The following is a 55006-nucleotide window of genomic DNA, read 5'->3' on the forward strand; positions in this document are numbered from 1 at the left end:
CATACTCCCTTTGAAAAATAGCATTTCCCCAAGTGTGCATCATTTGGTATGAAACCAAAGTTTATATATCAATTTTGTACTGTAAATCTGAAAGAAGTAAGGTCTTGAAAGTTTGTGTAAATGGAGAAAATCTCTTGAAAAAATAGACATCCATGCTTCATGCTTTGCATCCCGTTAAGTCCACGCTCGCTGTTCTGCGTAGAGTTCTTCATCTGTTCCCAAGAATACTTTTATATTACATACAACCAAAAAAGGGAAAAAGTGCTGAAATAAGATTTGGTAAGGAGCAGCATTGCAAATGTTTGACCTTGTGTATAAAACGTGGAAACTCATTTGTCCTGTGTGTAAGGGTTTAGATGGATTTCCTTCTCCTCATGAGCTGGTGATTGTCTGAGAAGCTGTGAAGGCCCGGAGACACCGAGCTGATGGGCGAAGGGAAGAAGCTGTTTTTCAAGGTGCTGGGTGAGATCTCCTCAATCCTGTAGGAAACTGAGTGAAAGTACTGATTGGGATTCAGCTGTGAGCTAAATGAGTTCTGATGGGAGAAAGCACATCCCAGGCCTCCCATCCCTCCCCCAGAGCTGCCGAAGTCATGCGAGTGGTAATGCATACAGGAGCAGACTGACTGCATATCAGTCACTTCTGCCCGATACGGTTCACGCCGCCGCCGTCCCCGCGGCAGCGATTCGTCCTGGATGTGGATGATCATGCTGTTACGGTTGCCAGCTAGCGAGGCCCGTTCCTCTGCATCCCTCCGCTCATCTTCACTGTTCATAGTCAGAAAGCGGAGGACCACCAGATTTAGGAAGGCCCCAATGACCGTCAGGCCCACCAGGATATACATGAAGCTAAAGGCCACATACAGGGGCTTCTTCTGGAGGGCCCGATTCTTTTGAAGGGCCACAAAATCCCCAAAGCCTATAGTTGTTAATGTGATGAAGCAGTAATAATAGGACTGGAAGAAGCTCCAGTCCTCGTAATGGGAGAAGGCAGCAGCCCCGATGCACAATGTGCCAACGCAGGAGAAAAATCCTACAGTCACCATGTTCTCCATGGACACGTCGGTGATGCTCATGCCACAGCACTTCTTTATCCGCTTCAGGAGGTACTTGACAAAAGTGTTCATCCTCTCGCCCAGACTTTGGAACATGACAAGAGTCAAGGGGATTCCCAGGACGGCATAAAACATGCAAAAGGCCTTCCCTGCGTCGGTCCCCGGCGCTGCATGCCCATACCCTGAGAAGAGAGCAGACAGACAGCAGAAATTAGTAAGGGATAAATGTTTTACCATAGAGCGAGGCGTTTTTGTAGGAGCAGTGGTGCAGTGGCGTCACAAGCACTACCAGCTTCTCAAAAAGCCCCAGATCAGCTTTTGTTTACAAACATGACCTCGCAAGAAATCTCCCTAAGAGTCTGCGAGCACTGCCAAAAGAGGAATTGAATAGGTGCACGCCACAGAAATGTGTCTGCTCATTAATCTTATTTGGGCTCAAAGATTATGGCGAGTAGGGCGTCCAATTAGTCCGAAGTTTCCGGTGGGGTAGAAGAGTTTGGAGGAGGGATTGAAAAGAAGTCATGGGGGAGCCAGGGAAGCTTTTAGCTTAATTAAACTTTATCTTTAGACCACAAGCTGCTGACTCACACACAAACAGACTTCAGAAAACCAACCTGTGGGGCTAACAATAGGATTCATACACTAAATTAGATTTCATTTTCAGACACAATGTAGATTAATTTTATATGCTTTGCAGGGTACTTACAGCTACTTCAGAGATTGCAGTATGAATGAAGCCTACTGCTTTTAAATATACAGTGCTGAAAACAGGGTGTCATATTGATTATCTCTCCTCTAGCACAGACCATAACTGCAAGCATTAAACACCAAAATCGTAGCCAAGAAACTCCCACCATCAGTTGGCATGTGTATCACTTCAACAAACGCCTTCCAAAAGGAGACATCATATTTTTGGTGCAGTGTGCAGCATTTTTATAAACTTATTTATTTATCTATTTTAGATATGTCCTGAGCAAGATCTGTGTTTTGATCTCTCAAATATTGATTCTGTCTTTTCCCATATGGCTCTCTTCCCACTCATGCATGTGTTTAGTCATGCACTTAAAAAAAACTCAGCTCTAGCAATCTGATTTGCAACCAGAACACTTAAAGTGCAATATACATTATTGTCTGTGGAATTCAAATAGACATGCTGTACCAGTACTGTATTAAAGGAGAAGTTCGGTATTTTTAAACCTGGGCCCTATTTTAACAAATGTGGGTGTCGAGATGACTCATAGGAACAAACACTTTGGAATCAGTCCAGTAGGTGGCCTCCGCCGTAGAAGCGATACGGCCACAATGGCTGCAACATAATCCCCTGGGGCAATTGCGCCAGATCAAAGTGCGTCCACTAAAAGTGCTTGTTTTTACCACTGACAGGCTCAGTGTGTTACTCCAGGTGTGCAACAACATTACACAAATGAAAGAGCAATTTCGACGATGAAGATGAGGCATTTGAATTCGATGGCTGTCCCTATTTATTTGAGCCGGAGTATATGCACGAAAAGCTCATAGAAATTGAAGAGAGAACAAGGAGAGAGAGAGGGGCAACAGGCAGAGGAGGATCAAACACATACACTAACCTATGCTTTCTGTACACCAACACAACAATTTCTGCTAAACCCTCTCTCCAACTCTAACTCACATTTCTACCATCCTGTATCAGGTAACATCTCACCACCCCCGAGATTTCAGAGCGAGACTTCTGTTTCTGGTATACAAAAAGGTCCCTACAATCTTTGTAGGGATCGTTTCCATAATGTTGTCGGACACCTGGAGTAACACTCTGAGCCTGTCAGTGGTATCGCAGCTACAGCGTAGGCCATCTACTGAAATGATTCCAAAGGTTTTTGTTGCTATGAGTCATTTTGACATCCAAATTTGTAAAAATAGGGCCCAGGTTTAAAAAATACCAAACTTCTCCTTTAAGCACTGTGGTATCAAATGTTTGAAAGGATATTTTATGGAATTTGATGTTTTTATCTTCACAATTGTTGAAATGACTTAAATGAGTTAAATTTAAACTCTTTTTAGTGATGAACCCAGAGTCTTCAGCTTGTTTTAGCTTTTTGCTAAAGATCCATAATTTTGTCTTTACAAGAAATGCTGCAGAACAAAGCAAAAGGAAGAGTCAGTGTTGGAGTTATATTTGCAGGGTGGCCAGAAACAAGACTCTAAATGAATGCTAATGTATAATGTAAGCTCTTCTGAATGCTCCCAAATGGCTAAAAAACAAACAGATTGTGCACCCTTAAGTTTCCCTTTAGTAATGTGAACTGGTTTGGTTGGACCAGAAGAAGCTTAAATATGTATACTGCATTTGGCTTTGAACTCCTTCTTCTCACCCTTACATGATGCACGGTCTGTGACCTTTTACAACATAGAGGAGTAATAGATCTTTTCTGCTAGAATACAAGCAATATCAGCCGACAGTAGAATCAGTATCCCCTTCAGCCCTGTTTGTATAAGAGCAGATTATATCCCAGACATTCCCAAGCTTTCGTATTTAAGTGGCTTTTTAATTTACAGTAAAATCTGACTATGACACTATTTCACAACTAAAGAACAAATTGATGTTGAAGCATTACCCTCATTTTCATGACTTAACATTTGTTGATACTTAATCTTGTTCATCCTTTTCACCCTGAAATGGATTCAATTTAAAGAAATTATACAAAATGTTACCACATTTGTTTCAAGTTGAATGAAGCCATCTATATACAGATGGCTATAAAGAGAAACGTCACACAGTCTACAAATCAAACTTGATTTTCCACACCTTGTGCACCTTCTACTGTAGAGGCCGGAGTCGCTCTTATTTTTCTCTCTGAGTCCAGAGAGGAGCTACTATTTAACTGCAAACTATGTTCAGTTTACTCGAATGGACCACTGAAAAAACCTTTGAGCGTGTTTTTATTTCTCCCTTCCTAGAATTGCCATTGCTTTATATTTATTTCATAGAATGATGATAAATTGACTTAATAAAAATGCACTTGTGGGTCAAGGCTAATTTTTTTTTTTAAAGATTATTTTTTTGGCCTTTTGGCTTTATTTTTATAGGACAGCTGAAGATAGACAGGAAATGTTGGGAGAGTGGGGGATGACATGCACAAATGATCGGCAGACCGGGAGTCGAGCCTGCGATCAGTGCGACGAGGACTGTAGCCTCTGTACATGGGGCGCCTGCTCTACCGACTGAGCTAAACAGCGCCCCAGGTCAAGGCTAATTTAAGAGCTCTGTAGTCATCCAGCAACAATAATTCTGTGTGTCTGATCATTTCTGAGCTTGAAAATAGTAGTTTGACTAAATTACTTTAACTTAAAGGAGAAATTCGCCCCTGGAAAAAGTCACCGTCAGTCAAAGCTGGTGTTCTCTGTAATTGATAGAAGCAATAATATTTGAAATTGGTGTCATAGCTGTGGAGAAAGTTGTACAAACAGCTTGTGGTTTCACCCATTCGACATTCCTACAACACCTAGCATACATTGCGCCCCTTCCTCTAAAAGGAAGGGCCCAGCAAGAGACACTGGAGTGAAATACTACTGTTTCACTGCAGGCAATGACTCAGAGTGGTACAGAATCCAAAATACGACAATAATATACCTGTGGATCGTCTAAAAAATCTTTGGGTCTGCAGTCTACATTTCAATCTTGATGATTTTGAACAAGACATGACATCGGAGGTGGGCGTGTAGTTAAGCAAGCTCCCTGGCCTCCGCCAGATGTCGCGTTTAATGTAAAGCAGATAGCGTAGTCCAAAGGCACAGAGCGCAATTAGCTCCCCATAATAGCATGATAGGGCTGAGGTTGAAAATCGGCGAACTGGCACTTAAAGGTCACGTTCCAGGAAAGAAAACTTTGGTAACCTGGGTTACATTGGCCCTCACAGTCATGTATCCATGACTACGTGAGTCACATGATGACATCAAAGTAAACTCCATGTGGTGATGAAGTCTGAGAGATATGTCTGAAAGCTCAACACAAAAAGCTTTTTGTCAAAGAAAACAAAAAAAAAGAAGGTGGTGGATCATCTACAGCACTTCAGGAAAGTTTCAGTCTAAGCAAGATCATATTGAGCTTGAATTAATCAGACTCTTTGGGCTGTCCGGAGGGTACAGAACAAAATCTAAAAGGCACGCTCTCCCCAATGGTAAGCACAGTGTTTTTAAATACACTAAAACATGCAGAATCACTGGTTGTTCCTTGAAGTTTGAGTTCTGTTCAGGAAGCTGAAGGATCAGCTTCAGGTCAGCAGCAGCACACTGTGTCGCTGCTGTGACTGTAGATGAGCTGATTGAATAGCTTGAACAACATTTTTCCACGTAGACACAAGGGGAAGAGCTGATTCCATCAACAGAAGGCACAGCCTTGTTAGAAAGATGTAAAACACACAATCACTCCCTCATATAACAAAGATATGAGATTAATAGGAATGGGCTTTGTTTAAATAAGATAAGCAAGCCAAATATGATGCTAATCTGTTACTATTACCTTATCAGGAAAGAAAATATGAGCCGTTCGAAGAAAAAGCCTCTGAATTGTTCTCACTGGAATTATTTACGTTGCTGAAAAAAACCATTGCAAAACTTTTGCATTCCGCTTGAGAAAAATCAATCTTGTTCAAAGGAAACATCATGTGCAAGACGTAGCACAACATGCTTATGACAGTTATAATTACATCTCAGGACAGATTTGTATTCTACCAGCCATCTGTCTTCTGCCCTCTTCCCTCAAAATTAGCAAATTAATTGATATTGATTCGTATTGCTTGGATTTGTTCTCGCAGAGTAATTAGGACATAATGAATTTCACTGGCAGCTGTGAAGAAATTACAACTTTGATTCAATTTGTGCTACAATTTGACTGTGCAGACAGATTAGCACAAATCTCCTCCACAGATAATCTTTCAACATTATGATTTACATTTAAAGATATAAAAATTGTTTCTGTTTGGATGAGTCATTTGAGGTTTTCTGTGTGTCGCTCTCATCAGCCTCTCCTGCTGCAATCAGACCAGAGTATTAGGTATCGATTCAACGGCTGCCAACTGCAGGATCCCCACACTTGTATGTATTCTCGAGTAGAATTGCCATCCTGATTTTAAGTGTCAAACCACACAGATGAGTGCCTCAGGTTTCTAGCACTGTGATGTCCAAAGTCGGGATCTGTTAGTGAGAGCGCTGACCAGGGCTGGGTTTATAAAAATCGATTTTTCCGATTTCAATCGATTCCCATTTGAATGAACAGTAACAGTAAACAGTAATCTACTATGGCTAAACAAACAAAGAAAAGATCAACAACTTCAAAAATAAGTGAAAATCCAAAGAAAAAGAAACAAACTCGACGCTCAGATGAAGGCAAACAGTTTAAAAAGGAAAGCGACCGTCAGCGAGGAAAATTAAGATTTACAACCGGAGCCAACTGTGGACATCACACATGGAACAATGTCTGGATATCTGGGAGGTGTTCTCCCGCAATTACCATTTATCGCCATAGGTGCTGCCAAAGAGAATGAAACTGAGATCTTTGAGATTATAACTTTAACCTCATCTGACATTTGCAGTTTGGTTCGGTTTAGCCACAAAAACTGTTTGATTAAGGAAAAAAATGTGGTTACAGTCAAAATACTGTCCTTCAAAGATAAAATATGTTATGTTTGCCTTTTGTTTTGCAGTTTGAGCAGAGGATGATAAAATGCCATTTGAGGATAGGCGTGGTCTGGAAGTGAAATGAAGAACAAGAAGATCGCAAATGTAACCAACAGCAGGGGTCATGCAGTGTCTTGTTCAAAAACCAATGGAGAAATACTAGAACAGGGGAGATATGGGTATAGACTCACGGCTAGTTCAAGTGAATAATTGTTGACCCTTTATTTACCCCTGAATGCCAACCCAAGCAGACTTTTTTTCTTCCTAAAGGCTTTTATGTCGAAGGCAAGAAATTGACTTCCAGTGGAAATGTATTAGTTTAAAAGTTGTGCTGACAGACGTGACTATTCCACAAATTACTGTTAGTTCTGGTTGGTTCTGGTCTATCATGGACTGATAAAAGACAATAGGTTCATGGAAGCTTTTTCATTTTGCTTTTTCTCTCTTGGAACTCTTGTGACTTTTAGAGAAAATCCTCTGCTGCAGAAGTTCAGAGGCATTTCACATCTATAGTCTCTGTAATAGAACAGAAAACAAATGGCCCCTAAGCTAAAAACAAGTACAGGAGGGGCATGGATTATAACCTAAGTTATTTATTTTTTCCGAGCCAGTCTCTTAAAGTATTTCTCTGATGTCGTTGATGGGATGTGAGGTTTTCGGCGGCAGCGCTGCACTGTGTAATCTGTTTGTCCTCTTGTAATGACTCTATTATCTGCTGTTGTCTGGGGAACAGACATATTTGCTCTGCCACACAGAGCCCTGCCAAGCACAGGTGCTTTTGTGCTTATGTGTGCACAGGTGAAGGCGTGTGTTCGGCGCAGTGTGCAGTACAGCGGAAAGACAATAACACTCTTTAGTGAAGATAAAAGCACAAGAAAGGCGCGGTCACTCTAATATTACATAATAAGACAAATTTGGAAAATGGAGGGTTGTGTTTATGGACATCCATTCAGGCATCCTGAAGGGGAAGAAGATGCATGACACATTTTCAATCTATACTCTCCTACAAGCTGGAGCAGACAAGATTTGTTTGCCAAAACACAGCAGCCTTATCAGCCAGAAGCACAAAGTATGTCTGCAAGAGAGAAGAGCTCCACACACTAATTGAGATGGTGTAGATCTGATGTGGTGACGCTCACAAGAAGTGTTTAAGAAATTGTCTCCTAAACAGATTTCCTTCAACAAACATCCCTTATGGACCCTTTTAGTGCATTTTAATAGTTAAGGAGCCTGGTTTATAATAAACAATGTTTGATTGCTTTAATGAAAAACACATTTTGTAATAACAACTGCAGCTAAAAGCCATTTACATTTGTTAAAGCAATTCTCCATTAGCCTGGCAGTCAAAAAGTGGAATAAAAGCAGATCTGCAGGCCGTTTACTGAGAAATAAACAGGAAAAAACGGTTAGAGTGTAATTTTCCTTGCAACTCAAGGTGAGCTTAAAAAGGCACCGTAGGTCGGTTTAATACAGCAGTGTGTCTCACAGAACTTTTCAATTTGAGCAAGTTTTCTGTGTCACTGCACATCTGTTGAGTCACTCTGTAAATGTTTGAACAAACAGAGTGGGTAGTGTGATAACACGTCTACACAAGGTGCCTCCTGAAAATATTTTTAGTGTCAATTGGAGCAGGAAGAGGTAAAAACCGAAGCTCAGAACACTTGGCATGGCACAATCTTTTTCTGAAACCTGTGACACAAAAGTCTTCAATTGTACTAGCAGCTCTCCAAGGATGGTCTTCTTTACAGTGATGCTTTGAGCAACATGCTAATATGTTCATACTGATACTACTTACATACTGATGTGGAAGGTATAATGTGCACCATGTTCACTATCTTAGTTCAAAGTATTTTCATGTTAACTTTTTCAAACTAGCTCTAAACACAGCTGGGGATGGTGGGAATGTCATTAGTTTTGCAGGGATTTGGTTGCGAAACAAAGCACTGGCAAAGCAACATATTTATATCATGATAGCAAAAAATGCAAAGTCAAAGGATCACCAAATGACAACATGATTGTGCATAACAAATGTCATGGCCAATAATAAAAAATAAAAAATAAAAAAAGTCAAAATCACAAGTCAACCTCATGGTTGCCCTATACCTGTCAAGGGATCACAAAAATCATTAATACTCTTCTCTGGGAATCATAAAGTCTAAGCAAAATGCTAATTAAAATTTACTGCTGGTGGCACTCAATAAAAAGACAGGCAAAAAATAAATTACAATCACATTACTGGCAGGCCTTCCTGCATGCACATTCAAACCTCTGCAGACGATCCAGAACGCAGCAGCGCAAATGGTTTCAATCAACCCAAAACGGCACACGTCACTCCACTGCTCCTACTGGCTCCCTGTCGCCGCTCGCATCAAAATCAAACCATGTTGCTTGCTTACAAAACAGCAACAAAAACGGCTCCTGTCTGCCTGACCACCCTCATCCAGGTCTACACTCCGTCCCGCCCACAATGCTCTGCCGATGAAAGGCGCCTGGTACTCCCATCGCAACAGGGCCCCATCGGTCAGCAGAGTCCCTTTCACCTTTAAGAAGAAGCTAAAGACCCAGCTCTTTATGAACTCCTCTGACCTTAATAATATATATGCTACAGATGATGATGACAACAAGGATGTAGTTTATGCTGACTAGGATTTTCATGATGATGACTATACTGATCTTGTTGATGCCCTATACAGCCTGTTAGCACCAGTGTCCAATCACACTTGAAGCTGTTTGTTGGAACTTACTGACTTTGTTCTCTCATGTCTTGATTGTGTTGTATTAACTCTCAGATGTACGTCGCTTTGAACAAAAGCGTCTCCAAGGACTACTTCTTAAGTCATTACCTCACCTCGTAGGGACATTCTCCTTGTTTCTCAAAAAAAAAAAGGCATTTTCTTGGGATTTTTTAGTCGTTTTCATTTTCCAGTCACCATCAACGGAGTAGAGGTGGACATCGTGGATGAATACAAGTACCTGGGTGCCCACATAGACAATAAATTGGACTGGACAAAAAAAAACAGATGTGGTTTACAAGAAATGTCTGGGCCGCCGTATTTCCTCAGGAGACTCAGATCTTTCAACGTCTGCAGAACCATGCTGCAGATTTTCTATCACTCGGTGGTGGCCAGCGTCATCATCTACGCTGTTAGTGTGCTGGGGCAGCAGGCTTCTGACACAGGAAGCTAACAGACTCAGTAAGCTCATCAGGCAGGTGGACTCTGTCCTGGGAGTGGAACTAGACTCTCTGGTGGAAGTGTCTGAGAGGAGGATGCTGAGGAAACTCCTCAGTATCATGGACAACACCGCTCACCCCCTGCACGCCACACTGGAGTCCTACCAGAGCACCTTCAGCGGTAGACTGAGGCCACCGAGGAGCACCACAGAGCGCCACTGGAACTCTTTTTTACCTGTAGCCATCAGACTGTAGAACTCCTCCGCGTTCAGCAGGAGGACAAATGGAGCATGAAGGAACTTTTTATCACCATGTACTACTTCTGATATCATGTGCAATAACACCTTCAATATCAGGCTATATTATGTTCACCATGTGCAATAATACTTTTCTATATCTGGCTATATTGTGTACATTATGTGCAATATTTTTTTCCGGGCCATATTTATGTTCATGTTAATATTTATAGAATGCAATATCATGTGCAATACTTCCCATTATTTATGAGTACCACGTGCAGTATCACGAGCAATGTAATCTTTTCTTAATAACTCTTGTGCAATAGAAGCTCTTACTTTAAAATAACTGTCAATACTACCTGTCAATTTAACTGCCATCATTACTTCCTGCCTAGTTTTATAGATGACTAACATTGTTTTTTCTTTTAGGTACCGTCTCTTTTGCATGAACCCATACACACTTTATGTTTTTTATTCTCACTTATATTTTATATTTTCACTTACATTTGAGTTGTTGTTTGTATTTTGTATTATTTGTATTGTACTGTATTTTTTGGAGCTATCTGGCACGGGATAAATTAAGTTTTATCTTATCTTATCTTGTGTTTATGCACCTGCAAGACTTGTATATGTGCATGTTGCAACTGAAACTGAGTGTTGAGGCACTTTTCTCAAAGGTTCCTCTTTAATCCACGGTGGCTTTGCTTGTACCTCATTAGAGGTGGGAAATAATGAAGCTCAGATACTTTGACACTGTACGAAACGAGTTAAAGCTGGTTGTAATGTAATTTTAAGGGCTACTTTTTCCTACCTGTGTCACTTTCCCTTCAGTTAAGAAGTTGAATCACTACTTCTCCTTTTACCAGAACTTCTATTTAAGCAGTTTCTGTACTTTGACTTGAGCAAACAATGTGTGTACTTTTGCCAACTCTGCTTATTTTTATGTCGCTACTAAAGTGTCAGAAAAATGAAAAGATGTAATTGATATATTCTCTGAGAAACCATAAAAAATCAAAAACCAAAAATGTCCCCTCATGGTGGAAGCAAACTCACCAGAGTCTTGATGAATTTATACCCTGTGACCATAAATCTCTTTACAATATGTTATGGCAATCCAGCCAATTATGGTGAAGATTTTCAAGGCTAGACCAATGTGGTGGAAAAACATTCTTTCATATCCATCACTAGAGCCACTTTGCTAGACAAAATGTACATCAAGATATATATCCCTATATCAAACCTCCTGACACAAAGAGAAGTACATACACCCTTTTCTCACAAATTGTAGCCGTCTTTTTTTAGCTATTACAAAATTCAATTTATAATTGCCTGGCCCTGTACAGTCATTTCCAAAGTGCCTCTAATGTTTACACATTTATGAAAATAGAAAGTCAGCTCTCATCATAAACTGCATGACTCAACCTTTGTTTGGCTTCAATCCACTTTACTATGACTTATTTGAATGTCTGCCCACACCCACAATGTGAGCTCCATAGGTCCATGTGAGTGAGGGTGAGTCATGTTGCTCAAACTCTAAATTGACGCAGCTTGTAGCTGAAATCCAATTATTATATTGTACTATAATTATAGTTAAAAAAAAAAAGTTGCATGATAAAATACAGGGGAACAGCTCACGGTGAAAAAACAATCCATCTACACTTTGAAAGGGAAGAGAGTTCAGACGTAAAGATCTAGCAGCCTCAGATCTGCAACCCAGCGACTCAGCTTTTATCCTCCCAGCAATTTAAATCAAAAGTAATCTCTCTGTGACATTAAATATTTGTAAGAACATTATTATTTTTTATCACTTCATTGCAATGATTACAAATTTGTTATTCCAAACAGCTTCTAGACTTAATCCAAAAGGTGGACGGAGCTGGAAGAAGCCTCTGTAGTATATCTGTAGGTTATTTGTATGCTAATAGAAGTGTAATCAAGGGTGAGTCGTTAACCTGAGTTGTTGACCCAGTAACACTGACAGTCGTTAGTACCCACCAATGACTGTATATATAGATGGACGACGCGTCTCCATCTGCTCCCATTGTACAAAAGTGATGCCAAAACAGCCCCAGTGATAGGCCCTGCCATCTTGTGATGATGATGTCATACAGAGCCAGAGGCAATGGAGATCAGCGGGTGAAGCGGCCGTAGCCACTTCTGCTAACCAAACCACACACTTACTGAAAAAAAACAGCGAAGATCAGCAGAACAGCTTCTTTGTGTTGGTCTGAGGTTAACGTTCACATGTATGGAAACTTCAATGACTGTAGTGATTGTTTTTGTTACGTTTCCTCTCACCGATCCTCCCCCACTCTGCTAATCCAGAACAGATTGGCTGCAGGAGCTGTATTTGTCAACAGAGCTATCAATCATCCTTATTACAGCATCACATAACTAATTAAAAATAAACTTGTCAGAAAAATGAACACTTGGATGTAAATCAGCATGATAAGAACTAACTATAATAACAGAAACCATGTTTGAGGAAAATGTATTTGGCGTGTATTTTGATTTTATAGTTTGACTCATGTCCCATCTGTTAACATGGAGGAGGCGGGCTTTATGACCTATACTGCAGCCAGTCAGCAGGGGGCGCTCGAAATGTTTTGGCTTCACTTTTAGGGAGCTGTCATGTTGTCCATCAGTAAGTGGGTGATAGGTGGTGTCTCAGGCCACCACCTCTGTTCAGGGATGTTTTTTCCAACTTAAAATTGATGGCTTCCTTGACACCTCTTTCAAATCAGCGGTCTTCTCTGGCCAGGATGTGAACCTTGCTGTCTTCAAAGGAGTGACCTTTGCCTTTAGATGTAGGTGGACAGCTGAGTCCTGACCTGAGGAGCTGGCTCTCCTATGCTCGGCCATGTGTTTGTGGAGGGGTTGTATTGTTTCCCCTATGTACAGGATACACGACATTGCTCTGTTTATGGGTGTTTGGTCCTTTGGGTGAACAAGCTTTTGTCTGAGTGTGTTCAATGGTTTAAAGTGTACGGGAAAGTTGCATTTGTTAATAATCCTCCTGAGTTTGTCAGATACTCCAGACAAATAGGGAATAACAAGTAGGGAATAACTTCAACCAAGTCCAGCTGCCTTTTGGATTAAGCTTAGAATTAACATGACCTTCACAGACATTCCAAACAGCTGCTTCTTTAGTACGTTGCAATTTTTTGAAATATACAAATAATACAAAAATATAAAATAATAATAATAACAAGGAGTGGGGACGGTGGGGGTTTTAGTGCCTATTCACTGCATGTCTTGTTTTTAAATTAATATAATTATCCAGTCTACCAAGCCTATCTTTAGGATACATCTTATTTATTCTTTGTATTTCATCTCTTGTTGTGTTCATTTTCCAAACATCCAAAACTTGTTCTATTGTTGGTAATCATAATTGTAGTTTTGGTGGATTTTGTTGTTTCCATGTCATTGTCACCTGCTTCGAAGCAGGTGGGAAAATTATTGATTAAGAATATGAAATACATGTTTTGTGTTTTCATTGGGGCCCTGTCCATTTATAAAATCAGTTGGAAACCCAGCTGGAAATTTTCTGTTCTAAGAACGTTCTGCGAATGTTACGTCCGATGTTCTGGTAATGTTTTGAGCGGGAAGTTTTTATTTGGCTCCCAGAATGTTCTTTTTAATAGTAGGAGAACGTTTCAAATCACATTTCAGGAACGTTTTATAAATCACGTTCTGATAGTTCAGGCCTACCAGGCTGGTAGATTAAAACATTGCTGTTACAAGTACGATTACCTCAGTCTTTATCATTACTCTGCTTCTCTCGCTAATTTATTTATTTATTTATTTTGCTAATCTTCACCCTAGTCTACCACTATTATTGGCACTGTAACCATAAGTATGTGTCTGTTGTTGTTCATGTAACAAGAACATATGTTGTTGTTGCTCTCTTTGCCTGTCTCTATCCTGCATCTCCTTCTATCCCATTTTCGGCCCATCCAGTCGAGGCAGATGGCTGTTCAACATGAGTCTGGTTCTGCTCGAGGTTTCTGCCTGTTAAAAGGAAGTTTTTCCTTGCCAATGTGCCGAATATTGCTAAGTGCTACTCATGGTGATTCATGCTGGGCCTCTCTCTAAATAACATAACAAAGAGTCGGTCTAGACCTACTCTTTCTGTAAAGTGTCTTGAGATAACTCTGGTTATGATTTGGCGCTATACAAATAAAATTTGATTGATTGATTGATTGTTGGATTTCAGCCGTAATTAGAACTTCTGGGTAATATTAGCCAGTGTTATGGGAACGTTTCCTGAACGCCAAGACAGACAAAAGGAGATCTCATAGTTTGGAAGACATTAATATGTTTATTTAGTGCAAAATTACTAATAAAAGAAAGCCTTTTTAAATGTTTTCTTAAGCTGCATTAATATAGTTTTAATGTATTTTTTGTAGTCTTTAATTTAAAATGTTCACTGGTTAGCATTCCTTTTCATAAAGACCTGCAATGCTGGTGACTTAGGACAATGAAACTTTACAAACAAATCTAAAGAAAAGGGAACACAATAAGACCAACAGTCAAAGTTTAGTTCTTGGTTAGTGGTTAGTGTGCAGTCCACTTGCAATTACTGCTTATCACCAAAGGGGCCGCCATAGAGAACCAACTGAGATCTCTGACTGCTACTTTGACTTTCAAGGTATTTGTAATAGAAAATGGTAAACGTCCCTTCCTTGTCTCGAAGTTTTCAATAAATCCTCTTAAACAAAATTGCTGACATGTGAGAATCTTTTTCATTTGATTGAGAGCACACAGAGAAGAATATGTACATTCGGTCAAAACAGAAACATGGTTGGTATCAATGTAACTTTTGATCCTATGAACATGACATTTTGTCAGAGAGGATAAGAGAATAGATGATATCTGCTTTTGGTTTACATTAATTTTCACACGTTCTTGTTATATAATATGAATCATCCATTATTCATTACACTATCAAGGTAGTCCCTCATTAGCACCCACACACAGCCTGGGTAGTTACTCTAAGTGTCAAGCAGTTGCTTAAACCAACGCCTTTTGCTTGTTTGATCCGCAGGTTAATCTGACTCGTATTATTTCAGGTGCCCCAGCGGCATTAATCGCTACCGGCCATGGCATTTTAATGAAGGTCAAGAAGAGCAGGGAGCACAGAGGCGAGAACACCTTGTTCAGCTCTCTGCCTGAGTCTCCACCATGTCACGACAAGAGCTTAATGTGTCTGAGAAGTAGGAACACCATGGTTACCTACTAAAGGCAGGGAACCTTTCACTATCACTGCTTTTTGAAACACTAAAAGCTTCCACAATTCCACTTTGTTATGGTACCATAATGGTTATGGTCTGTCAGCTTCTAGTAATCTTAACGCTATTGTTAAGGGAAAAATGTCAAACATAAAATTGTGCGCTGATGAAGAGGCAATTCCAGCGATATCAGAGATGCCTGCCAGCCGCTTAGAAAGATCACATTTACATTTTAAGTGTTTTTGTCCAATACTCTTATCCAGAGATGTAGAAAGAGTGAAGATCACAGAGTAACATAAGAATGAGAACAAATCAGAGTTATCATTAAGAGTTATATTTAAATAAGCGTTCGCTTTGCAGCTTTCAATGACTAACACAAAAATGACTCAAGCAATAACTTTTTCATTTATTGTGAGCAGGATGTTCCAGAAAAAAATCCTCTGGCTCAGGAAGTGGCTTCTCTGTTATTGTCAGTTTACTCGCAGAGCAAAAGTACCCTCATGGCTTACATCAAAAAGAGTGGCACATACAGTCCAGGAACTGAAACTTAATCAATAGAAAAGGACTAAAAGTTGGAAAAGGTTTTTATCCCCACCTCTCCTCAATATCTACTGTAGCTTTGGGCAAAAAGGCAACTGCATGAAGCTGCTCCACTAATGGCAACTACCTGCTGGCTGTAAAAAAAACACTGACTGTGCAGAAAACTCCTTTCTTGAAGTCAGAATTATTCTTCCACAAGTTGTTAAGGTTTAAAATGTCAGTGCTAAAATGTAGTGGTAAAGAGGTCAAACAGGGATAGGTTTGAGAATGTGTTCACCTTCACAACTTCTAACCAACATAAAAGGTTCAATTATAATTTAAAAAATGATTTACAGAATTGTCTTCTCCTTAAAAAAACTGCTGCCTTTTGAAACTGAAATGTCCTAAGAGCTGAGGGGAACTGCAGGGCCATGTGATCATTCTGTCAGTTTGGCCCTTTAAGGGCCCGATTTTTCCGCTCTGTGCGCCTTGCGTTTTTGAGGAAATGCTTTGAGCGCCTCGAGTTGAAAAAACTTCAACTCAAAGCAGAAAAGCGCCCGACATCATTGGCGGGCTTTCTGTTAGTTTACAATATAACAGTTAGGTTAATGACAGCTAATGATTTTGTGGTTGCCTTAACAACAGTAGAAGCGAGCTGCTCTTTTTTTAACCGTGGGCTTCAACAAAAAAGGCAGTGCGGTGCGCCTCGCGTTTTACAGCCTGCAAAACACGCTCTGTCTGATCGGGCCCTTAGTGTTCCTTTTCATATTACACAAAGTCATTGATGCATTTTAACATAAACATATTGAGTAGTGGAATATTGGCCAATGGTATGAAACAGGATGTGGACTGCAGAAAGCCAGAAAGGCTTTGCTGACCCAACCATCACAACTGCATCCAAACAATTTCTGTGACATTACTTCTGTCTGAAGTTGTATCTTAAGGATATAAATTAACGTCACAACTGTAGTCAGACATATGAGCAGCTTTGGCTCAGGATTTAAAGGGGATCATCATTGGCTGTTTGAAAAACCCATACTCCTCCTTTCCACACATGGAAGTGTCGTTACACAAGACACTGAAACCCACATTGCTCCTGATGGTTGGCTAGCACCCCACATGGTAGCTCTCTTTCATAAGTGTGTGAATGTGTGTGCAACTGGGTGAGTGTAAAGCAAAACCTTGCAAAGCGTCTTATAAATGGCTTCATTTACATATGTCAGATCTCCACCATAATTATAACAAAATGCTGTTCAATCCCTTTCAAAGTTCAAAACATGTTCATTTGCCATGTGTGTGTGACCTGACAAATGAGTGCGTTGAGGTATTCACATAGACTGTATATCAGAAGCCTTGAGTTTGGCATTTAGGCTGTCACTACCGTGGTTTTCATTATGCCAAAGGAGAGGCTGGACATTGCTATGCCTTGGTACACATTTGTCATTGTCACAAGTAGTGATTGATACAATAACCTCATTAAAAATCAATTGTGGAAAATGTTCTCATAGACTTCTATACAAGCAGACCTCTTTTTATTGGACTTGCCCCCTCGATAGCTTTTAGAGAGAATGTAGGTTTAAGGCTCTTTTGCATCGGTTTCACTTTTCAGACCCCTGATCTATGTCCACTTCTATTACGCACTCTATTGGTATGCAAAGCTAACACAGACCCCATAGCCATATTAAGACTATGCAAAGAGAGGAATTGAGAAGCTTCTGCCAAACTGCCGTTGTGATCCATCACATCAAAAGCTCACACTGCCCACATCCTTATTTACACATTTCCTGTCAGGCAGTCAAGTTTGATAAGTTCTCAAGGTCACTGCATAAGCAAGTGTTGGACTGCCTGAACCGGCAATTAAGGCTAAATAAACAGGAGAAGATTCAGTACGTGTAGGGACATTTTGTTTTTGTGTGCCAAGCAAAAGCTGTGAACCCAGTCGGATTAAGAAATGAGGGTGGACCTTTGCAAGGTGAATTTACAATAAGGACAGGGCAGCTTTAAATGTATAGCACCTACAGTTGTCTGTTTGTTTTGGAGAGCTCATTTTTTCTTGGAGAGACATGATAGGTATTCAGGGAGTCTGAGCAAGAAGCTGAGCAGCCTGAACAGAGAGGCTGGTAATCCTCTGTATCGCCTGTGGAAGCTGGGTGCTGTTGCTCCTAAGAGAATATAAGATTCCTTAAATCTTGAGGTACAGCCAACGTATGCTGGGTGTGTAATCCAACGCTTTAGAGTCCTGTTGTGTCTTTTCTCACTGTAATTCTCTAAATGACACTTGCATCATTGGATGTAGATAGATTTATGAATGGTTAGACTCTTATTTTGTGAAACAGGCTATTCTCAAGAGTTAACTCCCTGTTGAATCCAAGCAGCAGTGAAGGATTCAGCGGGAAGAGCAACAAACAACCCCCTAAGGCTACAGAGAACAGAAGCCAACCAACACACGTCACTGAAATATGGGACACACAGAATGCACAAGGCAAGAGATGCCATCGCCAAGTATGGTAATGAGACGTAGATAGGAAGCACTGGGAGGGCAGAGGGAGAATCAGTGGAAACAGCGAGACAGCAGTTTGTAATAGGCAGAAGTAACAAGCAGAAATTAGACTTAACAAGCATCAGTGGCAATATGGGTGAGAGTGACAGACAGGTTTAAAAATAACATCTCATTGTGTTCGTGGAACGGTATTGGTGACGCTCCAGTAAACATTTGCAGGACAAAAGATGGTTGAAGTTAAAACTGGGCTAAATTGGGTTGGCAAATATCACATGGTTTTAACATTATTTCAGTTAGTTTTTTCTCAACGTAAAGCAGGTCATGGACACACCTAAGCTGTGTCCCAATCCACGGGCTGCAGCCTCCGAAGAGGCGGTCCACGGAGGATGCTCCATTCATAGCCTGCGTAGACCGTTAAAGCCGAACCGAAAAGAAACCCTTGTGTCACCAAACGCCGCTCCTGTTGCCTATTTTAAAGATAATTTGTTTCAAGGGCCCTTTCGTTTCCTTAAACATGTGTAACACTAGCTATTCAATTGAGTTGAAACCCAAAAATGTAACATTTTAAAGCTTATTCCTCTGGCGTTTAAAAGTGAATTGCCGTGCAATGGATCTGGGGATACGGTAGGCCGCGAAGGATGCACCTGATGGATCCGGAAATGGACTGTACTTATATAGCATTTTTCTAGTCTTGCGACCACTCAAAGCTGCTTTTACACTACATGGCAAAGGCAAGGCCATTGAGAGATTACCAACTCTACCACTGAGCCACAGCCGCCCCACAAAAAACTGCAACCATTTTGCAGCATTGATTTCAACAACTCAAAAAACAAAAAACATATGTTTCTCACCAAGCTTTACTTTGAGTCTAACCAGACCTTACTTTTTATTAATCTCCTGTAACTATGCTGCTGCATGTGATGAGTTTGAGTGATAGATAATTGTTGTGCTGTCGTGGATGAGGCATGGACAAAAAAGGAATAAAAGAGGCATTATCTGAATACGATGGGGCACCAGGGTGCATCAAGTGGTTAGGCATTCATTGTATTATAATTATTGTATTATTGCAGGGCAGCTATCACACAGAATCACATTCTCCATTGCAAGGGTGCCTTAGAGGGCACTTCATCAAGTTTTATACCAAGATCTGGGTGAATTTTCAATTCTGATTGACTGCAGGGTGTCCATTAATTCCCCTCAGTGGACGACTACTAAGTTGTCTCGGTGAAGCTGTCTGTTCACTGTTTTAAATTAAAACACTGGCTATATATCATCAGCCTGTATGCAGCTGAAAGTGAAAAATAAAAATAAAGGAGAATAGCAGAGCAGAGTACATCCACCCTCTCATCCAGACGCGGTCAGTATTGGCTCCAAAACATCAAGATGGGACTGCCAAAATGCCAAGCTCAGGGCTCCCACACTGTGGTCCACAAACAAGTGAGGTCAAGGTGATTATGTCTACTTTATATGTTCTAAAGAAGCCTCAAAAATCTTTTTTTATGCTAAGCTAACTTGCTAATTCCCAAAAGTAATGATAACTAAACATTGGCATTTTGAGCATATAAGCATGGCCGTATTAGCAGTTAGCTCAATGCACCACTTTGCCTGAGAACATCGGTCTTACTGAGTCACTTTCATCTGTTATCTTTAATCAGTACTAAATCTACTGTATAGGTACAATAAATGCCACAGCTAGAAATTCATATTGTGTTATTATATATAAATATGTTTTATCCATTAGCATTTAATCCAGGTCAGCCACACCTGTTTGGACTTACTAATAAGTGAGTTTTAAGCGATTAAGTGTTTGTGTTGCCTTTGTCTTATTTGTCCTTGTTTAATGTGTAGTATGTGAATTTGTGCGTCTGCACATTGTGAGTAATGTAAAACCGGAGTCATACTCCTTGTATGTGGCCACATACTTGGCCAATAATGCTGTTTCTGTTTCTGATTCTAATATGACCATGACGTTATGGCAGCCTGCTCAGATTGACTCACAGCAGAACAAGCTTCATTCTCACTGCAGCATGAACTTCTATTAGTAGTTCCTGTTTCTGGACCATAGTTGCATCATTTTCAGCCTCAATAACAAATCATTTATTATTTTTTACATGTGTTGTTTTATTGTTCTTGCTGCCAAGCTGCTGCAGGCTGAGGCCAAAAACCAGACAACTTTCTCAGGAATGTATGAGGTGTAACATTGGGGTGGCTGTGGCTCAGTGGTAGAGTCAGTCGCCTTTCAATCGAAAGGTTGGCAGTTTGATGCCCGGCTGCTGCAGCCTACATGTTGAAGTGTCTTTGAGCAAGACACTGAATATCCAAAAGCTCTTGAATGCATAGCCATCAGTGTGTGTCTGTGCGTGAAAGGTTAAAATATGATTGGAGATTGGCACTATGCAGAGCAGCCTCTGCCAACAGTGTATGAATGTGTGTGTGAAAGGATGAATGCGTCATGTAGTGTAAAAGCGCTTTGAGTGGTCTGATGACTAGAAAAGCGCTATACAAGTGCAGTTCATTTACCATTTTACTAACAGCTCTTTGTCAGCATCTTTCAGTATAGCATTTAGCAGCTAAGAGACACATATGTTCTCAGGAACTGGTGGAGACCAAAGTCAGAGCTAAAAGGAAAGTGAATATTAGACATTGAACGTGACTCAAAATTAATACGTATCAGCTCTATGTGTCCATAGGCCTCTTTTCCAACAAGTAAACACTTTACCCCACATTTCATCTTTTGTATGATAATAATTATGATTATAAATGAATTTAGACTTCCTTTCTGAATAATTCACACAATACCATCAATCCTGCTCATAAATTATCATATACATTTATTATTTTAGATTTTGCAGAAGTGCAGTCTATTTACCATTAACATTAGTTATTGTTGTGGCAAATTAAACTTTGAGCAGACTTCAGATTCAGCAAGATCAGGAGAGATTGTTCATCACCACCGACAAGTGATTCCAAAATAATCTTTCATCCTGCATTTCGGAGATTATTCTAACAAGTTTGAGTTCTGATGCATCTAAATAGGTGTTCAGATTTTAAAAAGTCTTCTTTATGACTTTTTTTGACAACATATAATAAAGGATCTGAGTTAAATCAAAATGGCTTTAAATCATCATGTTGCTGCCTACTCAGATTCACTCCTACAGTTCTCTATTTATCTCTCTCATATGTATGCAGTCACACACAAATTTTTTCACAAAGGGGACTTTGAGGCCTACCTATCGCCTGGAAACTTCTAATCAACAATGAGTCACCCAACACCTTATCAGATCATTGTAGCACGGCTCCTCAATCTTCTGCTTTTCACTTCTGCTCCCAGCACAACGCGGCCTGGGAGCAATTTCAGTGATAAAACACCCCAGGGGAGATGAGTATTAACAGAGGTGACTTGTGCTTCTGCAACCTTCAAGGAAAATCATAGTTTCATATTTCATTTGAGAGGTTGTTTCACTAATTTTGTCTTTTTTAAATGCACGCTGTGAGCTCTCTTTGAAGTCTCCCCTCTGAAGACTGTGTGTGTCTGTCCCCTGCCACTGATCTCAGACTGTGAGTGAGCTACAACACCAGCTCCAGAGATAAACACGACGAGAGGAGTTTACTACGAGATGTTGAGCTGTCAGCAGCACACAGCAGCTATCATTTCACAGCAGGTGACAAAAAACAAGGATTTTAATGTGTGAAATAATTAGTGAAACCTGTATTAACCCGGAGGGAGATGAACCCCATACACAGTGTGGCTTCTTTTGTGATTGACATTTGGTTTTGTCATGGCTCTTTTGAGGGCCACAGTAGTCAAACTGTCTTGCGATAAAACCTGTCACAGTCCCGCCTGTCAGAGGAAGCAAAAGTACATAAATTCTTTACTCAAGTAAAACAAAATATTATAAAATGTTACTCCTGTACTGGTTAAACTTCTTCACTAAAGTAAACAAGAAAAATGTCAGGCATGCAAATGGACTCACTGAATAAAAGTAAAAAACGTATATGAAAAACATTTTTACTGGCTGTTATATGTTATTATATCATAATACTGGCTCTTGTCATATTTGGGATTATACCATTGTAACTACAAATAAGACAAAACAATATACACTGCTAATGAACATGGCTTCAATGTGCAGATCATTTGGAAGGAGAATGTCTGGCTGCTCTGAATTTGCTCCACGTTTTCAGCGATGTTCACTGGTTCACTTTTATCCATGTTGTCCCAAATTCAAAATTGTTGGTCACAGACCACAGAATGTATAAAAAGATGGACGACATGACAGCTCCCTAAAAGTGAAGCCAAAACATTTTGAGCGCCCCCTGCTGACTGGCTGCAGTATAGGTCACAAAGCCCGCCTCCTCCATGTTAACAGATGGGACATGAGTCAAACTATAAAATCAAAACACACGCCACATACATTTTTCTCAAACATGGTTTCTGTCATTATAGTTCTTATCATGCTGATTTATGTTCAAGTGTTCATTTTTCTGACAAGTTTATTTTTAATTAGTTATTTGATGCTGTAAAAATGATGATTGACAGCTCTTTCAACAAATACGGCTCCTGCAGCCAATCAGTTCCAGATTAACAGAGTGGAGGACGATCCGTGAGAGGAAACGTGGCAAAAACAATCACTACAGTCATTGAAGTTTCCATATCTGTGAACGTTAACCTCAGACCAACACACAGAAGCTGCTCTGCTGTTAAACACGCCGGTAAGCGAGATCCTTGCTGTTTTTTCTTATCTATGTGTTATTGTCCTGTCCATAAAGGTTGAACTCGCTGTTGATGTTGGGAAGCAGCAGCATGCAACAATGCAAGATTGCAGCATTGAAGCTAAAGTGTATTTGGGGTAAGTAATCACGAGTTTGGAGGATTTATATCAATTTCATCTCTATTCATTCAGACTTGTCCAGTACATTGTAGCTTGGCTCAGGAACTTGGAGTGTTCAGAGGCAGCTAGTACCCAAAGAGGATGCTACTCCTGTCAACTTGTCTTACATGCTGTGTATCCTTAAATGGCTTGCTAACTTTTGCCACTGGAAAGCCTAGATCCAGAGACTCCTTTAGTGTCTGAATGAGAAGCACGGGGCTTTCAACTAAATGTAATGTAAACCAATCTGCCTCAATATTAGACACAAAGAGGAACTGCTCCTTGTGATGTAGTAGAAAAATCTAAAGTCTGCTCGTCTTTTTACATGGATGAAAGGTCATTAAGTGAAGCACCCGCATAACTAACTGCTGTCTTTTGGACAGTCTGCCAGCACCTTGCTCAAATGATTGTCCTTACTGCTAACATTTGAATTTACTGGAATGGCGTCAAGTAAATGGGATTAAGATTGCAAGTGATAGCTTGATCCTGAAATCCTGTGTTGCATACTTAATTATCATGAGCTGGCCAGTCACCTCAAACCAGAGGCAGCCTTCTGATTGTGTCCAAAACTCCAACAGGAAGTAACCAGAATAGGGTGCGTTCTGGAAACACAGTGGGTGGACAGCATGTTCTGCATTCTGGCTTTAGTGTGAAACAACATCAAAGCAGTGAACACACACTTCTCTCAAAGGATGTCAAGTAAATCTAACACACACCCACAGTGACAGGAAAATGTATGATAACTCACGAAGAAAACTGCATTCTAACACAGTAAGTCAGAGATTTGGCCATCATGTAAGACATCCTGAAAGGACTGGCTCTACACAGAAGTTAAACATCTCCATAGATCAAAGAAAGCACCCAATGCCTCGTGGAAATGAAAGAATGACCAAGTACTGAAACTCCTGGGCTTCAGCCAGAGGTAGACATGGGCATGGTGTAGTCAACGCACAATTCCAAAATTGAAAGCATGAATCAGCCTCAGTGTTTGTCAAATCTAAATAACAACAGCCAAAATTGTCTGTCCGCCATTAGTGAGAGCAAAGGCCACCACGCAAAACCAATGAGGTTCAGTCATAGAGAGAGCACACTCAGCTGCTTGAACTAAACAACAGCCCTGGAGAGTATACGATAGCTGGGCCCTTGCCTCTACGGTACGGACAGAGATGCATAACTAACCTGTGTGTTGACTTGTGTCTTCCACACGCCTCCACTCCAAATGCATTTAAAGACTTTGAGGACTGTGCTGAGAGACACCAGAGCTCTGGCTACTGATAAATTGTACCTTACTGATTCTGTGAAGTTCAGCTGAATGCGAGAGAGGCTTCAACCACATGATAACATCCCGTCTCTAACTCACATTCACTGTGCATCAGCTCTCATGTTCAAGAATGTGCAAGGGCCAGTCAGGAGACTGACAGCAAGATACTCAGACACAGTAATTCTCTAGATGGCAGTATTAACCTGTTCTCAGTCATCCATGAACTAAATCTTACTGATTGGAGAAAGAGCTAAAAATATCTCTCTATATATATCTATAACAAAAAAAAATCGAGTCATCTTGTTTGAAATATGCTTCACTTTTCTGAAACTTTCTTTAGTTGTTACACTTTTGTAAAGAGTATAAAGTGTCCTATGAACAAGTAAAGTTTTAAAAATCAGTGTTTCTCCGAATCTCCTCAGCGGTAACCAGACATCATGATGGGCCGCATGCTAAATTGTGGCTAACATTAGCTGAGCTTGTTTGTATGAACTCAGCTGATTTTTAGGTTAGGATTTCTTCAGTGTACTGAGCCTGGTCATAAAACAATGATAGCAATATTATCACATTTATACATGCTATATAATATAAATGGTAAATGGTACATGTCACATTAACCCATTCACACACACATTCACACACTGATGGCAGAGGCTGCTACGTAAAGTGCCCAACTGTCGATTCGCATCTCATTCACACACTGATGGCTATGCAACCGGGAGTAATTTGGGGTTCAGTGTCTTGCCCAAGGACAATTCAGCATGTGGACTGAGGGAGCTGGGGATTGAACTGCAAACCTTTCGAATGAAGGGCCAACTGTACCACTGAGCCACAGCCGCCAGACAAGTGGAATCAGTATCGAAAGGAAATAATGTACTGGTGCAAATCTTCTTCTTTCCCTATTGGACTTTGTTGTGTTGTTATATTTTGTTGTGTTCAAAGATTTCAGTGATTACTTTAGAAAGTACCGTGTTACTGCCAATAGAGGTGATTGTAAAAACTAAAACCTGTTAAGATCTGGAATAATCAATTTGGTTGTACTTTAGTTCACCAGGGTTCATAATATAACACAGTGAACATAGGACATCGGAGCTTCATGTAATCAACAACCCTTTCATCCACTTTCTCAGTTGGATTGTTTCAGTTTATAGCAAAACATTTTAGCTCCGTAACTGGCATTTACCTGAGAGAGCTGCCAGATAACTCGGACAGAAGCAATCAAAAGAAAAGGCTATTTCCAGAAACAGCTTCTAAAGTGTAAAATTATACAATAAACAGTCAAGGAAAACGTCGATGCACCGTCAATAATTAAAAAGCCGGTAATTAGTGCTGTGCAGCGCAGGCTTACTTGGTCTTAACTGACAATTATGGGGCCGAGCCGTATGGATTTCTGCTTCATCATTGAAGAGCGAGGTACCGAGCATGCTACAGCACACAGTTTGAGCCTGATTTAACAGCTTGAACGTCAATTTGTGCTCAGTGCACTGTCCACACAGTAATGTTTTTTTATAGAGAATATAAACACAGGCACTTATTTAAGACACTTTAAGGCTTCAGCTTTGTGTAAAATCTAAAATAAGAAATGTTTATCATAATTTATTGTTGTCTTTAGCAGGATTGATGGTATTGTGTGAATTATGCAGGAAGGAAGTCTAAATAATTTTATAATCTTTTTTTTTTTTTTTAAAGATTATTTTTTTGGCCTTTTGGCTTTATTTATAGGACAGCTGAAGATAGACAGGAAATGTTGGGAGAGAGTGGGGGATGACATGCACCAAACGATCGGCAGACCGGGAGTCGAACCTGCGATCAGTGTGCGACGAGTAGCCTCCGTACATGGGGCGCCTGCTCTACCGACTGAGCTAAACAGCGCCCCCCATAATTTTATAATCTTAATTATCATGATACAAAAATTTAAATATGGGGTAAATTGTTTGCTTGTTGGAACAGAGGCCTATATGGACACATACAGCAGATACGTATTCATTTTGAGCCATGTTCAATGTCTAATATTTACTTTCCTTTTAGCTCCGACTTTGGTCTCCACCAATTCCTGAGAAAATAGGTATGTGTCTCTTAGCTGCTAAATGCTACACTGAAAGATGCTAAACAAAGAGCTGTTGGTAAAATGGTAAATGAACTGTACTTATATAGCACTTTTACACCACATGTCACTTTCACCCATTCACAGATTGATGGCAATGACCTAAGTGCCAATTTCCAACCAGGATCTATGAAGTCATACCTGATGAACCTGGGGTTCAGTGTCTTGCCCAAGAACACTTCGACATGTGACTGTATTCAGGGATCAAACCCCCAACCTTCCGATTGAGAGACGACCACTCTAACACTGAGCCACAGCCGCCCACAGCTGTTGGAATCTGCCGTCAGTTTTATTTTGTAAAAACGACCACTTTTCTGTTTCCTGTATTTATGTTTCCCATTTGCTGTAAAAATATTGATAATAGCTGGTTTGAAACTTAATCAAGTTATACTGCCAATTAGATTAAGCATCCTCACTATTGTTTTTGCTGAACAAGACATGGCACAGTGTTCCCTCAGATACTATGGTGCTCAGATGCCAAGAGCTTGCATCACAAAATCTTAACAAGAAATTGCACGATTTTAAACCTTCTGATTATTGTATTCTGTGTTGCTTAATCCGCCTGTATTATTTATAACTTTTATGTATATGAACATTTTCTGGAAAAGATATCAGTGAAAAGTTTTTTATTAGCAAAATGATATGGCTAAAATAGATGAATACATGGTTTTAATTGTTGGAAAGATGAGGGATTTAAATCGGCTTGAGAACCCAACCCATTTTTAATAAGTATGTAAGCTTTTTCAACTTTCATCTTTAATATAACATAAGTATTGCCACAGAACGAAGCCGTGACATGTAAGAAAGCTAGAATGCACACACTGAACACTGAATGAATGATGAAGGCACAGCAGCTAGAAACAATGTTGGATTATGTTTTTATGCTTGGTCCAGATAACACTGTTTATATTTCAGCTAGAAAGCAGATCAGTCTATTGGTGTTTATTACTGATCATATTTTAATCATCAAATTAGTTTTACTAAATGATTTCAAGTATCTTATAGGACGGTTAAAGACCTAAAAGGAATTCTTGAGTACTGTATTCAAGTAATGTGTCATGTAAAAAATTGTCTCTACAATGTGCCATTGTCACGAAAAGGAGGCACTGAGAATGATTTGAGTGGTGAAAAAAATATGTTATTAGCCAATTTACACGATCAGTAGTGTCCTACCAGCACCTGTCTCTTGCCTTGTTTGCAGCAAGAGAGTCTCTTTCCACGGTAATGTTATTTTTAATCTTCCTTGCTTTTCATTTCAAAAACCTGACTGAATTAGGAAACATGCAACTGTTCCATTTTTTGCAGAAAAGGCATGAAATGAGGAGTGAAACACCCTCTTTATGGGAACACACACGGAGCCTGAAGAAAAGGCCTGGGTTAATAGATAAAGTCGGTAACCATCTTCTTGTTTCTAAGTATCTCTTTCTGGGGTTTTAGGTTTTTTGAGCAAGCAAAGACAAAGGACACCTGTGTGTCGAACCTTCTTTAGAGCACACCCCTCTGGTGTTGGACTGTAAAAGTGAGTTCATGTCCGTTATATTGTCTTAATATTGCACCTGGTGTCCAATATATTTATATTAGTTGCATGATTTTTTGCCAGTTGTTTAAGTGCCAAAAAACAAACAGTTTAATTGAAATTGAAAAGGAATTAATAAAACTGCTCTACCCCAATTTTATCTTTCATCTATATTGGTTGAGTGATTTTATGCTGGTTGTTTATGTGCAAAATAAAATGGTTCAATAGAAATTTGAAATATTAAGTGAACAATATTGCTTTAATCTAATTTTATCTCTCTGCTAGTTTGATAGGGATGCAAACCCCTCTAAATCTGCTTCAGGCATGATTAATCGCACAGCTATTTTCCACCAGATGAACTAGAGAATCAGGGGAAACCTGGGGCACAGTAATAGCATCATGTCTGCTCAGTGTTGATAACTGTCATTAACTTCAAAGCATAATCCCCGTACGCTTGCTACAAAGTACCAATTAAAGCTCCGAGAGAAGATTACACTGGATGCATTCTACAGCAGCTGAACCCCAGCGTGGACATCACAATGCTCCTGATGCACAATCAGTACAATGTCCTCAGACATGTAAAGATACGTCGCATTCACATCCTGCAGCCTGGACTCTGTGCTGTCCCAGGTGTCAGTCTATATCCCCTGTAAGGCTTCACCTAATGAAGCTCATCGCCCTGCGTCGGGAAATACAGCCATTGAGTGCTGCTAAGCAACAGGCACTCACGCTGTTCTCACTAAAATCACCTGAGAGAAACTGACACCACTTGCCCCGGTGTGCCCTGCTGCCTCTCTGCCAACAGATTTGTGACAGGAATATGTTTTACTGTAGACAGAAGGTCACCTCAAAATGATGTCTCGAGACGGAGACATGTGATGTGAGTCCCAGCAGGTCTGTGATTATGTTGACCCACAGCAGACGGGCAGCTTTCACTAATGGTCACATAGTCGCCTCTTGGCTCCACGCTGCAGCTGTTTGTCACATGGCCTCTCAAGGCTGGAGACAGCCAAACAGGATGGACTAGAAACCGGCTCTTCTGGATTGCATCATGCTTTTGTTCTGTTTACTTCAAATGGAGCTAATTAAGCTTTGTATTTACATAAGTGGTCATGTATATCATGATTACTTTGCACAAAAGGAACACCTGTATGCATAATGTTGCAGCATTCACGCAAGTGAGCAGTCTAAATAACGCGTTCCATATCATGTTTCATGATTATAATTCAGCAGCAGCTTATATAACTTTCATTTTCCATAAATTAATTATCATACAAGTATAAACAGAATACTGTCAATATGCAACGGCAATGCCCTGCCAACCAAAGGTGATGCTGCGAGATTTATAGCCCCCATCCTGCTCGTTTATTTGTTTTTTCCATCCGATGTAATTCTACCGTCACTGTGCTATCACACTGTATTTGTTTTCCACCCTCTGGGGGAACCGCATTTAGTATCAGAGACACTACTCGTGTATCAAAAAATGCTAGCGGACCACACACTGTGCACAAGCCGCCAACGCTGATTTCATGCTGCTGTTCTGCTGCAATAACTCATACAGGAGACCACACACTCCCACTCTTTCTACAGATGGAATAAAGTGGTTGTGATAAGACCGTGTGGGAGAGCATTACAGTGCAGAGCTACAGAGGGAAGATGATTGTCAGGGTCCAGCCGGAGAGAATTAACAGCAGGTGGTCGTGATGGAGTAGCATAGCTCATATGCACTCTTATTGTACCCATTTACAACTAACATGAAACACCTTGGGGTTTTAGGTGCAGGTTCTTCCTGAGACTAATATGTCACATAGGAAAATGAGCAGACTCCAGGAGCACAGTGTAGGAAAACAACAATAAGATGAAATGCAAATGTGTGTTGTGCCTGAGCTGCAAGGAGAAACACCCAGCAGTTTGGCAGCTGGGTTCTGTGTCATGCTGACTCACAGCCCGGGGCGGCCAGAGTGGATCAAAATGCACCGAGCAGCCAAAGGATGACGTGACGTAAATGTCAGAACTTGTGTTGCAGTGCCTACTTGATTCTCACACTGCTGTGAAATATCTGTTAGATTCAGTGGAAACAGTTCCACAGTGTTCAGGTTCAACAATGAAAGAATAGATATCCTCACAATGCAAGATACTTTTAGTATGCTGTTATTCTTATTCCATACTTTCTAATAGTCAGCAAATGAAAAGACAAAAACACAGTCCATCTCTATGGCGATCAAAGCCCATTTGTAGCTGCTTACTTTAAGAAATACTTTGACATTATATTAATATTCACATTCTTGCAAAGAGTTCCATGACAAGATTAACCCCACTCTCACAAGGGTTCATTAAGAATAGAGAAAGAGGCCTGACCTTAGCTCAGCAGAAATAACAACATTAAAGCATAAACACGCAGCAAGCTTTAGTAGGCTTTAACCAAAAAGGCAGTGCAGTACGCCTCGCATATATCAACCTATAAAAAGCACACTGTCTGATCGGAGTGTGTCTGTAGTTACAGCAGCAGAGGAGGACAGAGCAGTGTAGTACCTGTTAGATTACAGCTTAAAAGTTGGAAAAAATAACTTTAGAAAAGAGGGTTGATGAATTTGATTATGTAAGCTGTCAGCTGGTGAGTTTTCGTGGGAGTTGTAATTTTTGTGAGAAAGTTGTCATTGTTTTGCCTGAGCCTTCCGTAGAGGTGGCGTCATAACTTCTGCATTTTGGGCAACAAAAAATCCGCAAGGCAATGACTTCTATTACTTTGATGTGGTCAGGAAACCAGCGGAGGCTTTTATTGCCCTCTATCCAGCTATGATGCTAAGTTGTGTGAGTCATCTCCTGGTTTCCGACACACAGTAATAAGAGCGGTCAAGGAAACGAGCAACCAGGTGATGGGTTTCAGCTATGCAAGTTATCTAAAGACAATGAGTGGAGCCAAAACTGCCAGATGTGTTATTTATTCCTCCTTAATCACACCCCACTGTACTGTGATTGGCTAATGAGTGACTGCCTCAAAGCTTGCCTTCAGGGCTTTCTGCCAGGTAGCTCTTTCACATATTTTCTTCTTCTTACATATTTTGTCGATGTTGACATGGAATTTGACACGGAACACAAATGTCACCGAGGTTTAGAAGAAGATAAAGAAGAAGATATACATGATTAATCCCAGAGGGGAAATTCAATGTTTTCACTCTGTTATTATTAGAAACATGCTACACACACACACGTCCGAAATACACACACATGCACAAATAGGGCTCTATGGACATGTATTAATGGAGAGATGTCAGAGTGAGGGGGCTGCACAAGGGCATGCGCCCCAAGCAGTTGGGGGATTTGGTGCCTTGCTCAAGGGCATCTTCGACAGTGTCCAGGATATGACACAGCACCTCTCCAGCTACCAGTCTCAATTCCCATGCTTGGTCCGTATTGGAACTTGAACTGCCCCCCCTCGGGCTCCCAAGCCAAGTCCCTACAGACTGAGCTACCATCCGCCTCTTAAGGTTTAAGTCCTGTGTTTTACCTATTGACTTTTCCAACCAATCTTAGCAGAGTGCTATTAACCAATCAGAGAGGTGGGACCATGCTTAATTCTTTGGGGTGAAATAACAATGCTTGTCATATTCAGTGTTGGGTACCGTGCATGATGGGAAATGACTTGCTCTGGTTTAAATAAGGCACCTGTTGGCTGAAAAAAGCCTTGACACCCCCCACAAGGAAGTGATGAGACTTCTGTCTTATTCATCATTATTCATGACACTTCACGAAGTGTCAGACAGACACCAAACAGGTTTATAAAAGTACTGTCACTCACAATGTAATGCTTTACTCATTCCTCATGACACTCTCTTAATAAACATAAATGCAATGACGTTTATATCGAAATCACTATCAAAAGCCTTGCATAATATATAATGAGATAATGAAACTTAATATTAAATCAAATTAAACTAAAAATAATAGTAATAAAAATAATAACAACAGCAACAAATAAAGACTTTATGCACTTCAATTTACAGTGAGGTGTTGGTATTATAGATGTTTGACGAGGCGAGCAGTAAACTTGTCAACAAAGAAGTGTCCGACTTCATGACTCCTCCCCCGACTGCAATCGGCTACTCTCACCTGTTGTCAAGGCGAGCCGGCAGGCATCTCGAACAAGCCTTATGTGTCAGCCCTGTGATTGACTGGTGACCAGTCCAGGGTGTTCCCCGCCCTTCGCCCAATGACAGCTGGGATAGGCTCCTGCCCCCCCCCCGCGACCCCGAACAGGATAAGCAGTATAGATAATGGATGGATGGATTATTATATTGTCAGGACAGCATGTAGCCTACTACTGTTCATCTACCTTTGAATGTATCAACTCGACCGTCATTGCAGAGCCTCGTTTACTGCTCATAATCAGTAACTCTGCAGCCTAATGACAGGGATGCCAGACGCAGTATAACCTTTACAGCTCTTTATTATGCTGAATATCTGACAGTGAATGGGGCAGAGGCATACAGTATTAGGCACAGCTGATTTAAAGACAACAACACAACACGGGGTGTTGTTGCGGAACTGCTGATAGTAGCTGCTACTTCAAGGCAAGGCAAGTTTATTTATATAGCACATTTCAGAAACAAGACAATTCAAAGTGCTTTACATAAAACAACAAAAGCAAAGAAACACATCATAAAACAAGACATTAAAAAGCAAAGTGAAGATAAACTTCAGAAGTAGAGCTCTTCACAGCTTATGAGCACTTATCCTCCAGACACAATTTACATTTCACTGTGACGTTGCTCTTGTTCTTTTCCCCAGAAATTAAAAATAATGGCAATATTTCCACAAAGTAAACACTGTCCTCTCTGCCATCTCTAGAGTTAGCTAGCAACACATGCGCACTGACACAGCTGTGTTTACCTTCTGCTGATGCTCTGCTACCTGTCAAGAAGTAGGAGAGAAAAAGAAACAGTGCTTCAGGGATTTTCTTTTTGTTTGTGGCGATAAACGGAAAAAAAGTCATCTGAGTACTCCAACGGATTACTTTGTAACGCGTTGCCTCCTACACCGGTCATATTGTCCTGCTGCTCCTTTTTTTTGCCCAATCTGACCTCTTTGAGAGAGATTGTGGCTTTCCCAGATCCCAGCAATCACCCTGCTAAATGCAATTAAAAGGGAAAAAGACGGTACAGTTGCATGAAAGATGAGGCCCTAAACTGTACACTTACACAAACAAGAATTCCTTCGGCTCTTCTCGTGACAATTTGTAGCTAATAAGAATTATCCACTAAGCATAATTTCTCATAAATTAAACATCATGAGCCCAGCATGCATGTTAGGAGTTCTTACATCAATATTTTAAGGCTGTAACTGCATTAAAATGTTTGTATAATTAATGAGCAGACCCCTTTGCAGCGGCTGTCCTTCATGTTATTTTTGCTATCATGAAAAGTCATGAGAGTCATGTTAGATACAGTTTGAAACTGGAACATCAAGGTCTCTAGTTAGTTTGAGTTAATATACAGTAATGATGACTGCTGTTTGTTCGAGCTAACATTTCTCTACCTGGGTCGTTGTTTCAATCGAAATGACATTTACAGTGTATTAGCATTCAGTGCTGGAACATTGTGCCAGGGATGGTCAAAGAGGCAGTTGCACTGAGTGTCATCCTGTGTTGTTCTTTTATTCATTTTTACATGTAGGAACTTTAATTAATTTCTGCAACAGAGAGTTTGAAACATAAGAGCTGCTTAGTCACAATGTTAACCAGATTTAGAGATGTTACCGGAGAGTAAAACCATTCATGTTTTCCTCTAAACATATCCCAGCAAACGCTTTATTTTGAAAGGTTTCACTCTTTATCCTCTTCTCTGCTTCCAGAGTCTTTCTCCGTTTTCGCCCTCGGTGTTCAGCCAACATGGCACCTCTTTGCCAGGTGCTTAAGAGGGATGCCACCTGGACCCAGGCCCCCCCGACTACAAAGAAGCGCTACGGTTCATCAAGCAACAGCTCGCCAACCCCACTCTACACTCACGCTGGCCCACTTGAGCCTGGATGATCCCACTGTGCTCGCTGCTCCACTCTGCTTCCTCCGTGCTGGAGTGGAACAACATGTCGCTACCACTTGAATCTTCTGAGAAACTCTGAGGGTTAGAGGAAGCCTCTCCCTAGCCTTTCGGCACTGGAACGCAGCTATCTCTATGGTAGAGTCTTCTCTCTTCAGATGAACAGACACTCCACTTTTTGGCCACAAGCCACTGACAGTGTAATGGATGGAATCAGTGGCACAGTGCAGAGAAGTAGAACCAAAACACTGAGGAAAGTCCAAGGAACAGAGCAGCTGAGTGTCTTAATAAGTTTAGAAGTCAAATATTCTGCTACATTTTACAGACTTTATTCAGCTGGTTTAACATCACATATATTTATTTGTAACTACTTCATCTTATTCTAGCCCTGTGGATGCTGCTTAACTCAGCCTCGGGCTATTTGCTGTTTCAAGGTAGATAGCTTTTCAGACCGACTTAAGGTGAGTACAGCAAGTTTTACAGATTCACTTTCTGCCCATAGATGAAGATTAACAGACAGTAGCTTTAAGGGTTCTGGCTGTAGCTGAGCAGTGTAGCTTATCTCGGCTGAAATGCATTAACCTTTTTTAAAATGCGATTTTCACTGTACCTGACTAATGCACTTCAGCATTTCAATACTTATATTATAATTCTTTAAAAATCACAATGTATTACTAATTTTTCTTCTTTATTTGTTATTTGAACAATTATTCTTCATTGCTTCTTAGCCTTTTAATCACAGCCTAAAAGGCAATTTTGCCCAATTAAATGTGGATGTGTAATCAGTGCAGATCATATCTTTCTTTATCGTGCAGTATTGACCAAGAAAGCTGAGACTTGCAGGCAGGGTCTACATATAACAGCTCTGCTGCATTTCTCCAGCCGTATACTCTGGTTTGAATGACAGGGCTGAATATCCAGTCAGCCAATATACAGTAAAATGTATCCTCCTCTGTAACATCCTCAGCACTCATGTTTTTAAATTCAGTTTTTGCTGTTGTGCAGCTATTACAAGAGAAAACAGAGACCAGAAGCTTTAGTTCTTATAAGCCATCAACTACATCTCTGTACCAATGACTGTATATATAATCGGAGGGTGGAGCCGCCGTAGCCTCTTCCGCTAACCAAACCACACACTTAAATGACTGAAAAGCCGGCAAAGATCCCACACGTCGGCGTATTTAACAGCAGAACAGCTTCTTTGTGTTGGTCTGAGGTTAACGTTCACAGGTATGGAAACTTCAATGACTGCAGTGATTGTTTTAGTTACATTTCCTCTCGCCGATCCTCCTCCATTCTGCTTATCCAGAACAGATCGGCTGCAGGAGCCGTATTTGTCAACAGAGCTGTCAATCATCCTTTTTACAGGATCAAATTACGAATTAAAAATACATGTGAGACAATGAACACTTGGACATAAATCAGCATGATAAGAACTAACTATAATGACAGAAACCATGTTTGAGAAAAATGTATTTGACGTGTATTTTGATTTTATAGCTTGACTGATGTCCCATCTGTTAACATGGAGTAGGCGGGCTTTATGACCTATACTGCAGACAGTCAGCAGGGGGCGCTCGAAATGTTTTGGCTTCACTTTTAAGGAGGTGTCATCTCGTCTATCTTTTTATACAATCTATGATCTGTACAAGTCAAGTGACCACGTTGATGCCAGAAGAAGAACAGATTACGTGGACCAGTCAAACAATCACTTCAAAAGTTGCCAAATAATCTCAATAAAAGCCAATAAATGTCAACATGTTAGTGGTGCCATCGAAAACTGTGGGTTTCCAGGGTATGAATTGACATTCCGAGAGCCGTGCTGCTTACATGGCTTCAGAGAAATGCAGCACAAGAAACACTCACCTTTACTTTCTCATGTGTATCAAGTGGTCATGGGTCCAAAGTGATGGACTCAAACAATAATGGACCCTGGAAGTTTGAAACAAGAACACAAAACTGTTTATTAAAAAAATAAAGGAGAGTGGAACTGATCGATCTGCACCGGGGTCCAAACTAGGAACCTTCTAGCTGTAAGGCAACAGTGCTATCCATTGCACCTGCATTTCACAGGCTGAGTTGTACTTGATGTGAAAAAATTGACTCAGACGTATAAAATCAAAGGAGTACCCCTTTAAGATCAGGATAGTTTGACAGTCCTTTATATCTCTGTCTCAGAGGAATAATATCATTTGTTTTTAAGAGTAGAGCCACAGGGCAATCTTTATTGTACCGGGGGACCCTGTGAGCACAGTTTACCCTCTGAGAAGTGAAAATAGACCGGCTAGCTTCAGAGCCACTGACTCCCACAGAGAGCATCAGCACCACAGGAACCCGTTCCCATCGATCTGTGTGGAGACCTCCATCAAGCTCCCAGTAGGACACTCCAGCAAAGTGAAAATAATCTACTGGCTACAAAGTGCAACTGGGGTGAACGCCTCGAATCGTTCTCCAATAAGCAGCAGACAGACAATTTATTAACAACTTTCTTGTTTTGAGGAGTAAAGCAAGTACACGTTCATCCAGCATTATAAGGAAGCACAGCAGGCTGCCAAAACAGCAAGACGGTAATTTGCAGCACAGAATCAATCCCTATAAATTGAGGACATGGAGAAAAAAAATCTCAAGTGAACCAAAACCATAACACTCCATGAATCATTGATAGATCTGTCTGGATGCATGCAGCATCCAGGTAATATAACAACACTGCCGGGGGGATAACAACAGAGGAATCTTCACTTACTTAGCTGATAGTCCTTCATTCAACACAAATCAAACACGACCATCATAAATTACAGACGCAAATACTGATGGAAACAGATGTGAATTTCAATGAAATTCATTTAATACTGCTACACACTTTCCTTTTATTCATCTACCACTCTGAGCTTTAAATAAATTAAATGAACATTACTTAAATCTTTATGTTCTGAAGTAAAGAGGATAATGTTCTTTCAGAGTCAGCTGCTACATACTGATCAAAAACAGTTAGCTCATGCAGAAGGGAATTTGTCCTTCTGAGGGAAAATGCTGTTGTATGACTTTTTGGAGTTCATGATTTCACACCAAATCTCTTCCTATAGAGTTACTGTAGCCCATGAGGTTATTTTTTACATTTTCTTGGATTAGTATGACTACTGCTCCTGCAATGTATTTACCCACAGACTACGTTACGGTATCAAGAAGAGTCTGCCATGCTGCCAGTGTGAAGCTGTACACAAAGCAGGCTCACAAAGACAACTCATGTTTTTTAATGCATCCCTAACTTCTGTCTTTTTCCTTGCATCACACTTTTTCTTTAACCTTGCATCTAAAAACACTTTATTTATTGATCTAAATGTTTTAGGGAATTTGACGGGGAAATGAAGATAACTGATGTAAAGTTTTGCCTGAAACAACAGCTCTGTATCTTTAAGAAATCCCGCCCTTACAAGCACACTTTCTTCTGATTGGCCAGAACTCAGTGTTTGAGGCACACTAACTACCCTGTGGCCATGTTACGGAGTTGTCAGCCAAGAGTAAACTTCACTTTTTCGATTTGATATGAATTGAATGAATCTGCCGCTCTTGTCCTTTGTAAAAAAGTAAACACTGATCTTTCCTTCACAGCCAAAGAAACACTTCCTCCAAGACATTGTTGACCTACTTGACAAGCAGAGCCGTTGAGTGGATGAGTGTGTCCTCAAACTTTGCCAGGGGCAGGAAGTTCTGCTATGTCTCGGGCAGATGCCCAAATACAGAGTTCCTCCACTTTGTGACATCACAAAGGGAAGTGTCTGGAGGAGTCTGTTTGAAAGCAAGTGTTCACAGCAGCCTGCAGTCTGAGACATCCAGCATTGTAACATTGTATATATGTCCTAAAATGTGAAACAGTATAATACCCCCTCTTTAAGCAGAGTGAAAGTAGACATGGGATCAATTTGCTTCAGATTAATCCGCTGTCTGCCTTCACTCCACCATGAAACTCCAGTGAAGCAGCATCTAATCAATAACCCAATAATCAATATCCTGTGCGAGAGTGTGTTGTCATGTAAAAATAATTGGTGAATAATAAGCATGCCAATGGTCGCAGGTTTACCAAGTTCACTGTCTTAGTGCTTTGTAGTTAGTGCTAATTTTCTAATTAGCACCAACTACAAAGCATATCTGAGGCTAACGGTAAAGTACTTGATAGCAAACCAAAGTACTCATATATATACTGATGATCAGCTATAGGTTCATAGTTTTCATGAAAGATCTGTACCCTATACCCTGACAATAACCCTAACACGTCACTTAAAAATGTCAGCCTGATGTTGGCGCTGCAGGAAAAATTAGTGAGACTCTGGAGGTCAGTTTGATCTTCAATATTTAACAATATATTTTTTTGGATTCTTGGATTTTGGATATTTTAGTTTGGATTCAAATATGTAGCAATGCACATATATTCTGTTGTGTCTGAGGAGTTTCTGAGATCCAATGCAATTTTGATTGTCAACAAATCATTGAGTATTTTTAAATTTTTTCATTGACAAATAAATGTCCCCATAAAAACAGTAGAAGAATTTCTGTGACAATTGCAGAGTAATAGTGACAGACATATTGGGTAGCTGTGGCCAAGTGGTAGAGTCGGTCGTCTCTCAATCGGAAGGTTGGTGTTTCAATCCCCAGCTCCCTCAGTGTTCCCTCAGTCTACATGTTGAAGTGTCCTAGGGCAAGACACTGAACCCCAAATTGCTCCTGGGGGCATAGCCATCAGTGTGTGAATGTGATGACTGATTGACAGTTGGGCACTTTACGTAGCCATCAGCGTATGAATGTGTGTGTGAAGGGGTGAATGTGACATGTAGTGTAAAAGCAGCTTTGAGTGGTCGCAAAGACTAGAAAAGCGCTATATTCCCAAATATATGGGGACATATTCCCATTTACCATATTGGTGTTATCTCGTTGTCATGTTTCAATGCTATGAGCACAAATTCACTGTATTTGGGTCAAATTGCTCAAAAGTATCTGCACTGCTTCATACCTAGGGGACTGTAAGTGAGTTCTTGCAACTTTTGGGAACTCACCCTGGGAGAATTACCATATGTTTCAGCATTAATGCCTGGAAGCAAAATATTTCTCAATAAGAGGACTGTAGAAGATTTAATGATGCACTGTTTCAGAACCGGATGCTGTCTCATTTATGTAAAGTAAACTGTGATGATCAGAGAAATGTGCTCTTCCATAAAAACTTGCTCAATTTATTTTGCTTCAGTGACTGCAAAGGGTTGCGAAACTGCAAACCTTCCATCTGTGAAGAAAACAAACACCAAATTGTTCTTTTATTCTGGAGATATATTCCTGCCTTTACAACGTAAACACTATAAAAGCATGATATGAGCTATTTAACGGTATATTCACCTGTTATGAACTCAGTGTCATGCATTATGAGGAGCAAATCATCTGGATTTAAAATATGCTCAATCATTTTATCGACTGCTGCCTAAGAACATAAGTCATGAAATCCTCTGTCCTTGATGTTTTGGAGATTTACATAATCCATCTTAAATAAAGGGTAACCCGGGGTATTACTACCCAGTGTCAGCAAGGAAATTCAGATGAATTTGTGGCCTTATTGACCTTCCTGCCGGTTGTGCTTTTTGATGTTTGAATGAGAGCCTGAACGAAGGACACTAACACAGCTGGAGAAATTCTTACTTTGGGAATGAAGAGGCTCTACAGCCTGCCAGGCAAAGCTGAGGGGAAAATTGCCCTCATCCATAGTGGCATGGGACATACAGCTCTGCAATCAGTCCTTGTCAAGACGGAACATAGATGGGCGATCTGTGTGTTCCCCTAAACCGAGCAGCACTGTAGCCTGCACCATCTTCATTTTCACACACTTAAACTCACAACAATCAGTGTCCACACGCTTCACATCATCAGAACTCCAAACAATCCCTGTCAAGATTACAGGGTGTGTTATCACCCACAGGATGACAGCTGAGCAGAAGGAAAGTGCAGCTTTCAGCAGCCTCTGGCCTGTGTGGAGTATGAGACAAATCACAGAGCACATCTGTTGTATGCAAATGGACCCTTGAAAACATTTCAATACCCTAACCCTAATATGCACCATATTATGTCCTTGCTTGAGCCAAATATGGTTCTTATATCACATGTAAATCATACATCAAATGCTTCCATGGAACCAGATTGTTTGGTAGAGGTCATTCACACCTAAACAGCTATTTATTTTCTAGAATACATGAATACAAAGCCAAATGCAACATGAACAAATGCAGAGAGTTTAAGGAGAACACAAACACAACATGTTTGTCTGAAAGAATAAATAACTGTATAATAATAATCTCCAAATGGAAGTGGTTGTTTACGTACCTTGTTGTCTTCCACTATATCATTTATAAGAGGCCTTAATGGCTTCTTTGAATAGGTTGATTCATAATGCACTCTGTTAGTGGACTCTGGATATAATGTACGAGTGCGAGTGAAGAAATCCTGCATAAGGATGTGCTGTAAGTGGCAGTTGCCTCAAGCGTAATGGAAACTGTGAGCAGCACAATAGATTCAACAAAGACACGGCATCTGACTCATCTTTACAAAGAAGCTTCTTTACAGAGGACAGGTGACTAATTTATCTCTGGGGATGGCACCCACTTGTATAGCACAACAAAACTGAAGCATTTCACTCTACTATTTAAATAATGCACTGACTAATCTCAACAATGGTGCTTGGTGCCAGAAGGTAAAAAGGAAAAAGAAATATAGCGGGGTGGGAGAGGTGGCTAACATTGTAGGAAAAAACTGGAATTCCAGGAAAGCAGCTGTAAAAGTTTGGGACAATTTTCATTTACAAGAAAAAAAACTGGATAATTTATGATTTGAAAGTGAATTTTTTTTTTCCAAGAAGTAAGATAACAACACCATTTTACAAAGAAGTTATCTTCACATTTGGAAAATTAATCCAACATTTTTGTTGGTGATTAACTACCTCGTTGTTCCTAGTAACATCATTTATAATATAATAAACTTCTATAAAGACCATGTCAGAATTAATTTGTTACTATATATCACATTAAAGTAATAATCTTAACGATTTTCATTTAAATAAATGTCTGTTAAGTCACTATCTATCTATCGCCGAATGAGTTAACACAATGGTGACTGAGCCTATGGCCCACTGATGAAAGTCTTTGCATTTGCAGTATTACAGACTGGGTGTCTGTGGCGACTTTGTTGGAAAAAATCACAAGCAGCACCCAGTTAGTGACGCATTTTCCATCAGCCAGCAGTGGTTGGTCTGCCAGAGAGGGTAGGTGGAGCTAAGCGGCTGCTTTTCCTGTCTCTGCAAGTGTTGCGAGTAAACAGTAATCTACTATGGCTGAACAAAAAAGAAAAGATGGATGACTACAGATACAACTTCAAAAATAAGTGAAAAGAAAAAGAAATAAACTCGACCCTCAGATGAAGGCAAACAGTCTAAAAAGGAAAGCGACCGTCAGCGAGGAAAATCAAGAGTTACAACCGGAGCCAACAGAGGACGTCACACTTGCAACACTGTTTGGAATTCTGGGACTTGTGCTCCCACATTTATTGTTTATGAGGGTGCCGCCAAAGAGAACGAAACTGAAATCTTCGACCACTTTAAAGTTACTTACTCATGTTAACAGTGGATCAAAGTACGATATAGTTTCTCAAAGGATTCCCTTAAAGTGAGAAAGATGATTGTTATGTAGCATTGCTGCTTACCTCATCTCTTTACAGTGGTTTTTTTTCAGCATTTTAGCTCAATGTTTTTGTTCTCCAGGGATTTGTCTCATCTGCAGAAAAAAAATGTATGTATTTTAATAAAGCTTTAAAACACTGAGACTAAAGGTTTGTTTTAAAAAGAATCTTTGTACATATTTATATTTCTGTGAACTTTAAAAACAAAAAAATCTTTAACTTTCCCATTGTGCTATCATCGTCTTTATCATTATCAGGACTTTTTGAGTCATTTCCAAAAATCCAAAAAGCTTATTGTTGTGACATCTTTGTCTTTTGTGTTCAGTAGTCTGACTGAAAGGTTTTTGTTCTTTTCTTCTTCCTCTGAATTCATGAACATTTTTAATGACACTTGTTGAATGTTAAATGGTGTCTGTTTACCAGGGGCGGACAGTAGCAAAGTAGCCTAAATTTACTTGAGTACTGTACTTAAGTAAATTTTTTGAGTGTCTGTACTTGAGTATTATTTTTGGGGGAAACTTGTTACTTTTACTCCACTACATTTGAAAAACAAATATGCTTTTGACTCCACTACATTTCTATGAATGTTCTTGTTACTACTTTTGCTCTTAAAGTCGAGGTTACAATATAGGCCAAAAAAAATACAGAAAATCCATTTCTTCGTATTCTTATATCAAAATCCGATCATTTGTCTTCCTGTAAAAAAAAATATCCTGTGTGCTTACGTAAGCTGGAACCAACCAATTTCAACCAATTAATCTGCAACATTTAGCCGCAGAGCACCAAGAATGCTCGGTCAGTTAGCTAGCTACTGCGCTGTGGAGAACGTCTGTCTACGCCCACTTCTCAACGATCAAATCAAATCCCTCTAATGATATGTCCCGCCTGCACGTCCTGTTTCACTTGGAAATACGTCACGATACGGAAGCTAGATACTATCGAAATGCCGTTTCAGCTCGACTTTAAGTCAGCTAATGATTTTTTCTTTCTTTTCTAAAATCCAAAAGGCAATAAACTTTTTTGTGTAGTTCTGCGTGTGGTTTGTCCAAGTGTTGTTGCCATACCTGTACCTCACGTGTCTCCATGGTTGAACGTAGAGCAAACGCAGAGCAAACTCCATTTAGTGATTCATTTAGTGATGATCAGGGGTGCCCAATCCTGCTCCTGGAGAGCTACCTTGTTTTAGGTTTCTCTGTACTTGAACACAGCTGATTTGAATGATCTGCTCATTATCAACTGAAGCTTCTCAGGAGATTGATAATGAGCAAAACATTCGAATCAGGTGTGGAGCACGGAGAAACCTAAAACATGCAGGAAGGTAGCTCTCCAGGAGCAGGATTGGGCACCCCTGATGTAGATAATGATGGCCACGGCAGAGAAGGATGATGATTTCTCTGTTTCGTTCTATTTGGCGGCACCTAATGGCGATGAAAAGCAATTGCGGGCACATATGTCACATGGTTTTGACTCTGATTATGAGATGTCCACGGTTGGCTCCAGTTGTAACTCTTGATTTTCCTCGCTGACGGTCCCTTTCCTTTTTAGACTGTTTGCTTCATCTGAGCGTCCAATTTGTTTCTTTTCCTTTGGATGTTCAATTATTTTTGAGATTGTATCTGTAGTCATCCATCTTTTCTTTGTTTGTTCAGCCATAGTAGATTACTGTTTACTCGCAACACTTGCAGAGACCGGAAAAGCAGCCGCTTAGCTCCGCCTGCCCTCTCTGGCAGACCAACCACTGCTGGGTGATGGAAAACGCGTCACTAACTGGGCGCTGCTTGTGATTTTTTCTGCGAAAATCGCACAAGACACCCAGTCTGTAATACTGCAGAGATTATTACATTAAACATAATTCAATCACTTCATATTTCTGTAAACTTCAAAACCCAAAAACCTTTAACTTGCTTTTCCCACTGCGCTCTCATCTTTGTCATTATCAGGACTTTTAGTCATTTCCCAAAATCCAAAAGCTCGTTGTTCTGACATCTTTGTCTTTTGTGTTCAGTCGTCTGACTGATGTGAGAGTCTGAAGGTTTTTGTTCTTTTCTTCTTCCTCTGAATTCATGAACATTTTAATGACTCTTGTTGAAATGACATCTGTTTACCTTCACATTCAGTTGTATTGGACCTTTATTAAAGATGACATGTAAGCCTTTAAACATTCACGGATAAACTGATGAAAGTTCAAACTGCAACTGCCTGTAAAATCTGCAATCCATTTTTAGTCCTGAAATATATTTTTCATTTAATTATTGTTTGTTACAAATAAATCCTCCATTAGAAAGCAATTATGTTTTTGTCTGCCGTTTAATACGGCCTATAAGTGCTGCTCAGCCTGATTACACTTCATTAGTCTGGGTTTCAGGAGGAGTTTTGAGGATGTTTTGGTGACAATCTTCGTGCTTTTTCAGAGGAGTTTCTTTTTCTCTGGGAAGGAGAAAAGGAAAGACTGAATTCCTAATGTGTTTAAACATTTATTAGACATGAATTATAGTGGATTTGAGTTATTGATCAAAAATGTCAATAACAAAATGATCTCAGTTCTGAAGAATCCAATATCAGTAATAAACTCGACTGTCTACTGTATTTCCAAACATATACCAGAGGATTTCTTCCATCTTTTAAGCTGTCTTTGGTCTCCTGGCAACCTGAGCGTCTCGGCATCGTGACAGAGTCAGGTATATGTGCGCCCGGCTGCATGCTGCGGGTGCCTTTCTCCCTCCAAGCAGAGTCGTGGTGGTGAGAACACCTCGTGCTCACCACATGCTGTCAAGTGTCGCATTCAGTGCAATTAGTCAGTGGAATAACTAGAGCCAACTTGCAGGGTCAAACTGGTATGTATGCTTTAGAGGGGGCTCTTGGTGACCAAGATAGCCCCCTCAAGACAGCTGGGCTAAAGTGCTAACAGTATCACAGCTGGGCTCCAGGCTCAGACCGCTGGCCATTTTTTCTCTTGCTCACACAGTTTATGGAGGTATGATGATGATGAGCATCTGAACTCAGATTAGCACCAGATGTTCCCTAAAATTAGAGATTAAAATCGATAAAGCACAGTCAGGTGAGGCCCCGAATTCTAAAGTTACAGAATTGTAAATCTTTCATGGGTAAGTGGGTGATCTTAGATTTAAAGTGCAGGATGAAGCCTTTTTCATGCTGCAACTGCTCCTTTTATTACCATAACTACTACTGCTGACACCACAGCCATTACTGCTACTACAACAGCTATTAGATTCTTTTTCTGACAGTGGGTTGACGCTGTATCTTTCTGCCATCGTATCTGCGTGACATACATTAAGAAACAAGAGTTCTGATTTCCACTACTGCTGCTGACGCTATTATTACTGGACTCAAGAGTCTCGTTCGGCCTAAAAGCAGGCTGACATTTTGAATAATTTGTGCTGCAACATTACCACACTTACAAAAACAAGACAACCACATTCACTCCCAACTTAAACTGCTAATACCAGTATTATTGCTGCTATTACAATCACTACTACTTCTACAGCAACTACTACTAATACCGCTACTACTTTATTCGTATTACAACACCTGCTTTTTCTACAGCCACTATTTCTATTACTTTTGCTACAACTAAAACCGTTACTACTACTACAATCATTTCTACAAATGCAGTTTCTACTAAAGTCAGTCAAACTGCTTCTAATAATAACATTACTATGACAACTGCTGAGAGTAAATTCTGTTATCACACCGTATACAGCCACGAACACTCTTACTACTTTTACCACTACTACTTCTATGTGGATATTAACCACTGGTGCTGCCTCTAACATTGCCGGAACTTACATTGCAGTTCTTAATACTTTCCTTAGTGGAAAAAAACAACTATGACGACCCTGAAGAGATCAGTCCAGCAGAACTCAGATGAGCCTTTGAATCCACTTTCCTTTTAATTTTTTCTAAACTAAGAACATTTCATTTTGCAGAAATAACATATAACTTTTCATTCTTACTCAGGATAATTATGATAATTGGAAAAAGTGCAGAGCAGGATGCAATATTGAAGACAGAGTTTGAGAGTCTAAGGTTACAGTGGAATCAACAAATCTCCATGTATACTGTGTGCACACATGGGTGATAAAATAAAGCAAAAGCAAACATAAAGAAATCTGCTAACACCTTAAAATAAGGGCCCAAAATTCTACTTATGTAATGCTTAACTACTGCATGATTCATTAATATTTAGTGCAGGATTTAATGCAGGATATAACATGAATGTGAGTTGCTCGCCAGCAACAAATGATCAAGTCACTCTGACTTCATGTGATTAGTTCAAAGTTAGTAGATCATCGGTTAGGGAGGGTTAATTACTTCATACGTTCATATTTGATTTGATATAATTATAGCTCCGTTTCATTTACATGCAAGTGTGTACATGTGTCTGCTCAGCCTCTCTGAAAGTAGACCAATACTCTCATAAAAATGTTTAAGATTTAATCCATCTGGTCATCAGATGTAAACGTGAATGTAATAAACAATAATGCATAAATACAGGTGCTTAAAATACTTTTATGTAAGTGAAATCCTGCTTACTTCTTGCATTAGGATAAATAATATAATCAATTATATCATATTAAAAATGATCTTGAGAATAAAGCACAGCTCTTCATATTTGCAGTGAGCAGTGAGTGTGATGAGTGTGTTTGTCTCTCCGCACAGACGTTACAGCTCCGTGCTGAGCTGTAATGTTACATTTGTCCTGGTGATTTATTCTGCTGTAAATGTACACACACAGCAGTGAGCGTGCCAGCGCGTGCTCACACATATCTTAATAGACATCTTTGTACCATTTTTACTCTCCCACATGATGACACTAAATTGAATTAGTTTCCACAAACAGCTCATGGTTGACACAGTCCAAATTGTTTCCTTATCTTTGCAGCGCAGTTTCATTTTGCACAAAGGTACTTTCTATCTTCACTTTAAATGTTTCAAATAGTAATTTGAAAATCTATTGAAACAGTGCAGAAAAACTATCAAGTTTCATTATTTCTAAGAAGAACTTCTCCTTCTAAGCAGGTGAGAGTACGAGCTTGATGCTGAGTATATTTCAGCTCAGTCTTTCAGGTCTTCAATCATTGAGTGAACTCATCAGATCAAAACTTTGCTGCCTAAAGACAGGGATGGTTGGGTCAAATATTACCGGCAATAATATTAACTTTCTCAGAGTGCCAGATAAAATAGCTGCGCCTTATGAATTCTGGGGAGATGGGAAAATTACAAAAAAAAAGGTATAAAGTGACATCAAGACACTTTCCTATGATTGTCTTAACTTCATGGTCTAATGCGTCCATCCGAGTGCTGAACTCATCGTACCAGCAAGAAGACCACCAGAGACTGCTGTTTGATCTCAACTGCACTTTTCCATACATTTGCATTATAGTAACTTTTAACTGAGACACACAGTTGTCCTCTGTTCAAGTATGCAAAGTTGCTCATTTCATACAACGGCCGCCTCATACACGGTCAGGACAAATGAAAGTATAAGCCCCTTCTCTACCTCTGTAACCTTCAACAAAACTTGTATCCAAGTCCAAACCGGTGCTTTTCTACTCCCAGCTCTTGTCAGCCTCCACCTCATTTATTTCTGCTGATGGTTTGTCTTTTAAAATCAGTCAGTACAGATTGTTTGTCAAAGCAGACTACTGAACCCAGCTGGGCATTATTTATTTATATACCTTTCTTTTTTTTCACCAAATGTTTCTCACGCAGGTGGAAATTGTGCATTTATTGGGGCCTATTTTCAAGTGCGGATGCACACATAATTTGTGCTCTGAAGTCAGTATTTACCCAGAAAAGGGAAGAACTCCGTCACACTGTTCTACAATGTTTTAATGAAGTGTTATCTCAGGGAATTTTGTGGATTATTGATTGAATGTATTTATTTATTCTTTGTTTTTAGACAACGATGGAGCTGTAATGCACACAGGAAGAAGATATATCAGGCTTTGGAAACACAGATGTTCATGTTGGTTTATGGCTTAGAAAGTGTGAGAAAGCATAGAATATCAAATATCCTTTCACATAAAATATATTTTTTTGATCCTAGGGAAAATGTGTTTACATCACAGCAGTAAAAGTATTTTCAAAATGTATCCATATAAACTGTGCTATGCAGAGTGTGTGTGCTGTGCTGTTGTTTTTACATGATTGTCAAATCTGCAACTGTGAAAAAAGTTTCCTTCAGAACTCCCTCTTCTGTTATTTGCCAGAATTAATGCATTTAGACAGCTAATGTACTATTATAACACAATAAAGTCAATTATAACATGACAGTTCAACTGAAAGTTTGTAACCTACAGTTTGACCTCAAACAGATTTAAGTATAAAGTATAAAGCATAATATCTATTTTTGAGGGGGTTTTGTATGTAAGTGGAAGCGGACTTATAATTATAATCTTAAGACTTATAATCAATGAAACAGGTTTCTATTTATAAGAAGGAAAAATCATTTGTTTTGCCAGAGTCGTTTCCTCTTCCTTTTCTTTTTTACAGTCTGTTAAACCTGTATAAATACATTTATACTGCAATGAAAAAAAATCTGCCCTGTCCAACTTTAATCCAAACAGCTGTATGCCTGCGTTTTGTATTAAAGTCTGCGTGTCCCCTGAGCAGTTCTTTTTCATGTTAAGAGTATGATAACGCATAAAAGCTCCCTGTTTCCTACAGAGGAGACTCGGGCCTGCAGTAGATGTAACCACTTCACACAACATGAATATTACAATGGCTCTCGTTGCAGTAGCCTGGAAACAACAGTGGATCCGCCTTCAGCGCTCTGTGCAGCCGTCCCTTTTAAGTGTTGCCTGGCAAACTGGAGGAGGACAGGCCTGGTGCATTAGTTTCCCCCCAGCTAAAAGTCCTCATCCTGAACAACACTATCTGACTCCCATAATGGAAGCGTCTCTGTGACCTCTACGGGAAGGGAAAGTTAATTTCCAAATATTCGGTCTGAAGCTTAATCTCAGCTCGTGCTTGCTGATTGAAAAGTGGAATTTTATGTGAAGTGAAACTTGTTTTAGAGCCGAGCATATTTGAACTAATTCAATTAACTCCGACTCAATTCACTTTATTCAGCATTGTGGTGATTAAAATGCAGAATGATCGTGGAGCGTAAACACAGACAAACTCAGAGCAGCCCTTCTTCACAGCGTGAAATAAAGCTTTGTGACGCAAATGCATCATCGTAAGAAGCGTCAAAGTGATGTAATCTTTGTTGTCCTTACGAAAGGATCATATGAAATAAATAATTAAATGAAAACTGTCCTTAAAGGCGGGCTGATTTTAGTTTCATGACAACCAGCTTTCAGTCACCTGTTGTTGTAAAGTAGCGTACTATAGACCACACACCACTTATTTGCGGCGAGTATGTCAAAAAAGTATCTATATATCTGACCTTTAAGGAACAAATACTCAAATACTGTGTTTAATGTAAAAAATGAACCAGGGTCAGTTTTAGTGACGTCAAGTTTCAGAGGCTGAACTCTCGTCCTGCCTGCTGCTGGACTCAGAGGAGCTGTCCTTTCAGCACCACAGCACAAAAACCTGCTGCTTCTCTGACAGATGCTCCGTATCAGTCCCGTTCACGGAGCCTCATTATCCTCCTGCGCCGCTCCATGTCCTCTCTCTACAGGATTTTCAAAATAAACCTCGGCGTGACCAACCCATAAACTCCTCACACTCTGTCATACTTTGAACTGCGTCTCTGTGACGCACCGTCAAAGTTGAATGATGATGTTTACTGTAGCTGCACCGGAGGAAGCGATGTGTATGTTTTAACTGTCTTCTGAGTGCGCCACGTCTTCACTAGTGTTGTATCCCCCAAATATAAATTACATATCCTCATGTTATTTGATTGTGATGACACACAGCTCCATCCACGCGGCACAGCTCCCTTTGGAGAGAGTACTGCAACGTGTTGCTTAAAAACTTTACCATAAGACTTGTTGTGCAATCTGAATGTCTGAGAACAGATTGTCTGTAAAGACATGTTGCTTTGCGTAATTGCTGCCCTCAGGTCGTTTTATTGCCTTGGAAATGTTTTTTATGTCCTTTTGCGCAATAGTGATAACACACTGACACTACGCATCTCTAATGACTATTGGGGCTCGTCAATGCCGGTTTCTAAGACTGGGAATCACCAAAAGGGATTAAAACTTACCTATGGTGGTAATAACCGTGATGGCAAAGTAAAATGACCCTGCGAATTTCCACTGCACCCCGGCTCTGTGGGGCTCAGCCTCCATGATGATGGTCTCCAGTTTGCGGTAATCATCCTCGCTGATGTTGTATTTCCCCTGGAGACGCTTCTCCTCAGCTTCCAGCTGCTCCTTTTCCCGCATCTCGAAGTCGGACTCCAGGGCGTCAAAGACGGCGGCCCCGACCAGCAGGTATGTAAACGTGCAAATGATCAGGGACAAGGTCCGCACGTTTTGCCGCTTCATGGCCAACAGGAACCGGCGACCGAGGGGCTCATGTCCCCTCGGATTCCCCGGGAAGGCGCAGCGAGCGTGGGGAAAGCCGTGTAGGCAGCGCCTGGAGGCGGAGGCGCAGAAAGGTGCGCTCCGGTGACTGTGTCCGCGATGGACGCAGGAGTCGGAGCAGCGGTGGAAACCCCCCGCCTTGTGGTTATCCCGGTTACAGAAACCCAGATCCTGCTCCTGGTTTGCGGAGAGACACAAGAGACTACTCGATCGCCTGGACCAGGAGTCCTGCAGCCGAAAGACCCTGCGCAAGACCTGCCCAAACCAAGTCCTCCCGGTGCGCAGTGCCATCAACAAGCTGCTCCCAAGATCGCCTGTTGGTCTCTTTTCCCCACAAGTGAAATAAACTGATGTGAATATATTCTTCCAACCAAGTCAATGATCGTTTACAGGTCCTTTTTTCTGTCCGACTTTGATGCTCCACTCTCACTATATTTGTAATGTGGATTAAAATGTCCTAAAACTGATCATCTTCCCGCATGTCTCGAAGTTTCAGCTAAACACCAACCTGTTCATTGTAATCTCATCGGCATGCGGGCTATTTTTAGCAGCCATTTCCCATGTAGAAAAAAAATCCTGTTTCTGCGAAATCCTTATATCTTCCTCGCAAACAGCAGATGACATCCTCATCCTTATCAGAAATGTGCTGAGTCGTCAAAAAGGCGGGAGGGTCACAGAGTATCGCAGAGAATCAGCAAGTTGGGAAATATTACACACAGAGTGCGCAGATCATCACAGCCAACATTTTCACAGCCTCGTTTCCCTTTTTCAGCGGCTTTGTTGCTGGATCCACTTACCACTTGTTAGAGGAATAAAACAATATTCCAAGCACGCAACAAATCGTCGCCGACAACAGGTTCCACAGCGGATAACACTTTATCCAAATGCATATCTCTTTTTTGGGGTGTGTAAACGAGAAAGAGCATGAAAAAAAGATACTTTAGAGCAGAATCAAACACATTTCATGAGAGGTTACAGCGCGCTCCGTGACCGCAGTGGCACTCAAGCTCCGTTGCGCACATCCTACCCTCCTCTCCTCCTCTCCCGCACTGTCCGCTCATCACTTTCAGCTGATTTTTAGGGGGTAAATGTGGAAAAGAGAGTGCATGTGTTTTCCCTCGTTGTGCGGGGGTCTCGTAGTTAACCATGCGTGTCACGAGCTGCTCATATTCTGAAGGCTCCACATTTTATGTCTCCACACACTCCAGACTCTAATCGGTGGGCGTTGCTCCTCCTGTCTCTCTGTTTCTCTTATTCCAAGTGTCACGAATCATCCCATATTCTGGCTTCAGAATCTAAATGATCCTGGAAGCTTTCTCTCCGGGAAAAATCTGCTGGGGCAGAAACTGACAGCTGCTTCCCCCCCTCGTCTGCACACCACGCGACCCCTCCCACGGTGACCCCTCCTACTCATTATATGGATAGAGAGGGTTTACTTAGACTCAGATGGTCACATTTTTCACACCCCGACAGCAGCGGGACATCAGCGCTCATATCCACACCGGCTGCTGCTGCTGCTGCTGTTGCTGCTGCGCTGTCCAAGGTGCTGAAGTCTGAGTGACTGATGCTCTGCTGCGCGCGATACTATCCAAGTTATTGGGCACAAGTTACGCTTGAAAGCACAGAGCCACATGTCTGCAACAAAGAGAAATACAGCTAGTTTTATAGGCAGTCCAACCTGAATAACATAGCTGGATTAGCACCTACGCAGGTAGCTGCTCCGGACCTTGAAATGGCACAGCGGCTCCAGGTTCTCCATAGGGCAGGTAACTTGTAGAAAGTGGAGCATTTGCAAAAAAAAAATGTTTTTAAAAATATATTTAGAAATAAAATACAACACAAGCTAATTAAGGTAATAACTTATAATTACTTTATCTAAAGCCCCCTGGAACCAAGTTTTTAGGCCTTTTTCAGTTGACCTGAAACAAGTCATTTATTGTCTTTTTTGCATTGTAGGATTTTGGATTTCAGGCTTTTTGAAAGGCTGTTTTGGGGCGAAGGTTATTTTCACAGATTAAACAAAAACTTTTCAAGAAAACTTTTTTTCCTCACCTGCTTCACAGATAATAAAAGATATTTTCTCTGATTTTTACTAAAATCAAAGAAATAGACCAGGACAGACCTCCTACCTCCACTTAGACACATAGCCTTTAATTGCATCAGTGCCTTGGAAACAGATAGTAGTACTAAAGTCTGATATGAAGAGGAAGAGTTTGTGACATCTCATGAGGTTATATTTGGGTTATTTAACTTAGGTTTTCCTATTGGGGGACATTCCTTGTAAATTGTATCTTGACTAAGAGTATCAAGGTCAGGAAAAGAAAGAAATTGGAAGAAGAGTGGAAGAAGACTTCAATGATTTAGCATTTTGAGAATAAAGTCAAAATATTGAGAATGAAGTCGAACCTTTAGTATTGCTTTCTCTTGCACTAGGCACAAATACTAAAAGCTTTAATTTATTTTTTAACATTTAGACTTTGTAAAATTGCAAACTAAAAATTATGATGAAAATTATTCTCCAGAAGAATCTTGATCAACTTCCACATCACTAATGTTGTGCTTGTTTTTATACACACTGATGTCATTTCCACTTGCGTAAGCTTTTAGCGGTTTGTCACAAAGAACTTTTGAGTTTACTTTTTCCTGTCTGACTAATTTTAGGTTTGAAATGAAACACCGCAAATTGTCAGTGTTCTCCATGAAAACCCACTCGTGCACAAATATAAACACAAACAGGAAACAAGCTCGTCTCAGTGAGAAGTTGAGTGCATGCAGTCGCCAACAGACCAACCGCAGCGTTTCACAAATACAGCCATTAAAGAGTGAAAGCAGCTCCACTGATCAGCAGCGTCTGGATCTGATGTCGCTCTATATTTAGCTCCATTTCTCACACCTCAAGTTCCCGCTCAGCCCTCCTCCAAAACTCCTAATGCATTTCTGCAGAGGCTCAGAGAGAAAAGTTTAATAATGGCAACAGCTTAGATTAGTCTCCATGGTAATGACACGAAACTTACAGCGTGATCTCGCTGTTCGACACACAGGCCTGCTCAGACACACAGACGTCTGCATGAGGGCTGCATGATGGCACAATTTCTTTAGATCAAACTGACACATGAAGCTTAAAGACAGACAGCTGAGTCCTTCTCTGTTTGGTTTGCATTCACCCAAACAGAGAACGCTAGCCTGGAGATAAATCTTTGTCTTTGAATTGATCTGTGCTGTGTGTTGTGCAGCTAAAGGTCACACGTCGTCCCTTCATTGCTCCACAGCAAACACTATGAATCAACAAAATCAATACATGCAGAGAATATAGCAGTCTTCACTATAATGATTCCAACAAATACAACATTAACACAGTTGGTACTTTAAATAAGAGTCTATATTTAATGATAACAGACATAACTGAACATAACTGCATGCTTCATATTGTTTAAACAAGCTTTCTTGTGGTCCATGACGGTCATTCGTCTCTTCTCACCGTCCAGTTTCGGAGCGCTTGGAGCCCATTATGAGCTGGATGTTGTCGCTAATGCAGCTGCAGGAGCAATTATGCAACCATAGGAAGCTCGCATGATGCAGGTGCCATTGAATCAGTGATATAATCAGCTGTTGAGTGGTTCCTTGAAAACAGTCAATGCATATTACAGCACTCACAAAAACAGACGTGGAAGTAATCGTCTCTGTATTCTGCAGATGTTGAGATATTCAGAAGAAGAAGAATTGCTTCATTAATCCTCTTGGTGTAAATTCAGTGTTTCAGTCCATTATGTTTGCACACACACACACACACACACACACACACACACACACACACACACAAAGGCTCATACATATATCAATGCACACATTAGCAGTTACAATACAGCTTCTGTGCCTTGCTCAAGGATAGCACCTCTCCAGCAACCAGCCCACACTTGTGTACCATGTTCCATGTTGGCATTTGAACCCAGTGATTACATGCCTGTTATATATAATGGAAAAATAAGTGAAACTGGCTGAATTACACATAAATGTCCTGAGCAGAAAATAAAAGCAATCAGGGCTGAAAGTGTCACTGAGGACACAGAGGTCATGTTCTTGGATTGTGATGTCTTTTGGAAAGGTTTTTTCTACAAATACAGATAACTTACTTTAATTATATAAAGGATTTTCTTCACACATATATGTTGTCAGGGCTGCACGGTGGGTGCCGAGATAGTGCTGTCGTCTCACAGCAAGAAGGTTGCTGGTTCAAATCCTGGTGAGGATGAAAGGTCGTCAGTCTCTGTTGTCAGTCCTGTGATTGACAGGCGATCAGTCCAGGGTGCAACCCGCCTCTTGCTCAATGACAGCTGGGATAGGCTCCAGCCCCCAGCCACCCTGAACAAGACAAGCGGAAGGATGACGTTTAAGGAAACAAAAGAAAAAAAGCTTATTGCACCGGAACGACGGTTATGAGTGCTTAGAAACAGCTTAGAAACAGCCTGACATCATCATGGAAATACATGTTTACAAACAGTGTGTTACAATTAATCATTAAATGTGTCTCTTTATTTTGTTGAAACTGTGAAACAACAGGTGGTTCTTCTAAAACTGGTTAGCTAGACTGTGCTAACCAAAAAAACAAAAAACAAGTGGTCGCAGTTTCAGCACCCACGCTTTGGAACA

General features: G+C 40.5%; 1 protein-coding gene across 1 annotated transcript; it reads right to left on the bottom strand.

The window, feature by feature from the left end:
* Positions 1-352: 352 nt before the first annotated feature.
* Positions 353-50684, bottom strand: kcnk9 (potassium channel, subfamily K, member 9). The gene is made up of 2 exons (XM_069681807.1): positions 50038-50684; positions 353-1236 (listed from the first exon to the last, which is right to left on the bottom strand). Exons 1-2 carry the CDS (start codon positions 50648-50650, stop codon positions 353-355), a joined length of 1497 nt encoding a protein of 498 aa, XP_069537908.1. The 5' UTR covers positions 50651-50684.
* Positions 50685-55006: the final 4322 nt, after the last annotated feature.

This window comes from Semicossyphus pulcher, unplaced genomic scaffold (genome assembly GCF_022749685.1).
Source record: "Semicossyphus pulcher isolate SPU_LCO1_2020_fin unplaced genomic scaffold, fSemPul1.0.p SCAF_5, whole genome shotgun sequence".
In the NCBI taxonomy this organism is placed as follows: Eukaryota; Metazoa; Chordata; class Actinopteri; order Labriformes; family Labridae; genus Semicossyphus; species Semicossyphus pulcher.

Bases quoted from the DNA above. Each gene is read 5' to 3' on its own strand.
- kcnk9 (XM_069681807.1), bottom strand. From the start codon at position 50,650: ATGGCACTGCGCACCGGGAGGACTTGGTTTGGGCAGGTCTTGCGCAGG. The intron at 1,237-50,037 runs GTAAGTTTTAAT...CTCTCTTCTCAG, and splicing joins CACGGTTATTACCACCATAG to GGTATGGGCATGCAGCGCCG.